This window comes from Cannabis sativa, chromosome 6 (genome assembly GCF_029168945.1).
Source record: "Cannabis sativa cultivar Pink pepper isolate KNU-18-1 chromosome 6, ASM2916894v1, whole genome shotgun sequence".
Taxonomy (NCBI): domain Eukaryota; kingdom Viridiplantae; phylum Streptophyta; class Magnoliopsida; order Rosales; family Cannabaceae; genus Cannabis; species Cannabis sativa.
The window spans coordinates 13,375,484-13,426,031 of NC_083606.1; the positions used below are offsets into that span (position 1 = coordinate 13,375,484).

A 50,548-nucleotide genomic window follows, 5' to 3' on the forward strand; every position below is an offset into this window, starting at 1 on the left:
CGTTCTCTTTTAAATTCATATACATATATATGACAAATTTTAAGGAAATATTAAAAATAAACATCCTTCTTAAGCTATATTATTTAAATAAAGGATAAGGATAAAGATAAAATATTATAAAAAAAAAAAACTAATCAAATAGAAACTAATCAAATATTATTTTAAAAAATATATATCATACAATTAAAATATATAAAAATAAAAATTAAATATATGTAGTATGTTAATAAAATTATATATATATACATTAAATATTTGTATTATACTAACAAAATTATATACCACTATTATACATAGCAAAATAAAAAATAAATATCATCTAAGAATAATAATATACTATACAACAAAATAATAATATACTCTACAATAAAATTTATATACCAACAACTCACAACAACCTATAAAAAATTTTAAAAAAAAAATTGACAAAACTTTCAAATAAAAAATATTTTAATAAAACTAATATAAAAATATTATAATCTTTAAGTAATTTGCTTCTAATTATTTTAAAAAAATATATGAAAAAAATTATTAATTTTTTAATATGGCAAACGACAATATAAATATTAAATAATCTAAAAAGGCTATTTTACTACAAATTTTAAAATAAAGAGATTTACTCATATAGTCTTGTAATTTTGAGTTAAATGAAAAATAATAAAATATAGTATTTTAAATTAATAAAAACGAAAATCTGGTATAACAAATGCCATCAAATGTTTAAAGAAGTAACAAAGCCCATAAAAAGTGGGCAAATATATAGCTGTCATATTTATCAAAATAAGTTTAAAAATGCAATTTCCACTTTTCTGTTTGTATATATTCATATTCATATTAATATAGACTGAATTTCCTAAAATATCCACAGGTCGTATTATAACATAAAACTATAATATATGTATTTTTTCTTTTTATGTATAAATATTTTACCATATACAAGTTTGTTCATGAAAAGAAAAAAAAAATTACAGACGTTAGTGGGTCATATCTATGTCGACAATTAATAAAATAATAAATAAAGTCAAAAACTTTTCCAACCACATGTGTGATGTTTCAGGGTTTTTTTTGTTTGGATCATTAAAAACAAATAACATTAATAAAAAGGAAAGTTACAATGACCACTTGAGGTGGCAGGTGGGTGTTTGTGTTTTAGAGGTCGTAGATTCGAATCCCAAATAAGATATGATTGTAATATATAAACGGTTAAATAAAAAAAAAGAAAGTTACAGTGATATTGAAGTAAACTATAGTATTATTAATCATTTATAGGAGAGAATATGTCCGAAACATGTTTAATGCAACACAAAAATGCTTCACCTTTATGGGGAAAAAAATCAAATTTGTAATTAAATCTTGTCGTACGTACGGTAAGTGTTTTACTTATGATAAAATAAGATGAATAGTACTAGTAGTTATTAATTACTATATTTGGAATATATTCATCTTTATTTGCTATTGATTTTTTCTTGTTTCATCGTAATTTTTATATGATCACATACTCAGACAGCTGTCTTCAAATTTATTAATTAGATATCTTTCATGCAACTTTAATAAGTTTGTACTTCAATAGAATTATTTTGCTATAATGTTTTAGTGTTATCTTTCTATTATGAGATTTTGGTTGTTGGAGTCAAATCAATGAATTCCTCTCTATGATTATATATCTATATTCAAATTAACTTAACAAGCTTATTCTTTAATATTAATTCAGTAATGTTTAATCAATAATTAATAACTGTACGTAATCATCATATTATAATTTATATTATATTATATATTTAAGTATTTTGTATGAGGCATGCTCCACTTTAAACTTGCTATTATTATATCATGTTTTGTTTGAACATTTTAGTTACAAAATTTGTTTTGTACATTGTTTTATAAAAGTATTGTTATTGGGTACTAGTAGTGTACAACATTTTTCATAAGTGTCACTCTATAAATTGTTAGCGATATTTTTTAAAATTTATTTTCTTAAATTATATGAGATTCACTATTTAATTATACCAATAGAAGTATGACACTAAAAATGGTGCTAGACACTAATAATATTTTTTAACAATTCTCTTGCTTTTAATTATAAATTAGTTAATGTTAATTAATTATAAAGAAAAAAAAAGGGTAATATAACTAAAATGAATATTTATTATTAAATAAACATTAAAAAAAAACCAAACTAAAATGAAAAATCTTAATTGTACTCAATTTGAGGAGATTCATTTTCATTAAAGTGTGATTAATTACAGAGGCAATTATCCTGATCTCCTCTTGGATTCTCCAATGGGTGCACCAAATAGATAGACTGTCTGCTTCTTTACAACGTGATTGGATTCCTCCAATTGCTCGCCTCCACGTTTGCGGTCATAGGTTTGAATGACACGTGTGCTCACCCCTTGGACCAACCAAGGATTAATATGCTTCCTTAAATTTACAGCATCAACATCCCACCTCACCTATCATTACATAATCAATTTATCATAGTAAGTAAAAGAACAATGGGTAATTTTACATTAGACAGTACGGCTGTCTTTTAGCATTTTTGTAACCAGAGGTGTTATTTATTACTTATACCAATATGATACATTATACATAGTAAGAGTAGTAGTCCCAGACATTATAGATGTCCTTAGAGCTTTTGTTACAATAGAACATTTTTACAGCTCCCTTTATATTTTCAACATTTACTAATTTTACTTTATTTTTTCTTTTAGTTATTTAAGACACTGTTAATAAATATTAAAATAGTTTTAAATACTTAAATGTAGATTTCAGACCCACAAACTTAACACATTAGATAAGTCACTTTTAATTAATAATAAAGATGTTAATCAAAATATTTAGTTGTTATATAAGTGTGACTGGAGTGGGTATCATTTAATTCAATATTCAACATGAACTCATCCAATTTAATCTAACCAATTACAATTAAATTGGATTGAATGTTAAAAGTTAGATTCTAATTAGATTGCATCAGTTATTTAATTAAAAACCAATCCAATCCAATTACATTTATATATGTTAAAAAATTATTTATATAATAAAAATATAGAAAAGTATAATATATATGTTAATTATATTTTTATTAGATTTTTTGTGTGTTTTGAATTTATAATACTTGGTTGTTTTGTATATTTATTTTCATGATGTTTTATTTTATTTTATTACTTAGAAATGTTGTTCTTTTAATTATTTAAAACTTTTGCCTACACTACACTTGTAACGATGATAAGTTTATGAAGTATAAACTTAAATAAAATGTCTTACTTAGTTTTTACGTATTTTTCTTTATATTTTTAAATTAATATTAAAATTTATGTGTGTAATTGAATTAGATTAGATAAAATTTTGAGGTCTAATTAGATTAGATCGAATGATGATTTTTCAATTGGATCCCGTATTTGTAACAAGTTTAGGTGTGATTTGTGTGTACACCTATTAATATTCTAATCTAAAATAACACATGTATAGGTTTGAATCTTTCGATTTTAGTACAGTAAAAACCTATATTTAATTGGTCCAAAAGTTGCATGATGTATTAAATGTCTAATATTAATTATGGTGCTTAATTCTATATAACAATTCTTAAATTCCTATCCTAGAACTTTCCAAAAAGAGAGACATCGATCAATTAATAAGCATCATAGTATTTAATTGCAAGTATTATAAGATCGATCGAGATGAATATACAAACCTTAAGACGGCGCCATAAAGAACCAGGCCAGTGATTCGGGTCAACATCTTCAACAGACTCAATAGAACCCTTGTACCAGCCCACTGGTTCCACTCCAGTCGAATTTAAAGTCTCGAAAGCCATCTTGATCCTTGTCCCAGCCCCAAACTCATTCATCATCTTCCTCTTCGTTGTATTAACCACCGAATCCACAACACAAAACTCTGTTGTGCTACTACTCGGGTAATACCTAACTTCAAAACCTCTCCCAATGGCAGCAAGTCTTGCAGCTTCTAGAACACTTTCAGCCCTAATTCTTCCTTGCCACCTTGCCCTCCTAACACGCCTTATTCCAACATAGACATCTCCATTGTCATCCCTCCCGAACACGATCGTGTCTCCAGAAACCACTTGCTTGGCTGTAACAAATTTACTCCATCCAGTTGTCAACAAGTGCCGCAGAGGATTCCCCCTATAAACATGCCTGAATTTCCAAATATTGCCTCTGTAATCCCTCGCCAGAATATCCTGAGACGGAAGATTTTCAATACCAGGTTTAGTAATTTTGTAATTTAATGGTGGGAATATTGTCTCCGCTAGTTTTTTCGGTACAGAGAAACCCCCGCCATTGTTCGCGTCCGATTGAGTAAGGACTTTGGTAAGAAATTGGGATCTCCCAAATAAATTCAAACTCTCGCTCAAAGCGTAGTCTTTATCATCATCAGTAGAATTATTATTATTAATCACTATTGGGTTGAGATGAATCTTGGTGTAAACCTCTTCAGTTCTTGAATCCATCTTTAACTCCACGGACGTGACTCGGCATTGAATCCTCCATGGAATTCTACTCGCCGTGGCTATGGCGTCATCGGCGTTTTCCATTCCGGCGTGTTCGAAGTGACCTTGAGGGAAGTAAGATACAGTAGAGTTGACCGGAGGAACATGAACTAGTCTTCCGGCACAGGCATGCCAAAGAGAGGAATCTATGATCATGTCGTTCCCGATTATCTGAACTCTTTCTTCGTTCATCTTTGACTTTGCCGAAAGCACATAATAATCAAGTGTTAGAGAGTGTTTATGTTCTTTTCCTTTGACCTAGATGTCTATTTATACTTTTTTTTTGTCTACTTTTAAAACAAATAGATATGTAGTTTACTAATATTTTTAAAGATTATTCAGTAATTTATACGGTATTATTTAATTTTTATTTTTAAAAAAATGAAAATATCTTTGTACTCCAAATTATTTTAAGTAATTGTACATGTTCAAAAGAGTATAATTTTATTTAAATTATTGGTAAATATCATCACAGTAAGTATATGTTTGTATACTTAATTTGCGGAGAAAAAGTTTGTATGTTTGTGTTTAGTTCTAATTTAAGTAATTCACATTTTGTTATAAACATGATTATATTTACACACAAAAATTTATATAATTTTATTGTTATTAAAATCTCTTACATTTTTTTTTTTTAACCAAAATCTCTTATATTTATACTCGCATATAACAAAAATATCCTTAGAATATACAATTTTTCGTCATCGTCCTACTCAAACTCTTGCACCCTGGTACAAGTGCTTTATATATATAGGGCAAAGATAGTGTAGTGTATATACAATTAATCTGGGTGGTTGAAATATTTTTGCATGGGATCGCCAGTGACAGATCTTTTTAGTTATAGAAAAAACCATTCTCAATACTGTTGGAGCAGAAAAATTCAAAAAAACACTACTTAGGAAAAGGTCGTATATACCAGAAGATAAAAATCACATTCATAAATCATAAATTACACTTTCCAAATATAAATTAAAAAACTAAAGTAAATATTTAAAAATGGTATAGCTGTAATTTTCCAATTTGTAAATATCACAAAAACCGTAATTGTTTTTTATTTTATTTTTCTATTCTTTCTAAATTTACTTATTAGAACTAATGAGTTTATTTATTGGAAAAATATTTAAAATAGTAGAAGTCCCTTGATATTTTAAATATCTGTGTAATAATTAAACTCAATAATTTTAATAATTAAGTTTCGAAAATAAAATTAAAATACACAATTATTTTAATTATTGTACAGATATTTTAAAGATTTTTTTTGATCTAAACATAATTATTAAAATTAATGAATTTAATAATTACACATATTTAAAAATACAAAGGGACTCCTAGTATTTTAAATCTTTATTTAAGGGTAGGGTGATTATACTTACATTTTTATTGTAACTATGATGGTTACATTTTTGTTGACATGTAATAGCAGGTTAGTAACATGTAAATATTTTTTTTTAAAAAATAAATTAACTATAATTAACTATTCTTAAAATATTTAATTTTTAATTTAAATATTTAATAAGACTAGCAATTAATATTAATAATTTTATTTTATGTTTAAGTCTCTATTATAATTTTTTAAACAATTAAGCAATTTAATTATAATATTTACAATAAAATTTTATTATTTTATAAAATTTAAACTTTAATCCCTTCTAAAATATATTTTTGAATAATTAATCACACTAAGTGTGATCATAATAGTGAGAAATACTAAAATATGAGAATTCATGATTTATACATCATATCTAAGTAACTCCCATATCATTTGTGTATCTTTAAGTTACATGTTTTAAACACAAACTTGAAAACAAACCAACTACTTCATTTATGTATATTCGATTTAAAAAATATTTAATAAATGGTTTTAGGTTTCATATATACAAAGAAAATCGAAAAGAAGTTAAAAACTCAAAATAGTGGGGTTATTATGACTGCCAAGACTCAAATTTAGTTTTTCAAGTAGTAAGGATCCAAATCCTATTTTTGGAGATGTTACATTTTATGGGATATTAATAGATATTATAAAACTCGATCATTGTTCAGAATATCATGTTGTGCTATTTAAGTGTGACTGGATTTCAACAAGTGGCATTAAGAAAGAGGAAGATTGCACAAGAGTAAACTTATCAAAATTGATGCGTGAAGATGAACCATTTATATTAGCTTCTCAAGCTGAACAAGTAATGTATGTGGAAGACCTCAAACACAAAGAATGTCATGTAGCTTTAAAAATAAATCTTAGAGATTATTTTAATGAGCGTACCGTCATAAAACGAGAATGTGAAGTCTTATTTACAAAGTGAGGTTTGTGGGGCACCTTCTAATATTGAGAATGAAAATATTAGTTTGGTTAGGAAAGATATGGCAGCTATAATTATTGATACATTAGTGTCATTAGATGCAAATGACATGAATATGAAGAAGCTTATATATTATTATTATTATTATTATTATTATTATTATTATTATTATTATTATTATTATATTTTTAATTTATCTTAATATTTTTTATGGAGTTCAATTTTGTTTATTGAGAAAAAATAATTATGGTCCAATGTTAATATTTATATTTGTTTAGTTATTTTTAATTTATAAAATTAATAACTAAGGGTAAAATTTAATTTCTATTATAAATATTGTTACATATTTATATAATATAAATAATTTGAAAATAAATTATAAATACCACTAAAATTTTTCACTAGTAACACTTTTGAAATGTCACTAATTAAAATGACATTTTAAATACTAAATTTAATATTTTGTGTCATTTTTACAAATGTCACTATTAATTTATTCTTGTGATATTTTTAATTGTGATATTTTTAATATGCTACTAAAATTACATATTCGTAAATTAGTGACACTTTTGATAAAATGTTACTAAAATATATCAATAGTTACATTTAAAAAAAAGTCACTAATTAAAGTGTCACTTATTCTTTTTTTGATTTAATATAGTTACATTTTTTAACAAATGTCATTAAAATATTATTATTGTGACATTTTTTAAAAAAAATGTCACTAATTTAGGTTGTTGGTGTAGTGAATGTAATTAATACAACAAAATAATGTCTACACTTGTTTTTTTTTTTATTTTTATTATAGGAACTAACCAATAAACATTGCATCTACATGGAATTTACTCAAAAAAAAATTTATTTTCCAATTTTTATGATTTAAAAATTAAAAGTGGTATTAATAAAGGCTAATTAGGATTTTTATCCCCTGAACTTTGATATGTACCAAATCATGCACCTAAACTTTTTCTGATCGTTAAAAATCTTTCCCCTGAACTATTAAGATTGTTGGATGTAAGTACTTTTGTCCAATTTTAGTAAGGAAAGTCTAACATTGATGAAAGTTCAGATGACATAATTTGACACATGTCAAAATTTGAGGGGCGTGATTTGGTAGATATTAAAATTTGGGGAGCATGATTTAGTACATAAACAATCACTAAATTAGTAAAATTGAATGAAATTGGACATCAGCCCTTAAATTCGATAGGAATTTTTAACGGTTAGAAAAGTTCAGAAGACATGATTTGGTACATGTCAAAGTTTAGGAGGTGAAAATCCAAATTAGCCATTAATAAAATAGGGTTATTGTGGCAAAAAGATATGTTTCACTATTTTTCACTGAATAGCTTAGAGTGACGGGTTTGAAGCAATTCACAGTAGCTACCGATATCGTTAATAGGCTTTTACTATAGCGATAGTAAATTTTCGTCATATGAATAGTTTTTTATGAGTTATCTAGATGTATACACGATGTATACATATACACCATATTCGACACCTATATATTTATATATTTGTCAGTACAATAATATATAAGGGGTATAAGATGTTGTTAAGTCACAAATTTACCTAGCTAAGAAAGATTCTAAAATGTTATTCCATCTCATAGAGTCTCGGCTCTATTAAAATTTACTTAGTTTTCAAATTTCTCGCTTCGCACCAGGGGTGAGATGTAAATTGATATCACATCAGGTGTTAATTTTTAAAGGAACTAAAATAGAATGGAAAATTGAAAAAAAAAATATAAATGATTACAAAGAAGGATTATCACATTAATATGTAGCTATATAATAATAAACAAGTAATTCTCATATATGAGTTAAATTGAGAGCAAAATATCACATCATATGTAATCAAAAACAAAAGCAAAAAAATATTATATCAATCACTGTAAAGTGTAAATTAACATTAAATCGTGTAATATTTGCATGCCTATCAATCCCTCTATTATCTCATTCATTGCTCCAACTCAATTGGATCATCCATAGATTGACGTGATTATGAAGATAATCTGCATCATATTCCATTTAACTAAAATAATCCACAAAACCCAAATATGATGATGAGAATGATAAACATATCCCTTGCAATAGACAGACTTGAAGTCAATCTCAATAACCATCTTCAACTTTGTTTCAGGCTCCATCATACCCCTTTTGATGGCATTATCAGCCCCTATAGACAGCAGAAGCATCAACAAAAAATTTAGTTGTGGTGTTACTAAGGTAGTATATAACATTAAAGCTTCCATAGCACATGCATTGCTAACTCTTTGTTGGATCATTTCACTCTTCACTCGCCTGACTCCAACCGAAAGAGGTTGCCATCTGTACCCTTGAAAAACATAATAGAGTCGCCTGTTAGAAAGTATAAATTTATGAATTAATATGTTTTGCACATGTCTTCAGGTGAGGAACTGCATAGTCTGAATATGTAGTAGAGTAATAGTTGTCGTAGTCTATAAGAATTGTCCTATTCTAATGGAGTTAGTGTACTAGTGGTTTATAGTGTGAAGTTTGTAGTTAGTGATTCTATTTTCTAACAATAATCGTTGGTTAATAACTCTATATAAACAGCAAGTGCTTGTACAAATGTGTGTGTAGTTCAGAAAGGAAGGCAAATCCCTCAAGGACTACATCAAATGTTTCCTAGAGACCGCCGCTAAGACCAAACGTCTTAGCGAGGATGCAAGGGTAATTGAACTTGCAGTCGAACATAAGGAGATGAGTCCTATGTGGTCTGATTTTTGTCTTAAGGCCATTTATACCATGAATAACTTCCTCGATAGAGCAGGTGGCTATATCAAGTTAGAAGAAGTCGTCACCCAAGCCAAGGGCTCAAAGGGTGGCAAGAAGAAGTCATGAGACTCCCAAACCCCTGCTACTGAAGCGCAGGACAATGGGAAGAAAGGAAGAACAAATGGAGGAAAGAGAGCCAACAACAGTAATAAGCCTGGAAACTCTCTTAGTGGAAAGAAGCTCAAAACCGAGGGCAGGTCCTTGTTAGAGTATGAGCCTCACTTTACCACCTATTCTATTCTCTTGGCACCAAGAGAGGAGATCTATACGACCACATAATCAACAGTGTTGTACTGCAAACCCCTTCCCTTCAAAGAGTTAGGGAAGAAGGACATGAACAAATTTTGTCACTGCCATAACAATTACAGTGATAACACTAATAAATATAAGTAGTTGCGGGACGAGATAGAGTTTCTCATTAGACAAAAACATGTTGCTATTCAGTGGTATGTATGATCTAAAGCTCTAGTTGGGGGCAATGGACCTCTCTAGCATGTGCTAGTTGTTGGCAGGCTAGAGATTATGATTGGAGGCCCTTGCCTAGCTAGAAATTCAAGGAAGGCCTTAAAATCATATGCAAGATCCTTGTGACATGAACCAAGATCTAAAGTACTGTAGGTTGCAGAAATTCCTCCAAAGTCTCAACGCTACGTGTGGGACCCTATCACATTTGGAGAATTAGACTCCTATATGTCAGCTACCCTCACAATGATCAGTTGGTTGTTGAGGTGCAAATAGCAAATATGATGTTGGCAAGGGTGATGGTCGACAACAGAGCATCCTCGAACATCATATTCTAGCAAGCCTTAATCATAATAGGTTTGACCTTAGAAGACCTGGAACCATGCGAATTATGTATGGTTTCATCGGAGCAGACATTGCTCCATGTGGCAAAATCAAACTGCCACCCACTGTCGGTACTGCATCGTGGCCAGGTTCATAGTGGTGGATGTGAAGTCATCGTGCAATGTGATGCTTAGAAGGCCAACCCTATATGACCTTCGAGCCATCTCGTTAATCTACCAATTTTCCCTCAAGTTCCCAATGGGTGTTGGTATTAATTGTCTCCTTGACTGTAACACCCTATTTTCTTAGGAACCACCCAAGCCTTAGACTCACATGTGCTCAGCCTTTGCATTTTCTTTACCTACACATGTAAATAATATCTGTGAGTCAACAGACTCAGTGAGAAAAGCATATAACATATAAAATATTTTCGCCTTGTATTTAGGCACCCATACACCTATTTACAAGGCTTAACAGATGTACAACCTCTGTACCACATGGACTAGATATTCATCCTGTAATAATGTGGGTAGGGGAGACCATTAGACCAAGTGAAGTGATTTCCAATGCACGCCAAGTCAAACCCACTTGAGACGCTACAAAAGTCTTGCAAGTCTCTGCAATCTGTCAGATAACCACCATATTTATCATCTTGACCTCCAAAGACAATTATTTTTCCAAAATCAACCCTATCACTCCTATCAGCTAGACCATACACAAAGAACCTAGACTAATGCAAACTATTTAGAGTATTATGAACCATCACACAAACAAATAAGACGAGATTACCTGTATATTCACACCCACCTTCAAAGAAAGATAGATGCCACCTGTAAAGCCAACAACTCTAACCACTAAAGTGACCATAAACCCCAAATGTAACGCCCCAATATTTTGCCTTATTTTACAAAATACTAACTTTGATGCATAAATTGAAAAGACTCAAAACTGTTTAGAAATACACAGCGGGTTTTACTATAAATATGTAAAAGATGAATGATCATTCATATTAAAATAAAATAAGTAGTTGAATGCACTTTCAAAATAAATTCACAACATCCCGCTGAGCTCAGAATACTTTACTATAAAAAAAACAAAACCAAGGCTCCACCCGCGTTCTAGACCGTCTGCTCGTCCATAGCCCCTCGCAGTATACATACCAGAACTGACCCAGCTCATCAAACTTACATTCAATGTTTCCTGTCTATTGCCTGTAGGGGAAAATAAGGGGGTGAGCTAAAAAGCCCAGTAAGGAAATGCTTATCATCCAATACCATACAATACCACGCAATAACATATATCATTAATATAATAATTAAGTTTTAACAATATCATATACCTTAGTTTATAACCTTACTAGGTGATTGCACACACGAGACCTTTATCATATATGTCCACGCTAACCATTCATAACATACATAAATTGAACTCATAACTCCAATAATACTCATAGCGCATAATCATATCAATACTATAAAATATGTCAGTACCATAACATAGGCATGCCATAGCCATTACACACATAACCTGGGCCTAACTTGGCCCTACGATAACCTGGGCACACTTTGCCCTACCATTGCTATAGAGAAAGGTATCTCTACATTCAACAGCAACATCGATGTATCATACCTCCCTATAACAATGTCATACACGAATCAGACAAATGCAGGGTAAGGTATCTCTACATTCAACGGCCTTACCCCGTATCATACCCCACCATGGCCCCTCATTTGTACTTGAGACGTTAACATACAACATACCATACATACAGTCATGACAACCATAATATACATCCATACACACCATAATTTATATTGATTCACAAACTCAAATTGTGTCCATACCACACATTCTCAGTACCATATTCACATTCATAATAATACATCTCAAATATTATTTTAATACCCAAATAATTTAAATTGTACAGTTCAATCAAAAAAAAAAAAAAAACCTACCTAATTTCCTTACCTTGGAATCCGAAAGTTAGAATGACTTCAACTATAATCCTTTGGAATGCTTAAACCGAAACAACACTGCTGCAATTATTATTCCTTAATTTTAAACCATGATAAGAAAATTCTAATTAGAAGATGGGTTGAATAGAATTAATTCTTAACAAGAAAATCTTAGTTAAACTTACCTTAGCTCTCTTACATATATGGTAGTCGATCACCACTATAAACCTCCACTAAGATATAGTCCAACGCTTGTCTCTATATGGTCGCAGAGACCTTTTACTCACACACTCTTACCTTCTGTAAGCCACCGAACACACACTCCACAATTAGATAATTTTAATAACTAAACCTCACACTTTTACTCATACTATATAAAGTCATAGTATGTACTCTCTCGTTCGGCGCTCCACACCAATTCTTAAAATAAGAACAGAATACTTATCCCACAACATATATATATATATAAATATCTTTTCATATCTTTTATTTGAATTTGAAAATACTTAAACTAACTCCACTAAAATCACTGACATGCTGACTAGTCAATACACCTAAACCTAAAGCAATAAGGACTTAGCACTAATCTACACGTGTTCCTCCACAAAAATTATAAATAAAATCTTATGAAACTAATTATGTATATATATATCTGATTCCCTCTTATAATCACTTCTAACTAACAATTATGTATTATCTTTATTATTAAGGTAATATATATTCTAATTATAATCATAAATCTTATAATACGCCCAACACTTGAGATACACTTCCGAATATAATTCGTATTGACATAGATATTTAAGTTGATATCCTAATTTTTCTCCAACCACTTTAGAATCAAACTTAGTCTTTTTATTCCACTCACATGATCATTATAAGCTCCAAGAAACCTTGCCTATGTACCATAACGTACACATACTTAAGAACAACATCACCAATTTAAGCCTAATTAAACTGACTCTTAAATATAACTCAAGTCAATTTAAATGGTTCAATTCCAGCCTAACGGGCTAGTTCCGACTTACTCCACCGCTAATGGACCTTAAGTTATATTTCAGGTCTTAACTAAATAATTTTCTTAACTCATAAGAATACCAAAGTCTTTTATTTTTGAAACTAACGCAACTTTATACTTATTTTCAGAAAAATAGCCACTACACTTAATAATTATCTCTGCTTACACTATTTAAAAAAACAAATAAGACAATTATTTTTATACGATTATCATTTCAATAAATTGTAAATACTATTCTTAATCTGGATATTACATTCTACCCTCCTTAAAACAAATTTCGTCCTCGAAATTGAACTTTCCATGCACTTAGGGCATTGTGTCTGCTCTCACCACATTACCTCCTCTTCTACCACATGAACCCAAAAGTCATGTATGTAACGTTTGTCTTACTGGTAAAATCATAACACATTTAATATATACTACTTAATTTAAGAATTATTATACTACTATATTTTACTTAATAACAAAACATACCTCATAATAATAACTTACACATACACTTTAAATATACAAGTTTTCCAATTGCATGCTCATGATATTATAAAATTTTTCATTCTCTTATGAACATCCTTACATGTCATTAAGAGTAAAATTATTTATTCTCTTATGAACATCCTTACATGTCATTAAGAGTAAAGATATATACTTATATATTTTTTCCCTCTTATAGACATCCTTACATGCCACATCAGAAACACTATATACTACATAAAATAGCATCCAATAAAGGGCATGAAGATCTTATGTTAGCTTCTCTTTAACTATTCCCATTCCTCCTTTGAATGTTACTACATATAGACAACTTAATTTTCTAGAGAAATATATTCCCACCATAGAGTCACGGTGCCACCTATAGCTTTGTAGTTGTTAATCTATCATCTATAGATACTTGTTCCCATGATACGGGAAAAATCAACACAGACCCTTTTAAATTTCTTTATATAATTTTAATACTACCAATGAACATGAGATATAACTTCTTAGATTCCTTTATGCAGCCTCTTGATTCTTATACCACTCTATTGTCTCTTTATTGCTAATCTCACCTTTGTTGCCTAATCTTCTGTTATTACTTTCAATCAAGCTTAACCTTGACACTAGCTTGTTTTCCATAATATTATTTCTTTTTTCGTGCATTTGAATTGACAACTTGTTGTTTGGTCAAGCTTATTCCTGTAGAACTAATAGAAGTGTATCGTCATATGCAGTGAGTATCCCTTCCTTCATACTAGTCTTCCCAGTTGACACAATATTTCATACCTATGATACCATCGATTGCTCCAACCATGTTTGTGTATTGTATCTTGATTCTCTTCAATTGAAACATAATTGAAAGCCTCTTTACTTTGCAAAAATTCTCGCTTTCTAAATTGCCCTGCCAATACCTCCAAATCTTTAGAACAAACTTATATTCCAGCGACGATTATCTACTTAAGACTATACCATATATGTATTAAAACATAGAAAGCGCACTAATATTCCCTTTAAAATAAGTTGAACCTTACTATGGGTTATCGTAGCTCAACTATTTACTTTCTGTTGACTTTTAACAATAGGTCAACTATACGAATCTTAAAATGTACTAATAATCCAAGTTATCGGGGTAAGGATACTATATATAATTGGCAAACCATGCCGAACAGACCTTACTCTGTCCATCACTATTATTTCTCCTATACCCCTACTTGTATTTGATTTACTACTAGAGACTCACTATTTATAATTCCTTAGTCAAGGGTATTTGACTCTTACTTCCCACACTACCTTTAAGCACAAGTCGATACTTCCTTTAAGCATTTTATTTTATATCCAAGTGCAATCAAACTATCAATACCTATCTTGTTCTTTTCTTCTAATTTCTCCACTTTCAATTGGACGAAACTTACTTGTGTCTAATAAGTTGGTTACTGTCGGCTTGAGAGAGTCCTTCCAAAAATTTCTGTTACTAGTCCCTTTGGGTCAAGAAAACTTTCAATACTTGTCAAAAATTCTCAACTCTTGATGACTTTTACTTTTGACAGGTCTATTTTCATTCTATTGTCAAACCAGCTCTTTTGACCAAAATCAACACTCTTTATGATTATTTTTTTTTTCTCGTAATCATTTCTTATGACGATACTTCGACATACTTATACTATTATCCATAAAGTAAATCATAAGTCGATAGTAGTATCCTTTGCTTACATCGTATCTTGAATCCATTTATGTTGCATGAGCATTTTCTAATCGCAACACTTCTCAAATACATGTATCATCCTTGTTGTGCCATGAAATTCTTTAAGGTACATCATTTTGGTCTTAGTTGTGTCTCACTTGTCTCTCGTCCGTAAGTGAGGCTTTCCTAACCTCTTCTCCTTGAGTGATGCTCCACACAGTTGTTGTTGTATCCATGAGTATTGGAATCTAGAGATGTCACCTTGAATATAAATTTCCCCTCTTCCTAAAGTTTTAAATTTGCGATCTACTCTCTATAGTTGTTTGTTGTACATCCACCGCAAAGTTACATCCACAATCTCTTAGTTGTGTAGTTGCGACCCATTCAGTTGTCTCTCATCGATGTTGTAACCATATTGTTAGTTGTGTCTATATCTTTATTTGTCTTCATTCCAGAAAAAAAAATTGTCGAAACTATGCACATTTTACTTCGTTCTCCTCCATAAAGTAGATGACCTTGAGTTTAAAGCTTTTAGCTTCTCCTTTGGTAACCTATGATTTGTTGATGCTTTGCTTATCCTTTGGTATTCAAGATACCTTCATAAGAAATTACCTCTAGCTAATTTTAACAGATCTCTTTCTAACTTTTTATTTTGGATTCTATTCAGCACGCTACACTCCTTTCTATAAGATGGCATCGTCCTCTCCTGACTCATTTCTATAACAGACTTCTCTCTAAAGTCTTTGCATACAGTATTCATACTGCTTTCCATCTAACTTAGGAGTGTGTAACTTATAGAATATCCAACAATATAGTACTTGCTCCTTTAAGATCTATTCTTTCATCCTTCGTAATAAGTGGGTTTTGTAACATATACTATCCCAGTCTAGTATAACGTCTACTATTCTAGTCATCCCTACTTCCTATATGTTGGGCTTTCCATTCATAGCTAGGTGCAGAGACCGCTTCTTCAACCATTCATAAATAGATAAAAAAAATATATGAGTCGGTACTTAGTTGTCTATTGGTACATTTCATTATGTGCTTCAAGTTCCACTACTAGTGTTGGTGATCTATTGTGCTGAGCTTGTGAAAACTCTTCAACAAATCGTCTTACTCATGTTCGCATTCCTTTCAATGCCCCTATTAGATCATTAGCCTTAACTATTATTGGGTTTTCTAGAAAATCAACCATATGTGGGTCAGCGGAACATACATCCTTAGCCCCCACCTCAATTGGTCTTTCCTTTCACATTGATTCTAATTGATCTTTTAGTTGCAATTGTGATCTCTCACAATCTAAGCCTAAACATTGAAAAGATTGATTTAATAAAGACAAAAGAGTTTAATTTTAGGAAGAGAAGATTTCATGCACATATCTAAACTTAATGTTGTCAAACAATACTAATACATTTTTTTTTCATAAAAAAAAAGTCTTATGAATTCTTAATAATATAAATTCTAAATTTTTGAGAAAAGGGTTAAATTCCTTTCCTTCTTACTAATAAAATTGAAATGTGAAAAGTAAAGAAACAAACTAAATAGCTAAACAACTAAAAAAAAAAATTAATAACTAATTGTCCTCCATGCATGACTCAACTACTGACTCTTCAAGTCCTTCCCCATTCCCACATCCTCTTGAATTGGTGTTGGTTCAACTGAGACTTCTTGTCCTGGTGATGGGTGGTATGCCGATAAATTTTTATTTTCGATCTCTACCTCGAAATGATAATCTGGTATATCTCCATTTGACTTGTTATCATTTGTTGTTGGAGACAGTTTTGCATTTTCTAATTCCTCATTATCCAACGATGGAAAATACTCTGATTCATCTAAATTTTCTACCATCTCTTCATCTTCAGATTTTGAGTCCGAAAGGAGTTTCATCGTTTCTACTATCTCTTCTACTTCAATTTCTGGTGGGCTCTTTAATTCCACTACCAACATATTTTCTGTCACCTCGAAATAGTCAGGCCTTTTTATTTCTTTACAGTCTCGTTCAGTTGTAGGGTCAATGGAATCGATAATATCTTTCTTACTCTTATCACTAAGTTTGTACCGTACGGTCTTGATGCATGGTTCCTCCACACCATTGACTTCTACAGTATAAGCCTTCTCAAAAGAGAAACTATGGAATTTCGTTGCTACCTCCTGTATCAATATTGTGTACCTCCTGTATCAACATTCTTTGTGGTATTATGCCAAATTTCATCGATATGATAAAGTAATTCGGGGACGTGAGATAATGCCACCCTTAATACTAAAAATTTCTCGTGTGACCAGATCAAGGCTCCCCGTTTTCTTACAATTTTATTAATCTCTCCATTGATAGCGATAATCTCCCTCAGAGCTCTAAGTATTTTATCTTCCTTGCCCAAAACATGGTCAATCTTAAGTGATAAGATGCTCTTGATTTCTCTAAGTACCACTTCACGCGACTTTCTTATTCTAGGAGGCATATTTTATCAAAGATCTGCGTATCACATATACAACTATTAATGGCAATACCAAGCATACTAAAAGTAACACTTACATTATAGTGAGAGGGATCTTTTTCAGTCTTCTGTATGTATACTGTGAGTATCCTTCGGGCTAACGGACGATCGGCTCTGATACCAACTGTAACGCCCCAATATTTTGCCTTATTTTACAAAATACTAACTTTGATGCATAAATTGAAAAGACTCAAAACTGTTTAGAAATACACAGCGGGTTTTACTATAAATATGTAAAAGATGAATGATCATTCATATTAAAATAAAATAAGTAGTTGAATGCACTTTCAAAATAAATTCACAACATCCCGCTGAGCTCAGAATACTTTACTATAAAAAAAACAAAACCAAGGCTCCACCGGCGTTCTAGACCGTCTGCTCGTCCATAGCCCCTCGCAGTATACATACCAGAACTGACCCAGCTCATCAAACTTACATTCAATGTTTCCTGTCTATTGCCTGTAGGGGAAAATAAGGGGGTGAGCTAAAAAGCCCAGTAAGGAAATGCTTATCATCCAATACCATACAATACCACGCAATAACATATATCATTAATATAATAATTAAGTTTTAACAATATCATATACCTTAGTTTATAACCTTACTAGGTGATTGCACACACGAGACCTTTATCATATATGTCCACGCTAACCATTCATAACATACATAAATTAAACTCATAACTCCAATAATACTCATAGCACATAATCATATCAATACTATAAAATATGTCAGTACCATAACATAGGCATGCCATAGCCATTACACACATAACCTGGGCCTAACTTGGCCCTACGATAACCTGGGCACACTTTGCCCTACCATTGCTATAGAGAAAGGTATCTCTACATTCAACAGCAACATCGCTGTATCATACCTCCCTATAACAATGTCATACACGAATCAGACAAATGCAGGGTAAGGTATCTCTACATTCAACGGCCTTACCCCGTATCATACCCCACCATGGCCCCTCATTTGTACCTGAGACGTTAACATACAACATACCATACATACAGTCATGACAACCATAATATACATCCATACACACCATAATGTATATTGATTCACAAACTCAAATTGTGTCCATACCACACATTCTCAATACCATATTCACATTCATAATAATACATCTCAAATATTATTTTAATACCCAAATAATTTAAATTGTACAGTTCAATCAAAAAAAAAAAAAAAACCTACCTAATTTCCTTACCTTGGAATCCGAAAGTTAGAATGACTTCAACTATAATCCTTTGGAATGCTTAAACCGAAACAACACTGCTGCAATTATTATTCCTTAATTTTAAACCATGATAAGAAAATTCTAATTAGAAGATGGGTTGAATAGAATTAATTCTTAACAAGAAAATCTTAGTTAAACTTACCTTAGCTCTCTTACATATATGGTAGTCGATCACCACTATAAACCTCCACTAAGATATAGTCCAACGCTTGTCTCTATATGGTCGCAGAGACCTTTTACTCACACACTCTTACCTTCTGTAAGTCACCGAACACACACTCCACAATTAGATAATTTTAATAACTAAACCTCACACTTTTACTCATACTATATAAAGTCATAGTATGTACTCTCTCGTTCGGCGCTCCACACCAATTCTTAAAATAAGAACAGAATACTTATCCCACAACATATATATATATATATAAATATCTTTTCATATCTTTTATTTGAATTTGAAAATACTTAAACTAACTCCACTAAAATCACTGACATGCTGACTAGTCAATACACCTAAACCTAAAGCAATAAGGACTTAGCACTAATCTACACGTGTTCCTCCACAAAAATTATAAATAAAATCTTATGAAACTAATTATGTATATATATATATCTGATTCCCTCTTATAATCACTTCTAACTAACAATTATGTATTATCTTTATTATTAAGGTAATATATATTCTAATTATAATCATAAATCTTATAATACGCCCAACACTTGAGATACACTTCCGAATATAATTCGTATTGACATAGATATTTAAGTTGATATCCTAATTTTTCTCCAACCACTTTAGAATCAAACTTAGTCTTTTTATTCCACTCACATGATCATTATAAGCTCCAAGAAACCTTGCCTATGTACCATAACGTACACATACTTAAGAACAACATCACCAATTTAAGCCTAATTAAACTGACTCTTAAATATAACTCAAGTCAATTTAAATGGTTCAATTCCAGCCTAACGGGCTAGTTCCGACTTACTCCACCGCTAATGGACCTTAAGTTATATTTCAGGTCTTAACTAAATAATTTTCTTAACTCATAAGAATACCAAAGTCTTTTATTTTTGAAACTAATGCAACTTTATACTTATTTTCAGAAAAATAGCCACTACACTTAATAATTATCTCTGCTTACACTATTTAAAAAAACAAATAAGACAATTATTTTTATACGATTATCATTTCAATAAATTTTAAATACTATTCTTAATCTGGATATTACACCAAACTACACCAAACTTCATTCATATGCTTAGAATCCAATTTTATTTTCATAAGAAATAGGAGATCTAGATCCTCCTGAGACATAAGAGCTCAGAGAACCCTAATATAGATATACAATAATGTTTAAATAATTTGCTTCTAATTCTAAAAAAATAAAAAAAAAAAAATTAATAATTTTGAAATGAGGATATTTACTAACATAGTCTTATGATTTAGTCATTTGCTATATTTTTTTAAAGTGAGGACATAAACTAACATAGTTCTATAATTTGGGGCCATTTACTATAATTTTCCTAACATAAAACTATAATATATCTTTTCTTTTTGACAATTTATTGTTCATGAAATAAAAAAGAACTTACAGACGTTAGTGGGTCATATTATCTAAGTCGACAATTAATAAAATCATAATTAATAAAGTCAAAATTTATTTAAATAAAGTAGCTAAACCCATAAACGGCCAAATGACTCTCTCTCCATACAAAAATTGCTTAAGAGATGTCGCAATACCAATAATACATCTTCTTCTCCTTTGTCAAGAGATGAGGATATTGAGACTCTAGTTTCTGATTTTGAGGATTCAAGCTTCTCCAATGACTCAAATGCGGAGGTTGCAAGGCAACCCCGCAACTCATCATGAAAAGAATAAGCTGGAATGCACGGGGATTGGGGAACCCGAATGCATTACGACACCTTAGATTGCTTGTTCAACAACAATCTCCCCACGTTTTGTTCCTTATGGAAACAAAACTCGCTCAAAATTCTAATTCTAGAATCCGACAGCTTTTACATTTTCCCAATGGTCTTGAGGTACCTCGGGTTGGATTGAGTGGTGGTTTAATGCTTTTTTGGACAGATGTGGTTGATGTTACTTTGCTGAATATGGGACCAACTTTCTTTGACTGTTACATGAAATTTAATGGCTGGCCGAACTTCCATTTTACAGGCTTTTATGGTGCTCCTGAGATTGCTAATAAATCGGACTCCTGGACTTTATTTCAGCGTTTTGGCGATGTTGCTCCACTTCTACCTTGGCTTACTATGGGTGATTTCAATGAAATTTTGTCCAATAATGACAAATCGGGAGGTGGTTTGAGACGTGAATCCCAAATGGAGGCTTTTCGATCTACTTTGGATAAATGTTTTCTACAAGAAGTGCCTTACATTGGTGATCCTTTCACTTGGATTAAAAATCGGACTGCTGTACATACACTTAAGGAGCGCCTTGACTGGTGTTTTGTCAACAATCATTGGCTATCTTTTTTCCTTGCTCCAACTGTTGAACACTTGGACTATTACCACTCCGATCATAGAGCCATTGCAGCTGTTTTTTCATGTGCCACACTGCCCGATACTTCAGCAAAGAGCAGAAGTAGATTTCGCTTTGAGAAACTGTGGCTGGCCGACCCTGAAAGTACTGAAATCATCTCAAAAAGCTGGAATATTAAGCTCTTGTGCAAAAAATTTGCAAAGTTGGCATATTGGAAAGTATGGTAAAATGAAGAAAAATATCAATGCTTTGCAATCTAAAGTGGCTGATTTAAATAATAGCACTTTTCGCACCAGTGATCATGTCCAAGAATTACAAAGTGTGGAATCTGTCCTTGAAGATCTACTTGAGCAAGAAGAGGTCTATTGGCATCAACGATCACGGGTTGATTGGCTTTCTTGTGGCGATCGAAACACTAAATTTTTCCATGCTAAGGCATCTTCTCGGAAGTCGACCAACAAAATCAAGTTCCTTCTCACTGATTCGGGTCAACAAGTTCATTCAAAAGAGGCCATTGCAACTGTTGTTCAAGCCTATTTTGCTGACATTTTTACAGCCTCAAACATTGATGATGCGGCCCTTACCTCCACGCTCTCTTGTATTCCAACAATGGTAGGTGATGACTTGAATGACTCACTCATTAAGCCTTTCACATCGGATGAAGTATACTCTGCTTTGCACACTATGGGGGCTGATAAAAGTCCGGGGATAGATGGCATGTCAGCTATGTTTTATCAAAAGAATTGGGCTGTTGTTGGTGATCTCGTAACAAAGGTTGTTCTCAGCATTCTTAATGATCATGCCGACCCTACTAATCTCAACAAGACAATCATTACTTTGATCCCCAAAGTCAAGAAACCTCATCGCATGCAAGATTTTCGACCAATTAGCCTCTGTAATGTGATCTCTAAACTTGTCACCAAGGTGCTAGTATCTCGGTTCAAGCTTGCTCTTCCATTGATTATTTCTGAAGCTCAAAGTGCTTTCTTACCCAACCGCTTAATCACCGACAATGTATTGGTGGCTTTTGAATTGGTACATGCCATTAAGAATAAAATGGCTGGTCGCAATGGTATTGCCTCTTTTAAGCTTGATATGAGTAAGACTTTCGATAGGGTGGAGTGGAAGTTCATTGAAGAAGTTATGCGGAAAATGGGGTTTGCTGAAAGATGGATTTCATTAATCATGTGTTGCCTTACTACTAATAGCTTCTCATTTCTCATTAATGGTGAAGTTATGGGTGAGTTGACTCCATCCCGAGGTCTTCGACAAGGATGTCCATTATCACCATACTTGTTCTTGATTTGCTCTGAAGGCTTCTCTAGACTTTTACAACATGAGCAGGAATCTGGCAATCTTTTGGGTTTCAAATTGACACGTCATGCTCCTCCAATCACTCATTTGTTCTTTGCTGATGACACCCTTCTTTTTTGCCATGCTAATGAGAGATCTTGTCTTGCTATTAAGAGGGTCTTGGACACCTACCACAAAGCTTCTGGTCAAGAACTTAATTTGGCAAAATCGGTTATGTCCTTCTCTCCAAATACCACTCTTGCTGCCCAAGTGTTTTTTCATCAACAACTATCTATGCCGATCTGTGAATGTCATGAAAAGTACCTGGGTCTGCCTTCTTACTCTGCTAGTAATAAAAAAGAGATGTTCAGTCACATTAAAGAGAAGATTTGGAAGCTCATGAATACCTGGAATGAGAAGATTTTTTCAGCAGGGGGTCGAGAGGTGCTTTTAAAAGCTGTTGTTCAGTCAATACCTACTTATGCCATGAGTTGTTTCCGGTTACCAACCTATTTCTGCAAGCAAGTGGAATCCATGATGGCGAATTTCTGGTGGGGTTTAAATGAAAATGGCTCAAAAATCGATTGGCGATCGTGGAATCTTCTTTATAAATCAAAATCAGATGGTGGTATGGGTTTTTGCTCTTTCATTCACTTCAACCAAGCACTCCTTGCTAAACAAGCTTTTCGCATCTATGAAAAACCTGATTCACTCCTTAGCCGTGTCCTTAAGAGCAAGTACTTTCCCAATAACAGTTTTTTGGAGGCTTCTTTGGGTCACTCCCTGTCTCTTACATGGCAAGGGATTCATTGGGCTAGAGAGCTCCTTGTGAAAGGGATACGTTGGTGATGGTAGATCTATTCAGTCGGGCTTTGATCCTTGGCTACCGGGGCATAGCACTTTCTTGCCTTATCATTACAAAGGTCCTCCCAATGGTGTTGTTGCAAATCTTATTAATGAGGAGAGACAATGGAATGTACCCCTCCTTCATCAGTATTTCACTCCTTTGGATGTGGAAAGAATTTTAACCATTCCTTTGAGTTTTTTCGGTAGCCGTGACTTTCTTATTTGGCATCATACTAGTAATGGCTTCTATACGGTAAACTCGGGTTATCATCTTGCTGCTAGTCTTGATGCAAGTGATCAAGGTTCAAGCAATAGTGTGAACTCATCTTGGTGGAAATTCTTTTGGTCTTTCCAACTCCCACCAAAAGTTAAAATCTTTGCTTGGAGGGTTGTTCATGATGCGCTCCCTGTTGCCACTTTGCTGGTCAAAAGAAAAGTTATTACTGACTCGACATGCTCAGTCTGTAAACAAGCATGGGAATCAGTTGGACATGCTCTTTTTCATTGCCGTTATGCTAAAGCTGTGTGGCGAAACTCTGGTTTGACTTTTGATTGGCAACATGCTGCTGCTATGTATAAAGGTGACTACCTTTTTCATCTTTCAACATTATATTCTAAGGCTGAAATGGAGCAACTGTTTTGTACCCTTTGGACTATATGGAACGAACGGAATCGTGTCGTTCATGGACAACAAGCAAGGCCTGCTAAAGAGTTAGCTTCCTTTGCTGTCATCTACCTCACCAACTACAGAACTGCTCAGCTACGGCATGGAATATCAACACCTTCTGCCTCTTCCTTTCTGCACCAGTCGTACCAGAACCCGGGTTCTGCCGCTGCTGCTCAAAGCTCGACACCACAGCCTCCATTGCAAGAAGTCCCTGCTGCTCAACTGTGGCGACCACCTGATCATAGTCACTTCAAAATGAATGTCGATGCTGCAGTCGACTCTACCAAAGGTATAATCGGTGTTGGTGCTGTAATTAGGAATTCTAATGGTAATGTTGTGGCTGCTCTTTCAAAGAAACTTGTGGGAAACTTCAGCTCACATGAAATGGAAGCCTCTGCTCTTTTTCATAGTTTCAATTGGGCAATTCAACATCAACTTCCATTGACTCATGTTGAATTCGATGCACTGATGGTGGTGAATGCTTTACGAGCTCCCTTCAATTCAATCTCATCTTTTCATGATTTGATTGTAGATATCTCTTGTCTCTTATCCTTTCTCCCTAATGTAACTATCTCACATGTCAAACGTTCAGCCAATATGGCTGCTCATGGTTTGGCAAAGTTTGTTTAGGGGTGGATGAGGCTTGTTCTTGGTTTGAGGAAATCCCTCCTCCAATTTGCTCTGTTATTGTAAATGAATGCTATTTCTAATTTATAATAACAGGTCTTTTACTTAAAAAAAAAAACAAAAATAAAGTAGCTAAAAAAGCATGTTTATTTTTAAAATACCCGTGTGATAAATGTGTGACAATTATATAGTTTCCATATGAACAATATGTACAGTCTAAAGATTAACAAATTATTTGACAGGACTCATTGTCAATATTTGATTGCTACAACAAGAATACCGCTTACAGTTAATATTACTATATCCAAAGACTTGATATTAATGTGTGTTTGATATCTTGAGATGAGATTTGCCATTATTTAAACTTATTGTGTTATATGATTTCCTTCGTGAACTTTGTTTATTTCGTTCTCTTTTAAATTCATATACATATATATGACAAATTTTAAGGAAATATTAAAAATAAACATCCTTCTTAAGCTATATTATTTAAATAAAGGATAAGGATAAAGATAAAATATTATAAAAAAAAAAACTAATAAAATAGAAACTAATCAAATATTATTTTAAAAAATATATATCATACAATTAAAATATATAAAAATAAAAATTAAATATATGTAGTATGTTAATAAAATTATATATATACATTAAATATTTGTATTATACTAACAAAATTATATACCACTATTATACATAGCAAAATAAAAAATAAATATCATCTAAGAATAATAATATACTATACAACAAAATAATAATATACTCTACAATAAAATTTATATACCAACAACTCACAACAACCTATAAAAAATTTTAAAAAAAAAATTGACAAAACTTTCAAATAAAAAATATTTTAATAAAACTAATATAAAAATATTATAATCTTTAAGTAATTTGCTTCTAATTATTTTAAAAAAATATATGAAAAAAATTATTAATTTTTTAATATGGCAAACGACAATATAAATATTAAATAATCTAAAAACGCTATTTTACTACAAATTTTAAAATAAAGACATTTACTCATATAGTCTTGTAATTTTGAGTTAAATGAAAAATAATAAAATATAGTATTTTAAATTAATAAAAACAAAAATCTGGTATAACAAATGCCATCAAATGTTTAAAGAAGTAACAAAGCCCATAAAAAGTGGGCAAATATATAGCTGTCATATTTATCAAAATAAGTTTAAAAATGTAATTTCCACTTTTCTGTTTGTATATATTCATATTCATATTAGAGATTTTTACACCTCATGTCAAAATTGACACCTTTTTTACATTTTTATCCTTACACGGTTTTTTAAACATTTTTAACTTTTACATTTTTCAATTTTACTTTTCAAAAAGTTTAATAATTACAATTTTACCTTTTCCCTTCTTCCTTACACACGTACACGCACGCCACCTCATAAATCCTTTCTTTTTTTTTTTTTTGAATTTTTCATCTACCTGATTCAGCCACTCTTCAAACAGAGCTTCCCACGATCACCATTATCAAGCCCTAACCAATTTTTTCTTCCCATGATCACCTTCTCCAAGCCCTCACCCACGTTTTCCTCAACCTACATTGTCTTCCTCCTCTATTTTTTCTCTATATAAATGGCAACCACTAGAAGTGGTTCGAAATCACCATCTCCGGCGAAGAAAGTTTCTAAAAAATCGAAGAAGGCTCCAGCTGTTACTTCCAAAGTCGAACCTAAAATGGGGTTAAAAAAAATTGCTAAAAATTTAGTGGCTGATGTTCCAGAGACATCGGCCTCTAAGAAAAGAGCCCTTCCTGTTAAAGTAGATGCTCCTAAGACTAAGAGAGCAAAAATTTCCAAGTCTGCACGCGATGTAAGTTTCTCTTTGTTGTTTTTAAATTTTTCTTTAGTTTTTTTCTGGTTGTTTTATTTCTGGTGTTACATTTGATGATTTCAAGTTTTCCCCATTTTTTGTTCTAGGTTTCCTCAGATTCCGATTTTGAGGATGAAGTGCATGGTGAGGACCAAAAGCCCAAAGTTGAATCAAAGGTAATTTAAATTTGCTTGGTTTCATTTTATTGTGTTAATTTTTACATGAGCTTTTTAGGTCACTGGTTTAGGTGTTTATTAGGATGTTTTTATGTTTTTTTTGGTGTTCTTTATGTATTTCTGTCATGTATTGTGGTTGATGTTGTTTTGTTGTTTTTATTCAGTTGTTGTTTGGTTGTTGAAAAAAAACCCAGTTCAATTCGTATTTTGTCACAGTTTTGAATTGCTTTTCCCCATTGGTTGGTTATATGTTTTTTGTGAATTTGTTTTCGGTTGTTTTACACACTATTGGTATTGAGAAGCATTTTACTAATTTCAATTGCAACCAGATCTTTCAGTTTATTCTTTAGTTTTGTATATGTTTATTGTCAGTTTTTTCTCGGTTGTTTGTCACACTACTATTATCGACTACCATTTTCGAAATTTCATAACAACGAGTTTGTACAGTGTTGTTTTTATTTTAGTTGTTTATATTTTTTTGAAAGTTGTTTATCTCTTACATTTATCATACTGTAAGGGTTTAGGAAAACGTTGTTTTTAGGTTTTTTATTGGCTGTAATTTGGTTACTACATTTTCATATATTCTTTGTTATTGTATCTAAGATTTGTTGCTTTTGTTTTTCTTTTTTGTTGCAGGTCCATGCTAGGACCTCAGTGAAGGTTGAAGGATTTGACCTACCAAAGAAAAATCCCGCTAAGGTGTCTTTTTTTTAAAAAAAAATATTATTTTTATTATTTGTTTTCTATTTTTTTTTTAGTTTTTTTTGTTTTTGTCCTGATTTATTTTGTTTATATTGCTACAGGAATGGGATTATATATATGACCAGAAGAATCTGTTCATTGCTAAAGCCTTTTCCACTGCTACTTTCCAGGTGATAGAGAACATTAAATCTTGTCTTTCAGATGTACAGCTTGAAATCTTTTCAAAAACCTGTTTTGGTCATTTCCTTGACCTTCCCGATTTTAAAGTTCAACCCCAAGTGTTTCATGGGTTGTTGCTCCGAGAGGTTCAGCAACCTAATGATGCTGAGTTGTGGGTTATGATACGCGGTGTTAGGCTTAGGTTTAGCATTGAGGAATTTGCATTGATTATCGGGTTAGACCGTGAAGGTGACTGTATTGTCTTAGATTTTAAGCAAGAGGTTAATAGTCTTTGTGAAAGATATTGGCCAACTTCGTCCTCTATCACTAAGGAATCGTTAGTGGAATGTTTTACCACCAAGAGGTGGGGTGATTCGATGAGGATGCCGTGAAGTTGGCGCTTTGTATTTCGTGGAGTGGTTCTTGCTTAGTGGCACTAAGCATAAAAATGTACCCAAGTCTATTTTAGATGTTGTAGATAGTGGGAGGTACAATGAATTTGCTTGGGGCCGGAGTTCTTTTGAATTGACTATTTCCTCATTGAAGGGTAAGCTTGATAGTTGGGTTGAGGGGGTTAGGAAGGCAAAGAGTTCGGGAAAGAGGCCGAGTGTTTTTTACACTTTGATTGGTTGTCCTCATGTTCTTCAAGTGTGGTTCTACGAGTGTTGTAAGTACATGAAAGGTAAGTACTGCCAAAAGGAAAGCTCTCGTATTCCAAGGATCACTCAGTGGACATGCAATAGTCAACCTACTTTCAAAGTTTTGAAGACTACTATCTTTGATGTTTCCAAAGATAAGGTATATCTGTTTGTTGTAATTTGGTTTTTCAGTAGTTGTTTTTGTGTTGTTTTTCATTATTATTAATCTTCATAATTGAAATTTTAATTTTGGTGTTTTTTGATCAGCTGCAACTTTCAAATATGAGGCCCACGGCTGGTGAGTTCAAAGCTTTGAAACTGAGCAGTTTCAAGTTCGACACCGACTTCAACTCTTACAAGAGTCTTCCTGTCCCCGAAGAGCCAACTGTTGCTCAGAGTGACATTTCTGTCAAGCTTGAGGCCTTTTTTGAGAAATTTCATGGGTTGGAGGTCAAGATCGATTCGTTGCATACTTCCCAACAGAAGATTTCATCTGATTTGGTTGAGTTGAAAGAGTTTGTGTCTGCACAGTTTGTTTCTTTTGGTGCTCAGATGGCTTCAATGCAGACACGCTTTTCTCTGTTTTTGCCGATTCCTATGCCAAGGTATTTTAGTTTTTCAATAGTTGTTTTTCGGTTTTTTTTAAGTTGTTTTATACTAATTTAATTTGTAATTTCAATATAGGAAAAAGGCAAAGGACTCTTCCAATGATGATGATGGAGGTGGTGATGAAGCGATTTTGATTTAAATGAATCAAGAAACTGATGAAAATGAAGAAGAGAATGTTATGGGTGATGACGAAGGGGAGGGTAGTGAAGGTGAAGAGAAGGATGATCAAGCCGATGAAGATTCTGACTCAAAAGAAAAAAATGATAATGGCAGTGATGATGATGCCACTGATAGTGAGGAGAAGGTAGATAAGTAGACAATGTAACTAGGTTTTAGTTACTTTGTGTGGTTTATTTTGTTGTAAGTCCGTTTTAGGTAGTGCTCTTGTAATTCTATGTTATTGTTATGTCTCTTGTTATGTTTTATTTTTCAGAAATTCGCAACTATTTTCAGACTATTTATTTGTATTTATTATGTTATTTATATGGCTGTGTTTGTAGATTATGTTGTTCGGAATTTATTGTTGGTCTTATTATTTTACTTGTTGTTTTTATTTTGTTATGTAGTTTTTTTTTAGTTGTTGAAGTATTTCACAAAAAATAACTTCACTTTTTTCCATTTTCTTTTTCCTTTATTTTCTGTATCAAGAATTTCGTTGATTTCAATGACGGCCCTACTCAAATAGATGTTGAGGCTACTGTTCGATCAGGGTAAAAGCGAGTTGAGCTTATGGTAATGTTGCTTTTGTGTTGTTTTTTGGTTGTGCAAAGGTTGTTATTTTTTAACCATGCTCTAATTCCTTTTTAATACCATATATAAACGAGATGTCTTCGGATGGAATTGGTGGTGATCCTTGTAAACGTATTTCGCTTTCGAAAATGTTGAGGTTACGGATCGTCGTCTTGTTTGTTTTGAGGTATATTTTTTTTTTTTGGGTTGTTTTTTAGTTTCTTCATACTTTTTGTGTTTAACACTGTCTATTTTCTTTAATTTTTCTGGAAAAAATATATTAGATGGGTGCAACAGGTCTCAATGTTGATTCTAACATTGAACTTGAAGATGACCCAATTCCCGTTGAAGAAACTCCTCTTGTTGACAAGAGGAAATCTAAGAAACCCATAGCGCTGACGTCTCCGTTTATGGAGTATGACTCTTCCATTTCTAGTTCTAAAGATGGTTCTGGTTATGGAGTTGTTAAGTATGTGGCTGGGTTGTGTCCTCTCGATGATAAGATTGGTGAAGATGTAGAACATAAAGACGAGATTGATTTTGACTTGTGGCTTGGTGAAGGACGCCGATCGAAGAAAGATCCGTAAGTGTTTATTTTCAGCATTTTTGTTGTGTTTTTGTATTTTTTGTTTTTTACTTTACTATTTATGTTTCACTTTTTTTTTAAAAAATGTTAGGCATGATAAGGAGAAGGTTTACTTGAAGGGTAAGGATAAGATTGTTCCCCCTTTTCGTTTTGGCGTGGAAGATGTTGCAACCAAGATGTGGTTCCACAAGCTTGCATATCCTGGCCAATGTTTGACTAATTCTGTAAGTTAATTTATTTTTTCTTTTGATTTTTTTCAAAAATTTCAGTCTATAGTTTTATTCATGTTGTTTGTTGGTTGTTTTTTAGTTGTTGAAATATAATGCATTTTCTGATTTTCCAACATTTATCATTTTTTATTGTTCAAGATTCGGACATCATTTTTTACTATCTACGTAAAAAAGGAAAGTATGCAAAGGAGCCAAAGGTTAAGTTCACAACCACCGATTGCTTATTCTTCAAAACCATTCATGCTTTGTATGAAAAATTTATTGCACAGAAAAAAAATCTTTCTTTGATAACTGCCCAGCATGCCATTGCTGATTATATAAGAGGTAGAAAAATGTTATGTGGTTCCCCTTGGCATTTGTGCGATCATGTTTTCTTTATCATCCATATGGAGACTGAATCACATTGGATTCTTGGTCGATTGAATATTGAGGAAAGGCGTGTGTACATGTACAACTCCTTGTCGATCGCTATGAAAGATAGTCTTGCTATCAAAGCTTGTCGCCCATTTGCGGTGTTGTTGCCCCACTTTTTTGCTTTGTTTGATGAGTTCAAAAAGGAAAACAAACCGGTTTGTTTAGACCCTTTCGAAGTTGTTAAGGTTGATGGTTTGCCTCAACAAACCTCGAAGTAAGTTGTTTTTATTTTTTATTTTCAAATGTTTTTAAAATTTGTAATGTTATTTTCCTTTTCTAAGTTTTTCTGCTGTTGTTTTTTGGTTGTTTTGCGATGATTGTGGTTGTTTCGTTGCATCGTTCGCCGAATACTTTATTGATATGAAACCGATTCCTCCCATATTTGATGTTGAGAAACACCGTGATAGGCTTGCTGTGTTGTTCTATAAGTATGCTCGCATGAAAGAAGTGGAATTTATTGATAGTGAAGATGAGGCTCCTCCGAAGGGTCCAAAGAAGAATTTGTCTTAGTTATCTATTGGTTGTTGTTGGAAATACTACTTTTTTTTATGTAGCTTTTGTTTTTCTATTACCAGATTATGTTCATAATCATAGACAAGTTGTTGTTTCTGTCATGTTTTTTTCTTAATTGGAATTGGTTTTTAATTTGTTCATATTTTTGGATTTTTAATCTTTATATTTACTCTTAGTCATGACAGCATACTATTAACAACCTTATTACAACCATCTGACAAACAACTAAATTGCATTTGTAATCACTTTATGTAGTTTATTTTTCCTTCTTATTAATTTCAATCTTCTTCCACTCATTTAATTATTTAACTATAATATTTGATGTTCTTTTGTATATTAATGATAATAATACCAATTCCCTATTATCAATATCTCTCCACATAAAAAATCACAATAAAAAAATGTATGTAACAACCAATCGTAATATGCAGTATGTGTTTTCTAAATGTTTTAATATAGTTGTTTTTTGGTTGATGTGTAGTTGTTTCCACTTCTACGCTGTAATTCTTCTCGGAGTCTTTTTGTTATGTCCCTTTTGTCCACACTTGCCACACTTGTTTTGTTTCTTTGTTTCCCAAGCCGTCGCCATTCTTCTTTTCCTCGGCCTTCCGTACTTGATTCTCTCCTTTGGAGGCAACACTATGATTTCTTCAAAAAAATCTGGAAGTTCCATTCTCTTACGTTTCCAAACTGGGTATACTGTTTCTTCATATGTTTGCAGCCATGCTTTTGATGTGTAGTATTGTGCACAGTAGTTGTATGTGTTTATGTTCAAGTCCTTCATGACGGCGATCGCATGGTTACATGGCATTTCATCTTTTTGAAATCTATTGCATGTGCACGTCTTCTCCTTCAAGTTTACTATTCTTGTTCGTCTTCATCTATCACCTCAAACAGTTCGGTTTGTCGGTTTCACCTGCAAGTTTTAAACCAACTTTAAAACAACCAAAAAACTATGCAAACACAACTGTTTTTATTTTACTTTATGCGAACGATAATCTGAACTTACTGTTAGTCGCAATGACTGTACATAGTTCCCTATGAGTTTTTTCTCAGATGATGGTGTCAGCCTTGTTGTGCATTTTTGTGCCTCCTTTCTATTATTGTATGTCCACTCTTGCATTTGTGCCCTCAAGCACTCCATTAATGTTGTCACTGGTGTTTCCCTTGCTGCTAAATTTGCTGAGTTCAGTGCCTCAGCTATGTTTGATGTCATGGTAGAGTACCTACAATTTGGACGCTTCGTCATAGTTCTACTTTTGGAAAAAAACTCAAACGCAACGCAAAAACAACGCAAATACAACGCTATAAATAGGTGAACATATCATTAATTTTATCCTCCTTATTAGTTTTCACCTCGTTGTTTTCTCGAATGATACCTTGACCATTTTTCATGGCCAATTTTCTCCAGTACGGTCTTATGCGCTTATCCAAGTTGTCTAGCTCCCTCATATGGAATTCAAACTCCATTTCGTGTAAGCTTTTGCAACCGCAAAGAATGGCACTACGAAATGCTTTGCATTTTTCTTGAATTTTGTTTTGAGGTTCGACAAGAGGTGGAAGATGCGGTAGCCATGTGTTATTTCGGGGAACACTTTCCTAGTTGCTTTGATGATGCTTTCATGTCCGTCTCGATATTAGGCATTGACATTCTCGAACCCCGAATGCTTCTCTTATTTTTTTTAAGAACCACTCCCACGATTTATCGTTCTCAGAATCAACTATGCAGTATGCTAGTGGAAAAATTTTAGATTCTGCATCTTGTGTGTTGGCAGTGAGCAACGTGCCTCCATACGCGGCCTTTAGGAATGTACCGTCTACCACGATGATTGGTTTGCGAGTTTGGCCAACCTTTTATAGCAGCATTCAATGCAACAAATGCATATTTGAAACTCGTCATCATCATCTTTCTCTATGTCTATTAATGTTCCCGAATTTTAATCAAACAGATTGTTTCAAACAACATGTACTCAACGAAATAACAACTCAAAAACAACTGTTTTTTCACAAATATTTTCAAAGTAAAATTTTTAAATTTTTTTTTACCTGGATTTGTTTTCTGTAGCATGTACAGGTATCTAGGCAAGAGATTGTACGACTCTTTAGCATTTCCATGTAGCTGGGTTTGTGCTCGCTCTTTACTACGCCATGCTTTCATGTAATTCATCTTTATTCTGTATTTGTCTTTCATTTCTGTCTTTATGTCTCATAGGCTGCACTTTGTTTTCTGTGTTCAAGAATTTTGGTTTTACAAAGTCTGCTATCAACTTTGATGTAGCTTGTCGTTGATCTCCAAATCTTATTGTAATCGCACATGTGTGTTCTTCTTCGTAGCTCCTTATTATGAATGTTTCTGTGTTTCCATTTTTTGTAGCCTTTAAACTCCATTTGCAGTTTGTGTCCAAACACACTATGTTGTATTCTTTTGTGCAAGATTTCACTACTTTGTATTGAAATGTCTTCTTGATTGCAAAGTAGCATAGTGTACTTATCAATGTTTCTTTGTCCTTGTAAATTTGCCCCTTCTCTATTGTTTCATGTCGTTTGTCATTGATGATCATCATTTCTGTGTTGTCCACTTCCTCTTCTTCTTCCTGGTTGTTTTCTAGTTGCTGTACCATTTCTGCAGCCACAAGCTTTGCATAGTCGGTGAAGTCAAAATCTTCATCTACTGCTGTAGTTTTTTCTCTGTTGTTGTCTGGTTGTTGTATGGTTGATTCTGATGACACTCGTTCTTGTTTCTAGGAAAAATGCATCAACTTCACCAGATCCCATCGTCTGCGCAGATAGTTGTTGCTTGGAAGTTGTTGCCGTGTTGTTTCCAGGTTGCTGCAAGTCTTCCTGTGCTGCGTTGTTCTCATACGATTCCATGATCATATTGTTCCACACCATTGTTTGGTTAGGTGGTGCCGTGTTAATGGTTTTGTTCACACACAATGGGTACCTTGTGAAATCAACCTCCTTCGTTAATAGCTTTATGTAGAACAACAGACTTTTGTCATCCTTGATTTGTAGTGGTTGGCCTCCTTCCTTCAGTTGATATTTCAGTTGTAGTTGTGTTGATTCATGGTTGCATTGGAGTTCTTCCATCATTATTCTCATTAGTTCCTCAAAAGTGCACTTGGTCGAAATTAATTCTCCACTTGATTCATAATCAACATAGTTTCTGTTGTCATCCCAATGCCCATTGCTCTGCACCAATATTTGTAATGGTTCCGTTTCCTGAAATAATGTAAATTATCTACTTGGTTCAGTTTTTGTAGTTGCAAACAACTATTTTAATCTTTCAAAACAACCAATAAACAACTCTTTCCAACAATAACTTATGCATCTAACACTTTCAGCTGGCCGACTATTTATATAGGTTAAATCAACTATCAAACAACTATTTTAAAACTGATCAGTAATTAATAACAATAGATTCATATTTTCCAGTTTGTAGATCCCAAACAACTATTATTCCACTGTAAAACAACTGGTAAACAACAGTTGCAGAATAAAACACTGTAGCAACTATTTATATGCGTTAATGTTTATTTTCATGCAAACCGTTGTTGTTTTTTTCTCAGCTTCATCAATATTTCATTATTTTTTCAATTTAATCCGGTTTTCATCAATTAATATCAAATTTCTATTCATCTACACTAAAATTTTTTTTGCACGTTCATGAAAAAATTTGTTTACCTTCAATTCTCCTTCTGATTCAATCATGGGTGAGTTTCTTTGATTTCCAGCTCTCCTTCTACTCGGTTCTTCTCCTCTGATCGCGATTTCTTTGTTCAATGATTGTTGTTTTTGAGTTTTTTTTGTACATCAATGGAGGTTTCCTGGTTTTTTTTTTCCCTTTTCGTTTTTGATTTTGGATTTTCGGGATTCAGCTGGTTTCCTAGGAGTTCTACATTTTTTTAGATTTTGATTTTGCTGGATTTGGAAGAAAAATGGTTGAGATTGGGTTGTTGGGGTTGGACGGCTGGGTCACGAAGAAGGTTCGGCTGTTTGGAAGAAAAATGGTTGAGAATGGTGGTTTCCGTTTTCTCAGCCGGTATTTTTGTAATTACCAACTTTTTAGTTTCCACTTTTGTTTATTTCCTTTTTTAGGGCCATAAATGTAAATTTCATCTATTTTTGGTCTATAATAGAAAAAATCTCTTCATATTAATATAGACTGAATTTCCTAAAATATCCACAGGTCGTATTATAACATAAAACTATAATATATGTATCTTTTCTTTTTATGTATAAATATTTTACCATATACAAGTTTGTTCATGAAAAGAAAAAAAAATTACAGACGTTAGTGGGTCATATCTAAGTCGACAATTAATAAAATAATAAATAAAGTCAAAAACTTTTCCAACCACATGTGTGATGTTTCAGGGTTTTTTTTGTTTTGTTTTTTTTTTTTTTTTTTGAGAAACCTGAACTTTTATTAAACAAACCAAACTAGGAGTCAGGTTACAAAGGAAGGTAAAGAACCATTCCAAATATACTCATTGTCTAATCCTAACCCCACCCTAGCACACACATGAGCAGTTTTATTGAGCTCACGGGGAACATGGGTTATGACCAGATTAGGACTGAACAACAACAAGTTCCTAATACACATGACAAGATCATTAACGACAGAATTATGGCAATTAGTATTATAAACTTTATCTACTATACTTTTACAATCAGTTTGCAAAACATTAACATGAAGCTTAGTTGCTTGCACCCAGGAAATGGCAGCCAAGACAGCTTTGGCTTCTGCAACTTCTGGAGGAACCAAGCCAACAATTGGTATAATTATGCCAGCCTTAATGTCATCCTTTTCATCTGTAACCACCACACCCAAACTATGCTTCCTAGCAGAATTGTTAACACCCGCATCTGTGCTAACTCTCCAGCCTTCTTGCTGTGATAATTGAACCTGCCCAATGCATCTGAAATTGACATTTTCTGGCTTGAAACCAGGCAGATTAGCATGTTCATATTCCAATAAATAACTCACAGCCTGATCATAAAGATGCCAAGGTGGCAGCAACTTTTTATTATGATAAAGATTATTTCTATGATTCCAAAGTAACCAGATAAAGCAAAAAAATATAGCACAATCCGATTTATCCAAAATATCCATAGCTAGAGCAATAAAGTCATAAATACTTAAACCTTTATTGTTACTATAAAACTGAAACAATGGAGAATGTTTCCAAGCTTTCTTTACATTCACACACCCCAGGAACGCATGCTCCACAGTTTCCCAATCCGAATGACAAAGAGGACAAATAGGAGAAGGTATAATGTGTCGAAAAAATAAGAGGGATGCAACTGGGACAGAATTAGACAACACACGCCACACCAGATGTTTAACTTTTGAAGGAACTGAGGAAGACCAAATTTTAGACCAGAAACGCTTACACTGATCAAAAGATGAGGAAGAAGGAATATCTCTAGAAGTAACCGCCAAGTGATATGCAGATTTGACCGTGAATATACCAGAAGAATTCCTACTCCAAATTAAATCATCACTACATCCATTACCAGATATAGGAACATCAAGGATATGATCAATAGTCTGCTCATCAAAAAACTGGTGAAGCTTAATAGGGTCCCAAGCCCCCGATGGGGAGAGGAAAAAAGAAAGAGTAGACTCAGAGGGAGGGAGAGAGGAATATGACTTAATCCTACTGTGAGGAAGCCAATGGTCTTCAATAGTGCGAATAGTTGAGCCGTCACCCACTTTCCAAATAAGACCTTGCTTCATTAAGTCTCTTCCCCAAAGGATACTGCGCCAAGTATAAGATGGACTATGACCAGGGCCAGCATCAAGAATAGAAGTATTTGGGAAATAACGGGCTTTTAACACTAAACTAAGAAGAGAGTCAGGACACTTGAAAACACGCCAAGCTTGCTTTGCTAGCATAGCTTGATTAAAATGAATTAAAGATCTAAATCCAAGACCCCCAACAAACTTAGACTGACACACCATTCTCCAATTTTTCCAGTGTATTTTTCGAGCTTCAGGAGAGGAACCCCACCAGAATTTAGAAATGAGAGATTCAATTTCTCTACAAATCCTAGTAGGAATGCGAAAGCAAGACATTGCATAAGAGGGAATTGCTTGAAGGACAGCTTTGATTAGAGTCTCCTTACCAGCTTTAGAAAACCATTTATGATGCCAGGAGTGAATAATAGAAGAAACTTTATCTTTTAAAAAAATAAAGGACTGATATTTTGCCCGAGAAAGACATTGAGGTAACCCCAGATATTTAGTGATAAAAGGCTTATCCTCAAGCTGGAAAGTTCGAAAAAATAGATCTTTAATGTCATTATGAGTATTAGGAGAAAACAAAATGGAGGACTTAGTGAAATTAATCATCTGCCCCGAAGCTTGAGAATACAGGGAGAGGGCCTGCTGCAAAGCATTACAAGAATTACGATCCGCCGCACAAAACAAGATGCTGTCATCAGCAAACAAAAGATGAGAAATAGGAGGGGCATTTCTAGAGATTGAGATACCATAAAGTAGACCCCTATGCTGATAATTCCTAAGGATTGCAGAAAGACCTTCAGCACATAAAATGAACAAGTACGGAGATAAAGGATCACCTTGCCTAATGCCTCTAGTAGGCTTAATATTACCATGTACAGAACCATTAATAGAGAAAGAAATAGAAGCAGAAGACAAACATTTAAGAATCAGAGAGACAAAACGAACAGGAAAATTAAAATGAAACATTATATTACTCAAAAAATCCCATTCAACCCTATCAAAAGCCTTAGCCATGTCAAGTTTTAAAGCAGCCCATCCTTTTTTACCAGACTTCCTATTATTAATAGCATGTACTAGTTCATTAGCAATAATAATATTATCAAAAATAACACGACCTGAAATAAAAGCACTTTGGAAAGGAGAAACGATTTTATCCAAAATCCTTTTAAGTCTATTAGAGATAATCTTAGATAGAACTTTATAAAAAGTAGTACAAAGACTAATAGGTCTAAAATCACCTAGCTTATTAGCATGTTGTTTTTTAGGAATCAGAACAATAAGAGTAGAATTTATTTTAGAAAAATCAATATCATTATTAAGACATTCTAAAATAGCATGAGTAAAATCACTACCAAGAACAGCCCAATTCTTTTGATAAAAATAAGCATTGAAACCATCTAATCCCACTGCCTTATCCCCAGACAATTGGAAAACAGCCTTTTTAACTTCATCAGCAGTAAAATCCTGGGCAAGAAATTCAACATCAGAATTTTCCAATCCAGGACCCAAAACATCAAAAATTGCAGCAGCAGCATCCACACTACAACCCTGGGTACTAAAGAGGTCAGAAAAGTGAGAAACAACCAAGTTAGCTATCTCCTCTGTAGTATTAACCACACAACCCTCATTATCTTTAAGATATTTTATAGTATTAGTTTTCCTCCTAAGAGTGGCCTGTTTATGAAAAAAATTTGTGTTTTTATCACCAGCATGCAGCCACCTCACCCTAGCCCTTTGCTTCCAATAGACTTCTTCCTTATAGAGAAGAGCATCTAACATTGAATTCTATCTATTCAAATGAAGCCTATCAGTTTGAGTGAGAACATCGTGGTTTTGAAAATTTTCTATTTCCTGAGTCAATTCCTGAATTCTAGATTTGAAAAGATGATTATGAGTCTTATTCCAATCTTTTAAAAAACTAGCACAATGGGCTTGTTTATCCAGGAAAAACTTAAAATGATTGGAAGGTGAATTATTAGTGAGAAAATCATGCCATTTATTTTGCATAAGGTTATAAAAATCTGGATCCTCTAACCAACTATTTTCAAAACGAAATCGCTTATTAACAAAATTAATAGACCTACTAGCATCATTGGCAAAAAGAAGTTTTAAAGCACGATGATCAGATCCATAGTAGCCTAGATGATGTAAACTATTTTCAGGAAAAATATCACACCAAGATTCAGAAGCAACTGCCCAATCTAAACGTTCACTTATAGTATTATTAGTCCAAGTATATTTACAGCCCACATAAGGAAGAGGAAACATAGAAAATTTATTAATAAAATCAGAGAAAAGAGTCATAACACCCTGATCAGGGGCTTGACCCCCAAGCTTATCAGTATTAAAAAGGTAACTATTAAAATCCCCCATTATTAGCCAAGGCAAATGTGAAGCATTATAATAAATATCATGCAAAAGTTTCCAAGTAAGGTGCTTTTGAGAATGAACAGGGGAACCATAAAAACAAGTAAAATGCCATAGTTCATTAACATTAAAACTTACAGTACAATCTATATGATTAGAGGAATAGTTAAAAATATTTACAGAAACATCAGCCTTCCACAACAAAAGTAAACCCCCTCCAAAATGCTGCCTAGGGATTTCAAGACCAAAATCAAAACCTAACAAAGCTTTAAACCTATCTACCGAATTTGGTTTAAGCCTAGTTTCCATCAAAAAAATAAGAACAGGTTTGTGAGACTTGATCATGTGGGAAAGCCGATTGAATGCTCGAGGGTTCCCCAAACCTCGAGCATTCTAACTTATAAAGCTCATTTTTCTAGGCGGGTGTGCTCCGCACCACCCGCCTGTTCAGCATCAGGAATTGAAGAAAAACCACTTACATCCGTATCACCAGCTCGAGCTCGCTTAAGCATGGAGCGCAATGAACCCCCTACAGTAGTTTGACAAGCTTGAAAAGTGGGCCTTTTGACCCCAGAAGCACACGCCAAACCTTTACCTCTAACCTGAGAATCAGGCAATGAGGTTTCCACCACAGAGACAGCAGGGGTCTGGTTTGAATTGAGAATTAAAGAAGGTAAAGCTTCAGCAAGGGAGCGAGCAGCAAAATTCAATTCTGGATTGGTGAAACTCGGGGAATCATTAACAATGACAGAGTCAGTATGCAGCGGGGCAGACAAAGATGAACCCGACAAAGAAAACCCCAAAGAAAGGTTAGGATTTACAGGTGTAGGGATCATCACATTATAAGATTGGCAAGTACCAGTTAGACTAGCAACAGAGGCAACATTAGAGTTCAACAGAGGGGTAAAGCTAAAAGGATAGTTCAGAAAAGGATTAGGGAATTGACTCCCCTGAGGAAAACCAGCAAGATCCATATCAGAGATTGTTATAGCTGGGGGGTGAGGATATTGAAAAGGGGACTGCCTTTCAGTAGGCTTTTCTTTACCTCTAAGAGGGAGATCATAAGGACAAGGAGGTGGGGAAATAGACTCATCACACTTCTGAAGATATGCATGGCAATATTTTTTGGTATGATCAAGCATACCACAGTAAAGACAATAATCAGGCAACCTTTCATATTTGAAATCCAGCCATTTTACAAATTCCCTACCCATCTTAAAAAAACGAACATGAATACCTCGCCTGATAGGCTTATTAACATCAATCAACAACCTAATACGAAGATAAGGCCCAGTTCCCTCCTTCACTGTGGTATGGTCCACTTGGATTAGATCACCCACACCCGAAGCAATAATTTTGGCCAAATCAAGAGACTTACAACGGAAAGGAATACCATATGCCTGAACCCAGAAAGGAACATAGTGCAGTTGTTCAGGAGTAATGGGAAAAGAAGCATCAGGAGCAGCAAAGATAGTGAGACTCTGGGCAAAATGCCATGGCTGTCCATCAAGAATTCTCCTCTTGTCACCTTCGCAGCCAAAAGTGACCAGAATTAGCCCATCCGAATGTTCAGATATGACTACAGGAAACCTACACTGAGAGGTCCAAACTGGGGATAAAGTTTTGATCAAGGAGGGTCGACTATAATGCTTGACAGTGAATAATTTTAATAGGAGGCTAATGGTATCAGTGGATTCATCAGGGACATCAGCAAGAGTATACACAGTGTTTTCATCAGGGGTAAGGGTTAAAGATTGAGAAGGAAAAGGATTAATAGCATCCATCTTAGAACTATTGCTTAGAACAATCACAAAGGGAGAGAAAATACAGAAAGGAGATGGTGAAAAACAAATTAGCCTAAATCTATCTTTATATAAGGAATAAAAGAGACTATGAAGAGTACCTCTTGGCTTGCCTCTGATCATAGCTTGGCCTCTAATCTTGATAGGTATCATGATTATTCCATTCTCCCAAGCATCATCAACTCCTTCGATTCCCCTCGCCGCCATCTTAATGAAGGAAATTGGGTTGAAAATATATCTGGTGATTTGATAGTTAGATACTGGAAAGAAGAAAGGAGAAGAAGATAATAAATGCAGATGTAAATTTGGACCTAAACGAGACACTGGAAGATAATAAATGCAGTAGAAATTTTGGTCTGAAGAAAGATTGAGGAGATAATAATCGTCAGGGCAATAAATTTTGCAATTAATGAGGAAGGAAATGAAATGATTATGATTAAAACCCCAAAAGAGGTACCAAATACCACCACAAAACCAATTTGGGTGGACCAAAAACCCAGTTTGGGTACCGGAGGGAAACCAGAGAGCATGCATCCTAGGGTTTTTTTTTGTTTGTAGTACAGTATATATACATATGGTTGTTGTTTAACTATTCATTAAAAACAAATAACATTAATAAAAAGGAAAGTTACAATGACCACTTGAGGCTAGCTCAAGTGGCAGGTGGGTGTTTGTGTTTTAAAGGTCCTAGATTCGAGTCCTAAGTAAAATATGATTGTAATATATAAACGCTTAAATAAAAAAAAAGAAAGTTACAGTGATATTAAAGTAAACTATAGTATTATTAATCATTTATAGGAGAGAATATGTCCGAAACATGTTTAATGCAACACAAAAATGCTTCACCTTTATGGGGAAAAAAATCAAATTTGTAATTAAATCTTGTCGTACGTACGGTAAGTGTTTTACTTATGATAAAATAAGATGAATAGTACTAGTAGTTATTAATTACTATATTTGGAATATATTCATCTTTATTTGCTATTGATTTTTTCTTGTTTCATCGTAATTTTTATATGATCACATACTCAGACAGCTGTCTTCAAATTTTTTAATTAGATATCTTTCATGCAACTTTAATAAGTTTGCACTTCAATAGAATTATTTTGCTATATTGTTTTAGTGTTATCTTTCTATTATGAGATTTTGGTTGTTGGAGTCAAACCAATGAATTCCTCTCTATGATTATATATCTATATTCAAATTAACTTAACAAGCTTATTCTTTAATATTAATTCAGTAATGTTTAATCAATAATTAATAACTGTACGTAATCATCATATTATAATTTATATTATATTATATATTTAAGTATTTTGTATGAGGCATGCTCCACTTTAAACTTGCTATTATTATATCATGTTTTGTTTGAACATTTTAGTTACAAAATTTGTCTACAAACTACATTATTTTACAAGAGTATTGTTATTGGGTACTAGTGATGTACAATATTTTTTATAAGTGTCATTCTATAAATTGTTAGCGATATTTTTTAAAATTTATTTTCTTAAATTGTATGAGACCCACTATTTAATTACACCAATAGCAGTATGACACTAAGGAAGGTGCTAGACACCAATAATACTCTTTAACAATTCTCTTGCTTTTAATTATAAATTAGTTAATGTTAATTAATTATAAAGAAAAAAAAAGGGTAATATAACTAAAATGAATATTTATTATTAAATAAACATTAAAAAAAAAACCAAACTAAAATGAAAAATCTTAATTGTACTCAATTTGAGGAGATTCATTTTCATTAAAGTGTGATTAATTAGAGAGGCAATTATCCTGATCTCCTCTTGGATTCTCCAATGGGTGCACCAAATAGATAGACTGTCTGCTTCTTTACAACGTGATTGGATTCCTCCAATTGCTCGCCTCCACGTTTGCGGTCATAGGTTTGAATGACACGTGTGCTCACCACTTGGACCAACCAAGGATTAATTTGCTTCCTTAAATTTACAGCATCAACATCCCACCTCACCTATCATTACATAATCAATTTATCATAGTAAGTAAGTAAAAGAACAATGGGTAATTTTACATTAGACAGTACGGCTGTCTTTTAGCATTTTTGTAACCAGAGGTGTTATTTATTACTTATACCAATATGATACATTATACATAGTAAGAGTAGTAGTCCCAGACATTATAGATGTCCTTAGAGTTTTTGTTACAATAGAACATTTTTACAGCTCCCTTTAACATTTACTAATTTTACTTTATTTTTTCTTTTAGTTATTTAAGACACTGTTAATAAATATTAAAATAGTTTTAAATACTTAAATGTAGATTTCAGACCCACAAACTTAACACATTAGACAAGTCACTTTTAATTAATAATAAAGATGTTAATCAAAATATTTAGTTGTTATATAAGTGTGACTGGAGTGGGTATCATTTAATTCAATATTCAACATGAACTCATCCAATTTAATCTAATTACAAGAAGATAGATATCCAATTACAATTAAATTGGATTGAATGTTAAAAGTTGAATTCTAATTAGATTGCATCAGTTATTTAATTAAAAACCAATCCAATCTAATTACATTTATATATGTTAAAAAATTATTTATATAATAAAAATATAGAAAAGTATAATATATATGTTAATTATATTTTTATTAGATTTTGTGTGTGTTTTGAATTTGTAATATTTAGTTGTTTTGTATATTTATTTTCATGATGTTTTATTTTATTTTATTACTTAAAAATGTTGTTCTTTTAATTATTTAAAACTTTTGCTTACATTACATTTGTAACGATGATAAGTTTATGAAGTTTAAACTTAAATAAAATGTCATATTTATTTAGGTGTGTAATTAAATATCTAATTAGTAATTGGATTGAATTAAATTAAATTTTGATATCTAATTGAATTAGATTGGAGGATGATTTTCTAATTGGATCCCGTATTTGTGAGTAATAAGTTTAGGTGTGATTTGTGTCTGCACCTATTAATATTCTAAAATAACACATATGGGTTTGAATCTTTCGATTTTAGTACAGTAAAAACCTATATTTAATTGGTCCAAAAGTTGCATGATGTATTAAATGTCTAATATTAATTATGGTGCTTAATTCTATATAACAACTCTTAAGTTCCTATCCTAGAACACTTTCCAAAAAGAGAGACATCGATCAATTAATAAGCATCATATTATTTAATTGCAAGTATTATAAGATCGATCGAGATGAATATACAAACCTTAAGACGGCGCCATAAAGAACCAGGCCAGTGATTCGGGTCAACATCTTCAACAGACTCAATAGAACCCTTGTACCAGCCCACTGGTTCCACTCCAGTCGAATTTAAAGTCTCGAAAGCCATCTTGATCCTTGTCCCAGCCCCAAACTCATTCACCATCTTCCTCTTCGTTGCATTAACCACCGAATCCACAACACAAAACTCTGTTGTGCTACTACTCGGGTAATACCTAACTTCAAAACCTCTCCCAATGGCAGCAAGTCTTGCAGCTTCTAGAACACTTTCAGCCCTAATTCTTCCTTGCCACCTTGCCCTCCTAACACGCCTTATTCCAACATAGACATCTCCATTGTCATCCCTCCCGAACACGATCGTGTCTCCAGAAACCACTTGCTTGGCTGTAACAAATTTACTCCATCCAGTTGTCAACAAGTGCCGCAGAGGATTCCCCCTATAAACATGCCTGAATTTCCAAATATTGCCTCTGTAATCCCTCGCCAGAATATCCTGAGACGGAAGATTTTCAATACCAGGTTTAGTAATTTTGTAATTTAATGGTGGGAATATTGTCTCCGCTAGTTTTTTCGGTACAGAGAAACCCCCGCCATTGTTCGCGTCCGATTGAGTAAGGACTTTGGTAAGAAATTGGGATCTCCCAAATAAATTCAAACTCTCGCTCAAAGCGTAGTCTTTATCATCATCAGTAGAATTATTATTGGTCACTATTGGGTTGAGATGAATCTTGGTGTAAACCTCTTCAGTTCTTGAATCCATCTTTAACTCCACGGACGTGACTCGGCATTGAATCCTCCATGGAATTCTACTCGCCGTGGCTATGGCGTCATCGGTGTTTTCCATTCCGGCGTGTTCGAAGTGACCTTGAGGGAAGTAAGATACCGTAGAGTTGACCGGAGGAACATGAACTAGTCTTCCGGCACAGGCATGCCAAAGAGAGGAATCTATGATCATGTCGTTCCCGATTATCTGAACTCTTTCTTCGTTCATCTTTGACTTTGCCGAAAGCACATAATAATCAAGTGTTAGAGAGTGTTTATGTTCTTTTCCTTTGACCTAGATGTCTATTTATACTTTTTTTTTTGTCTACTTTTAAAACAAATAGATATTTGTATGATTTAAATTCAAATGTAGTTTACTAATATTTTTAAAGATTATTCAGTAATTTATACGGTATTATTTAATTTTTATTTTAAAAAAAATGAAAATATCTTTGTACTCCAAATTATTTTAAGTAATTGTACATGTTCAAAAGAGTATAATTTTATTTAAATTATTGGTAAATATCAGCACAGTAAGTATATGTTTGTACACTTAATTTGAGGAGAAAAAGTTTGTATGTTTGTGTTTAGTTCTAATTTAAGTAATTCACATTATGTTATAAACATGATTATATTTACACACAAAAATTTATATAATTTTATTATTATTAAAATCTCTTGCATTTTTTTTAACGAAAATCTCTTATATTTATACTCGCATATAACAAAAATATCCTTAGAATATACAATTTTTCGTCATCGTCCTACTCAAACTCTTGCACCCTGGTACAAGTGCTTTATATATATATAGGCAAAGATAGTGTAGTGTATATACAATTAATCTGGGTCGTTGAAATATTTTTGCATGGGATCGCCAGTGACAGATCTTTTTAGTTATAGAAAAAACCATTCTCAATACTGTTGGAGCAGAAAAATTCAGAAAAACACTACTTGGGAAAAGGTCGTATATACCCGAAGATAAAAATCACATTCATAAATCATAATTACACTTTACAAATATAAATTAAAAAAACTAAAGTAAATATTTAAAAATGGTATAGCTGTAATTTTCCAATTTTTAATATCACAAAAACCGTAATTGTTTTTTATTTTATTTTTCTGTTCTTTCTAAATTTACTTATTAGAACTAATGAGTTTATTTATTGGAAAAATATTTAAAATAGTAGAAGTCCCTTGATATTTTAAATATCTGTGTAATGATTAAACTCAATAATTTTAATAATTAAGTTTCGAAAATAAAATTAAAATACACAATTATTTTAATTATTATACAGATATTTTAAAGATTTTTTTTTGATCTAAACATAATTATTAAAATTAATGAATTTAATAATTACACACATATTTAAAAATACAAAGGGACTCCTAGTATTTTAAATATTTATTTAAGGGTAGGGTGACTATACTTACATTTTTATTGTAACTATGATGGTTACATTTTTGTTGACATGTAATGGCAGGTTAGTAACATGTAAATATTTTTTTTAAAAAAATTAAATTAACTATAATTAGCTATTCTTAAAATAATTAATTTTAATTTGAATATTTAATAAGACTTTTTTCAGCAATTCATATTAATAATTTTATTTTATGTTTAAGTCTCTATTATAATTTTTTTAATAATTAAGCAATTTAATTATAATATTTACAATAAAATTTTATTATTTTATAAAATTTAAACTTTAATCCCTTCTAAAATATATTTTTGAATAATTAATTACACTAAGTCTGATCATAATAGTGTGAAATACTAAAATATAAGAATTCATGATTTATACATCATATCTAAACTCCCATATCATCTGTGTATCTTTAAGTTACATGTTTTAAACACAACTTGAAAACAAACCAACTACTTCATTTATGTATATAACATTTAAAAAATATTTAATAAATGGTTTTAGGTTTCATATATACAAAGAAAATCAAAAAGAAGTTAAAAACTCAAAATAGTGGGGGTTATTATGACTGCCAAGACTCAAATTTAATTTTTCAAGTAGTAAGGATCCAAATCCTATTTTTAGAGATGTTACATTTTATGGGATATTAATAGATATTATAAAACTCGATTATTGTTCAGAATATCATGTTGTGCTATTTAAGTGTGACTGGATTTCAACAAGTGGCATTAAGAAAGAGGAAGATTGCACAAGAGTAAACTTATCAAAATTGATGCATGAAGATGAACCATTTATATTAGCTTCTCAAGCTGAACAAGTAATGTATGTGGAAGACCTCAAACACAAAGAATGACATGTAGCTTTAAAAATAAATCTTAGAGATTATTTTAATGAGCGTACCGTCATAAAACGAGAATGTGAAGTCTTATTTACAAAGTGAGGTTTGTGAGGCACCTTCTAATATTGAGAATAAAAATATTAGTTTGGTTAGGAAAGATATGGCAGCTATAATTATTGATACATTAGTGTCATTAGATGCAAATGATATGGATGAAGAAGCTTATATATTATTATTATTATTATTATTATTATTATTATTATTATTATTATTATTATTATTATTATTATTATTATTATTATTATATTTTTAATTTATTTTAATATTTTTTATGGAGTTCAATTTTGTTTATTGAGAAAAAATAATTATGATCCAATGTTAATATTTATATTTGTTTGGTTATTTTTAATTTATAAAATTAATAACTAAGGGTGAAATTTAATTTCTATTATAAATATTGTTACATATTTCTATAATATAAATAATTTGAAAATAAATTATAAATACCACTAAAATTTTTCACTAGTAACACTTTTGAAATGTCACTAATTAAAATGACATTTTAAATACTAAATTTAATATTTTGTGTCATTTTTACAAATGTCACTATTAATTTATTCTTGTGATATTTTTAATATGCTACTAAAATTATATATTCGCAAATTAGTGACACTTTTGATAAAATGTTACTAAAATATATCAATAGTTACATTTAAAAAAAAGTCACTAATTAAAGTGTCACTTATTCTTTTTTTGATTTAATATAGTTATATTTTTTAACAAATGTCATTAAAATATTATTATTGTGACATTTTTTTAAAAAAATATCATTAATTTAGGTTGTTGGTGTAGTGAATGTAATTAATACAACAAAATAATGTCTACACTTGTTTTTTTTATTATTTTTATTATAGGAACTAACCAATAAACATTGCATCTACATGGAATTTACCCAAAAAAAATTATTTTCCAATTTTTATTATTTAAAAATTAAAAGCAGTATTAATAAAGGCTAATTAGAATTTTTATCCCCTGAACTTTGACATGTACCAAATCATGCTCCTAAAATTTTTCTGGTCGTTATTAAAAATCTCCTCCCTAAACTATTAAGATTGTTGGATGTAAGTACTTTTGTCCAATTTTAGTAAGGAAAGTCTAACATCGATGAAAGTTCAGATGGCATAATTTGGCACATGTCAAAATTTGAGGGGCGTGATTTGGTAGATATTAAAATTTGGGGAGCATGATTTAGTACATAAACAATCACTAAATTAGTAAAATTGAATGAAATTGAACAACAGTCCTTAAATTCACTGTAGCTACAGATATCGTTAATAGGCTTTTACTATAGCGACAGTAAATTTCCGCCATTTGAATAGTTTTTTATGAGTTATCTAGATGTATACACGATGTATACATATACACCATATTCGACACCTATATATTTATATATTTGTCAGTACAATAATATATAAGGGGTATAAGATGTTATTAAGTCACAAATTTACCTAGCTAAGAAAGATTCTAAAATGTTATTCCATCTCATAGAGTCTCGGCTCTATTAAAATTTACTTGGTTTTCAAATTTCTCGCTTCGCACCAGGGGTGAGATATAAATTGATATCACATCAGGTGTTAATTTTTAAAGGAACTAAAAAAGAATGGAAAATTGAAAAAAAAAAAAAAATATATAAATGATTACAAAGAAGGATTATGACATTAATATGTAGCTATATAATAATAAACAAAGTACTTCTCATATATGAGTTAAATTGAGAGCAAAATATCACATCATACGTAATCAAAAGAATAAAAACAAAAGCAAAAAAATATTATATCAATCACTGTAAAGTGTAAATTAACGTTAAATGGTGTAATATTTGCAGGCCTATCAATCCCTCTATTATCTCATTCATTGCTCCAACTCAATTGGATCATCCATAGATTGACGTGCTTATGAAGATAATCTGCATCATATTCCATTTAACTAAAATAATCCACAAAACCCAAATATGATGATGAAAATGATAAACATATCCCTTGCAATAGACAGACTTGAAGTCAATCTCAATAACCATCTTCAACTTTGTTTCAGGCTCCATCATACCCCTTTTGATGGCATTATCAGCCCCTATAGACAGCAGAAGCATCAACAAAAAATTTAGTTGTGGTATTACTAAGGTAGTATATAACATTAAAGCTTCCATAGTACATGCATTGCTAACTCTTTGTTGGGTCATTTCACTCTTCACTCGCCTGACTCCAACCGAAAGAGGTTGCCATCTGTACCCTTGAAAAACATAATAGAGTCACCTGTTAGAAAGTATAAATTTATGAATTAATATGTTTTGCACATGTCTTCAAGTGAGGAAGTGCATAGTCTGAATATGTAGTAGAGTAATAGTTGTCGTAATCTATAAGAATTGTCCTATTCTAATGGAGTTAGTGTACTAGTGGTTTATAGTGTGAAGTTTGTAGTTAGTGATTCTATTTTCTAACAATAATTGTTGGTTAATAACTCTATATAAACAGCAAGTGCTTGTACGAATGTGTGTGTAGTTCAGAAAGGAAGGCAAATCCCTCAAGG

The 50,548-nt window shown here is 32.3% G+C and overlaps 8 protein-coding genes across 8 annotated transcripts; 4 read left to right on the top strand and 4 right to left on the bottom strand.

Annotated features, from left to right (window-relative positions):
- Positions 1 to 2,252: 2,252 nt before the first annotated feature.
- Positions 2,253 to 4,699, bottom strand: LOC115694957 (auxin response factor 18-like). The gene is made up of 2 exons (XM_030622060.1): positions 3,692 to 4,699; positions 2,253 to 2,453 (listed from the first exon to the last, which is right to left on the bottom strand). The coding sequence occupies exons 1-2, from the start codon at positions 4,697 to 4,699 to the stop codon at positions 2,253 to 2,255; spliced, it is 1,209 nt and encodes a 402-aa protein (XP_030477920.1).
- Positions 4,700 to 21,130: 16,431 nt separating this feature from the next.
- On the top strand, positions 21,131 to 21,991 carry LOC133039163 (uncharacterized). The gene has a single exon (XM_061117992.1). The coding sequence runs from the start codon at positions 21,131 to 21,133 to the stop codon at positions 21,989 to 21,991; it is 861 nt and encodes a 286-aa protein (XP_060973975.1).
- A 4,653-nt stretch (positions 21,992 to 26,644) lies between these two features.
- On the top strand, positions 26,645 to 28,297 carry LOC133038783 (uncharacterized). The gene is made up of 2 exons (XM_061117092.1): positions 26,645 to 27,036; positions 27,144 to 28,297. Exons 1-2 carry the CDS (start codon positions 26,800 to 26,802, stop codon positions 27,219 to 27,221), a joined length of 315 nt encoding a protein of 104 aa, XP_060973075.1. The 5' UTR covers positions 26,645 to 26,799; the 3' UTR covers positions 27,222 to 28,297.
- Positions 28,298 to 28,480: 183 nt separating this feature from the next.
- LOC133039164 (uncharacterized) lies at positions 28,481 to 29,459 on the top strand. The gene is made up of 3 exons (XM_061117993.1): positions 28,481 to 28,871; positions 28,979 to 29,316; positions 29,396 to 29,459. The coding sequence occupies exons 1-3, from the start codon at positions 28,749 to 28,751 to the stop codon at positions 29,457 to 29,459; spliced, it is 525 nt and encodes a 174-aa protein (XP_060973976.1). The 5' UTR covers positions 28,481 to 28,748.
- Positions 29,460 to 30,272: 813 nt separating this feature from the next.
- Positions 30,273 to 30,882, top strand: LOC115694959 (uncharacterized). Its single transcript, XM_061117875.1, has 2 exons — positions 30,273 to 30,632; positions 30,727 to 30,882. The coding sequence occupies exons 1-2, from the start codon at positions 30,334 to 30,336 to the stop codon at positions 30,866 to 30,868; spliced, it is 441 nt and encodes a 146-aa protein (XP_060973858.1). The 5' UTR covers positions 30,273 to 30,333; the 3' UTR covers positions 30,869 to 30,882.
- Positions 30,883 to 32,285: 1,403 nt separating this feature from the next.
- Positions 32,286 to 32,603, bottom strand: LOC133039165 (uncharacterized). The gene has a single exon (XM_061117994.1). The coding sequence runs from the start codon at positions 32,601 to 32,603 to the stop codon at positions 32,286 to 32,288; it is 318 nt and encodes a 105-aa protein (XP_060973977.1).
- Positions 32,604 to 39,329: 6,726 nt separating this feature from the next.
- On the bottom strand, positions 39,330 to 39,917 carry LOC133039166 (uncharacterized). The gene has a single exon (XM_061117995.1). It carries the CDS (start codon positions 39,915 to 39,917, stop codon positions 39,330 to 39,332), a length of 588 nt encoding a protein of 195 aa, XP_060973978.1.
- Positions 39,918 to 42,156: 2,239 nt separating this feature from the next.
- LOC115694964 (auxin response factor 18-like) lies at positions 42,157 to 46,220 on the bottom strand. Its single transcript, XM_030622066.2, has 2 exons — positions 44,928 to 46,220; positions 42,157 to 43,700 (listed from the first exon to the last, which is right to left on the bottom strand). The coding sequence occupies exons 1-2, from the start codon at positions 45,930 to 45,932 to the stop codon at positions 43,500 to 43,502; spliced, it is 1,206 nt and encodes a 401-aa protein (XP_030477926.1). The 5' UTR covers positions 45,933 to 46,220; the 3' UTR covers positions 42,157 to 43,499.
- Positions 46,221 to 50,548: the final 4,328 nt, after the last annotated feature.

Coding starts and splice junctions, on each gene's coding strand:
- LOC115694957 (XM_030622060.1), bottom strand. CDS start 4,699: ATGAACGAAGAAAGAGTTCAGATAATCGGGAACGACATGATCATAGAT. Junction 2,454..3,691: donor CTTTATGGCGCCGTCTTAAG/GTTTGTATATTC, acceptor ATGTAATGATAG/GTGAGGTGGGATGTTGATGC.
- LOC133039163 (XM_061117992.1), top strand. CDS start 21,131: ATGAAAAGAATAAGCTGGAATGCACGGGGATTGGGGAACCCGAATGCA.
- LOC133038783 (XM_061117092.1), top strand. CDS start 26,800: ATGGCAACCACTAGAAGTGGTTCGAAATCACCATCTCCGGCGAAGAAA. Junction 27,037..27,143: donor TTTCCAAGTCTGCACGCGAT/GTAAGTTTCTCT, acceptor TTTTTGTTCTAG/GTTTCCTCAGATTCCGATTT.
- LOC133039164 (XM_061117993.1), top strand. CDS start 28,749: ATGAAAGGTAAGTACTGCCAAAAGGAAAGCTCTCGTATTCCAAGGATC. Junction 28,872..28,978: donor TTGATGTTTCCAAAGATAAG/GTATATCTGTTT, acceptor TTTTTTGATCAG/CTGCAACTTTCAAATATGAG. Junction 29,317..29,395: donor TTGCCGATTCCTATGCCAAG/GTATTTTAGTTT, acceptor ATTTCAATATAG/GAAAAAGGCAAAGGACTCTT.
- LOC115694959 (XM_061117875.1), top strand. CDS start 30,334: ATGGGTGCAACAGGTCTCAATGTTGATTCTAACATTGAACTTGAAGAT. Junction 30,633..30,726: donor CGCCGATCGAAGAAAGATCC/GTAAGTGTTTAT, acceptor AAAAAATGTTAG/GCATGATAAGGAGAAGGTTT.
- LOC133039165 (XM_061117994.1), bottom strand. CDS start 32,603: ATGCCATGTAACCATGCGATCGCCGTCATGAAGGACTTGAACATAAAC.
- LOC133039166 (XM_061117995.1), bottom strand. CDS start 39,917: ATGGGGGATTTTAATAGTTACCTTTTTAATACTGATAAGCTTGGGGGT.
- LOC115694964 (XM_030622066.2), bottom strand. CDS start 45,932: ATGAACGAAGAAAGAGTTCAGATAATCGGGAACGACATGATCATAGAT. Junction 43,701..44,927: donor CTTTATGGCGCCGTCTTAAG/GTTTGTATATTC, acceptor ATGTAATGATAG/GTGAGGTGGGATGTTGATGC.